Source organism: Dendrobates tinctorius, unplaced genomic scaffold, assembly GCF_039654945.1.
Source record: "Dendrobates tinctorius isolate UK_male_01 unplaced genomic scaffold, ASM3965494v1 ptg000004l, whole genome shotgun sequence".
Lineage (NCBI taxonomy): Eukaryota > Metazoa > Chordata > Amphibia > Anura > Dendrobatidae > Dendrobates > Dendrobates tinctorius.
In genome coordinates, this window is record NW_027361672.1 from 38,468,510 (window position 1) to 38,540,598 (window position 72,089).

General features: G+C 46.0%; 1 protein-coding gene across 1 annotated transcript; it reads left to right on the forward strand.

The window, feature by feature from the left end:
* The first annotated feature begins 23,631 nt into the window (after window positions 1-23,631).
* TXNDC5 (thioredoxin domain containing 5) lies at window positions 23,632-58,797 on the forward strand. The gene is made up of 10 exons (XM_073567035.1): window positions 23,632-23,880; window positions 26,952-27,101; window positions 27,728-27,836; window positions 31,984-32,080; window positions 40,233-40,348; window positions 41,948-42,034; window positions 42,738-42,863; window positions 44,252-44,334; window positions 49,737-49,866; window positions 58,009-58,797. The coding sequence occupies exons 1-10, from the start codon at window positions 23,711-23,713 to the stop codon at window positions 58,129-58,131; spliced, it is 1,191 nt and encodes a 396-aa protein (XP_073423136.1). The 5' UTR covers window positions 23,632-23,710; the 3' UTR covers window positions 58,132-58,797.
* Window positions 58,798-72,089: the final 13,292 nt, after the last annotated feature.

Here is a 72,089-nt window from a genome sequence, read left to right on the forward strand (position 1 = left end):
CGCACATCCGCCGGTCGCCTGTACACTCCGTTCGTATGCAGAAGCTGCAGCGATTGCTCCACCTTCCCAACCACCGCCTCATTATCGACATTGCAACAAGGTGGAACTCCACCCTGCACATGGTGGAGCGGCTGTGCGAGCAGAGGCAGGCCATAATGCATTTGTGGGAGGATACACGGCCAGGCACTTTGAGAGCAGACATGGAGTTGACAGGTGTGCAGTGGTCGAAGCTGAAAGACCTCTGTAAAGTCCTTCAGTGTTTTGAGGAATGCACACGGCTGGTAAGCGCAGACGCCATCCTAAGCATGAGCATCCCACTTATGCGTCTGCTCATGCAAACTTTGACGCACCTTAAGGAGCAGGCGTCTGCAGCCAATGTTGATGAGGAGGAAGAGGAGGAGGGAATCCTTGATGACATTCAGCCATTGTCTGCTCAGGGACCTCTCCTGGACGAGGTGGAGGAAGAAGAGGAGGAGGAGGAGGATGATGGGGATGATTACTTAGGGGAGGAGGATGCATCTCGTGGGGCAAGTGAAAATGTTGGCGTGGCAAGGTCTGGTACAGGGTTTGTGCGTGACTGGAGGGATGTGGATTTGCCAGAAAGTGCTCCTCCACCCAGCACTCGCAGTGCATCATTGACACCGGGAACATTGGCCCACATGTCAGATTATACCTTGCAGATCCTAAAAAGGGACCCCCGCATTGCCAAAATGATGAACGATGACGACTACTGGTTGGCCAGCATCCTGGATCCACGCTATAAAGGCAAATTACAAAACATCATGCCACAGGAGAACCTTGACCTAATATTGGCTAATAAACAAGCAACTCTGGTAAATCGGTTGCTTGAGGCATTCCCAGCACACAGCAGCGGTGATGGTTCTCACACGAGCCGTACGGGCCGGGGGCAGCTTGGCAGAGGTGTTCGTGGTGCACACAGCAGAAGTGGCGTTGGAGACAGGGGTTTCATGACAATGTTGTGGACTGATTTTTCAAGTACCGCTCACACAACTGGTAATACTGCATCGATGGAAAGTGACAGGAGACAGCAGTTGTCAACTATGGTTACAAACTACTTTTCCTCCCATATCGATGTTCTCCCACACAGGTCATTCCCCTTTGACTATTGGGCCGCTAAACTGGACATCTGGCCTGAATTGGCACAATATGCCTTACAGGAGCTCGCTTGCCCAGCTGCAAGTGTGCTATCGGAAAGAGTCTTCAGTGCAGCTGGATCAATCCTGACAGAAAAAAGGACCCGTCTGTCAACCCAAAATGTGGATGATCTAACCTTCATTAAAATGAACCACGCATGGGTTTCCAAGGATTTTGTCCCACCTTCCCCTGATGACACATAGGGTGACAGAAAAATGGCTTGCTTTGGTCCACCTCTTCCTGGGACTTGACCTATTTCACCTTTTGCATCAGCTGAATGTCCAACATCAACACACCGCTGTACTATGAGGGGCCCAGTGCCAGTACCGACGCCCACGAGTGGGCCCCCCTTGCTTGGGCAGGGCCCCAGCATTTGCAATCTTTACCTCTCCCTGCTCCTCCGCTGTGTAGTCTGGGCCGTCAAATCCATACTATGCCTGACACCGTCTGAGCCTGCCTCCTGAGACATATATTTTGAATGTGTACGCTATCCATACATGTTATCCGGGGAAACGGTACCCTTTCTAACCTTTGTGCAATCACGTGCAATCCATACTGGGCCTAACACCGTCTGAGCCTGCCTCCTGAGACATATATTTTGAATGTGTACGCTATCCATACATGTTATCCGGGGATACGGTACCCTTTCTAACCTTTGTGCAATCACGTGCAATCCATACTGGGCCTAACACCGTCTGAGCCTGCCTCCTGAGACATATATTTTGAATGTGTACGCTATCCATACATGTTATCCGGGGAAATGGTACCCTTTCTAACCTTTGTGCAATCACGTGCAATCCATACTGGGCCTAACACCGTCTGAGCCTGCCTCCTGAGACATATATTTTGAATGTGTACGCTATCCATACATGTTATCCGGGGATACGGTACCCTTTCTAACCTTTGTGCAATCACGTGCAATCCATACTGGGCCTAACACCGTCTGAGCCTGCCTCCTGAGACATATATTTTGAATGTGTACGCTATCCATACATGTTATCCGGGGATACGGTACCCTTTCTAACCTTTGTGCAATCACGTGCAATCCATACTGGGCCTAACACCGTCTGAGCCTGCCTCCTGAGACATATATTTTGAATGTGTACGCTATCCATACATGTTATCTGGGGATACGGTACCCTTTCTAACCTTTGTGCAATCACGTGCAATCCATACTGGGCCTAACACCGTCTGAGCCTGCCTCCTGAGACATATATTTTGAATGTGTACGCTATCCATACATGTTATCCGGGGATACGGTACCCTTTCTAACCTTTGTGCAATCACGTGCAATCCATACTGGGCCTAACACCGTCTGAGCCTGCCTCCTGAGACATATATTTTGAATGTGTACGCTATCCATACATGTTATCCGGGGAAACGGTACCCTTTCTAACCTTTGTGCAATCACGTGCAATCCATACTGGGCCTAACACCGTCTGAGCCTGCCTCCTGAGACATATATTTTGAATGTGTACGCTATCCATACATGTTATCCGGGGATACGGTACCCTTTCTAACCTTTGTGCAATCACGTGCAATCCATACTGGGCCTAACACCGTCTGAGCCTGCCTCCTGAGACATATATTTTGAATGTGTACGCTATCCATACATGTTATCCGGGGATACGGTACCCTTTCTAACCTTTGTGCAATCACGTGCAATCCATACTGGGCCTAACACCGTCTGAGCCTGCCTCCTGAGACATATATTTTGAATGTGTACGCTATCCATACATGTTATCTGGGGATACGGTACCCTTTCTAACCTTTGTGCAATCACGTGCAATCCATACTGGGCCTAACACCGTCTGAGCCTGCCTCCTGAGACATATATTTTGAATGTGTACGCTATCCATACATGTTATCCGGGGATACGGTACCCTTTCTAACCTTTGTGCAATCACGTGCAATCCATACTGGGCCTAACACCGTCTGAGCCTGCCTCCTGAGACATATATTTTGAATGTGTACGCTATCCATACATGTTATCTGGGGATACGGTACCCTTTCTAACCTTTGTGCAATCACGTGCAATCCATACTGGGCCTAACACCGTCTGAGCCTGCCTCCTGAGACATATATTTTGAATGTGTACGCTATCCATACATGTTATCCGGGGATACGGTACCCTTTCTAACCTTTGTGCAATCACGTGCAATCCATACTGGGCCTAACACCGTCTGAGCCTGCCTCCTGAGACATATATTTTGAATGTGTACGCTATCCATACATGTTATCCGGGGAAACGGTACCCTTTCTAACCTTTGTGCAATCACGTGCAATCCATACTGGGCCTAACACCGTCTGAGCCTGCCTCCTGATGTATAGACATATATTTTGAATGTGTACGCTATCCATACATGTTATCTGGGGATACGGTACCCTTTCTCACCTTTGTGCAATCACGTGTAATCCATACTAGGCGTGAGAACGGCTGGCGAGCTGTTAAGCAAGCTACAGCACCTGTGGTTTGCACACGTAAGTTTTTCATTTTTTCAGGAATGACGGTTAGGCCTAATTCCGGAACTGCGGTTGACCTGCACTTACTGGGAAATCATTGTTCGCGGGTAATAATTGTAATCAGTGATCCCCATCACTAACGTTGTTCAGCGGGTTATCTGCACCTGTAAGCGACAAACGCTGGCCTTTTCAGTGTAGCGCACATGCAGCCACGGACATGTAAGGGCATGACACACCAGTTATTGGCCAATCTCATGTGCCAGAGCCTCACGTGTCCCTCTAGTAAGCCGGATTCGGACCGCGGGGCATGATGGAGTCTCGTTTGTTAACGGAATTAAGCTTGCAATGTGTGCATCTGTTCTGTAGCTGGCATGGTTGAGGTTTCCCAGGTGGAGTCGAATTTAACCATAGGCTCCACTCCTGGTGGTGCCCTTCTGGACATTCCTTTAAGGTTCAGCTTTGCAACCATACTGCCCACGTAAAACAAACACTTTGCCTTCATGAACGCTGTTTGGAGGGTCATGACTCGTGGGAATAACGCCGCCCAATCAGTTAACCTGCTAGAGAGATCCTTTGTTGCTCCCAAGCATGACATCACACTCCCTAGGAAGAAGGTAATGCCACTGTGGCGACCGTACTCCTGGAGGCGACACAAGTGCACTGATGCCCAGCCACTGCTCGATGAATCTGCTGGTACATTGACCCAGACCACTACATTCCCCTCGCACGCTACCCGGCCTGAATCTGACCCTGATGAAACTCAGGTTACCCTTCCCATATACAGTTCCATCTTACACGGTGACAAAGAGGAAGCTGCAGATGAAAGTGCAGGTTCGGCCCACCCGCCATCAGACACACCACCGTACTATCAGGGGCCCTGTGCCAGTGCCGTCGCCAACGAGTGGGCCCCCCCTGCTTGCTCAGGATCACAGCACTTGCAAGGTTGAAATACTGTGCAGTGAGATGGAAGATGGGGACGACGAGGAGTCTAGACTAGTACAGGGATTCCCTAGCGAGGAGACTTATTTGATTGTTTTCAATGTTGGGACAGCAATTTTTGGGGAGCACTATACTCTGGAGAATGATAGATGGGGCCCACCATACACTGGAACATTCCAAAGGTGGACATCAGACACTGGAGCAGCATTTACAGGGCCCATTATACACTATAGCATTAGAAATGGGGCCCATTATGTTTGGAGCATTATTTGGGCCCATAAGACAGTGGAGCTTCATCCATGGGGACCAACATATACTGTAGCATTATGTGGAGCTCATCATATACTGTTTCAAACATTATATAGGACCAATGATTCTGTATGGAGAAATAGATGGGCCTCGTCATGAGATGTAAAAAGTGAGGTATTTTTCATTGTACTATACCGCTATTTCTCTGCCGTATCGGAGCATGATGAGTTGTGGTATGTGTTAAAGGGGCGCTCTTTCGCCCAGGGCACATGAAAACCTGCAGCCAGCCCTCCCCCCCCACAACTTTAGCCAAATAACCCCCATTTTTCAGTGCGTAACTTGTATTATGAAGTTAATTAAGGTTGACAAGCTTAAGTAAGAAGAATTGATGCTTTTGGCATTCAAATGGGCACTGTAGGTGTGTTTCCTGTCCTCCTCTCACTGCCGACTTTTATTCCCCATTGACTTACATTGGGTTTCGTGTTTCGGGACGACCCCGACTTTTCCCTATAATCGGACGATCTTGCTCGACCCGACTTTTGGAAAAGTCGGGTTTCACGAAACGAAACGCGACCCTAAAAAACCAAAAGTCGCTCAACTCTACTCACCACACATCTAGTAAGATACACTCTAGGAACAAAGAAGCGCAATAGGGTCTTATCTGATGATAATAGTAGAAAATATATGAAATTCACTCACCTGCTATAGGAGAGATCAGGCATATGGATATAGATAGCTGCCGCAGGTCCAATGGTCAGACAACTGACCACCAGTATATCACTTCTTGTGGAACTTGTTTTTTGAACTTTCCTGCGCTGCTTAACATAATACTCGATCCAGTTATATTGAAAGATCAATCATTTATTTTCATTGAATCCCAACGCGTTTCGAAGTGGAGAACACATCTTCATCAGGGGATGTCTCCCCTGAAGAAGTGTTCTCCACTTCGAAACGCATTGGGATTCAATGAAAATAAATGATTGATCTTTCAATATAACTGGATCGAGTATTATGTTAAGCAGCGCAGGAAAGTTCAAAAAACAAGTTCCACAAGAAGTGATCACCACACATCTAGATAAGTTGCTTAGGGGGTCTAATTTCCAAAATGGGGTCACTTGTGGGGGGTTTCCACTGTTTAGGCCCATCAGGGGCTCTGCAAACGCAACATGACGTCCGCAGACCATTCCATCAAAGTCTGCATTCCAAAATGGCATTCCTTCCCTTCCGAGCTCTCCCATGCACCCAAACAGTGGTTCCCCCCCACATAAGGGGTATCAGCGTACTCAGGACAAATCGCACAACAACTGTGGGGGTATTATTTCTCCTGTTACCCTTGTAAAAATAAAAATTTGGGGGCGAAAAGATCATTTTTGTGGAAAAAAATGGATTTCTTATTTTCACGGCTCTACGTTTTAAACTTCTGTGAAGCACTTGAAGGATCAAAGTGCTCACCACACATCTAGATAAGTTCCTTAATGGGTCTAGTTTCCAAAATGGGGTCACTTGTTGGAGGTTTCCACTGTTTAGGCACATTAAGAGCTCTCCGAACGCAACATGGCATCAGATCTCAATTCCAGCCAATTCTGGGTTGAAAAAGTCAAACGGCGCTCCATCGCTTTCGAGCTCTGCCATGTGCTGAAAAAGTGGTTTACCCCCACATATGGGGTATTGGCGTATTCAGGAGAAATTGTACAACAAATTTTGTGGTTGATTTTCTCTTTTAACACTTGTGAAAATAAAAAAAAATTGGTTCTGAAGTAAATTTTTTGCAAAAAAAAGTTGAATGTTAATTTTTTCCTTCCACATTGCTTTAGTTCCTGTGAAGCACTTAAAGGGTTAATAAACTTCTTGAATGTGGTTTTGAGCACCTTGAGGGGTCTAGTTTTTAGAATGGTGCCACTTTTGGGTATTTTCTGTCATGTACACCCCTCAAAATGACTTTAAATATGATGTGGTCCCTACAAAAAATGGTTTTGTAAATTTTGTTGTAAAAATGAGAAATCGCTGGTCAAAGTTTAACCCTTATAACTTCCTAACAAAAAAAAATTTTGCTTCCAAAATTGTGGTGATGTAAAGTAGACATGTGGGAAATGTTATTTATTAAGAAATTTTTGTGACACATCTCTCTGATTTAAGGGCATAAAAATTAAAGTTTTAAAATTGCAAAATTTTCGCCATGTTTCCGTTTTTCTCATAAATAAACACAAGACTTATCGAAGAAATTTTACCACTAACATGAAGTACAATGTGTCACGAAAAAACAATCTCAGAATCAGCGGGATCCATTAAAGCGTTCCAGAGTTATAACCTCATAAAGGGACAGTGGTCAGAATTGTAAAAATTGGCCTGTTCATTAAGCTGCAAACTGGCTCTGTCGCTAAGGGGTTAAGTCTATTTTATATGTGCTCGCCTGTTTTTTTGTTTTGTTTTCCTTTTTGTGGATGGAGCTTAGCGATTCCAGGTGTTTTGCTTGATTCATCAATTTCAGCGTTTTAAAAAGTCGCAAAATTCGATGCAACTCTCCTCAACCGTGAAAAATGCAACATTTGTAAACAAAAAGTCTCAATACTAGTTCAAAACAAAAAAAGACCATTTTTGACTTTGCGTCAACTTCATGAATTGTGTGCTCCATTTTGAAAAATATGGCACCAAAAATAACAACTAACACCACAAGACAAAAAAGGAAAGTAACTTATAAAGAACAAATGATGAATCGGTGGCATAGTATAAGGTTATGTTTCCACGTTCCATACCGGCAGCGCTTTGGACGCAGCTCCGCCCAAAGCGCTGCCAGTTTTTGTACGCGCGGTGATTCCGCATGTGTTCATTGAAATATGCAGAATCACCGCGTCCTATATATATAGACTGTGTAATTTATCTTGGGACGCTGAGCATCTCCGCAAGATAAATAGACATGCTGTGGTATATAGAGATGCGCCACATGTGCGTATACGCAGGTCTGCCACCTGTGTCTTTGAACACAGTGGAGATGGGATTTCTTAAAATCTCCTCCACTATGCTGTAACATCCGGTCGCTGCGGATTGTATGCTGCGACTGTACACAGATTCCAATCTGCAGCTTTTCCTGACCGCATCTCAGACACAAGCCTCTTAGGCTAGGTTCAGATTTGAAGATGGTAGAGCTGCGGACTTCCTCTGTGAAGCTCCGCCCACTGCCACACCTCCACCATTCAGCTCCGCCTACGTCTGCATGCGGCCTGCGTACCTATCTTTAACATTGGGTACGCAGACCGTGCGGAAGTATGCGGATGCCTTTGCATGTATCGTTTTGACGATGCAGTGACCACAACAAATTGCAACATGTTGCGTTTGACGCAGGTCGCCGCATCGTCAAAACGACGCATGCGGACGAATCCGCATACATACACACGGCCTGCGTACCCAATGTTAAAGATAGGTACGCAGGCCGCATGCAGACGTAGGCAGAGCTTCATGGAGGAGGTGTGGCAGTGGGCAGAGTTTCACGGAGGAACTACGCAGCCCTCCGCAGCTCTGCCATCCGCAAATGTGAAGCCGGCCTTAGCATGCCACTGATATCAGCTTCCAATCCTCAGTAGGTCACACACAGACTACAATAGAACTGTTGAAAGTGAACGTGATATTTATCTCCCAGTCTACAAGTGTAATGAGCGACCCTTGCTGCACTTGTGTCCCCATTCTACATTGGTCGTGGAATACCCTATCATGATGCTCAGGGTCAAGTTCTCTCATTACACAGTAGATTACCTGTACTAAACTGTACAACAGATTTCAAACAGCAAAAAACATCTATTCACGGCAAATACAAATTCACCAAAAGTTGTAAAAATCTATGCAGTAATTGCTTGTTGGCTTGTGATTGTGGGGGAAGAGTGGCATCAGCCCACATCTCCATCTCCACTCCATGATGTACAGTGTACAACCACCATCCTCTTCATTGTGATATATCTAAGGATGCCTCAGACAAAAGGCTTGATTCATGCAGCAGTGCTGCAGCACTGCCAAACTGCTTGTGCCTTACTACAATTCTGACGTCATGACGTTATTGGCCACGAGGGAGAAATTTACTTTACCTTAACAAAATTCCTGTGTGTGTAAAGTGCCAACTCAGAACAGTTTTATTATCAGAAAGAACAGTCTGCTAATAAGTATTTGGGATAGACAGGGGGGGGTCAGTTTTAGGGCTTATTCACATGTCAGTGTTTGTATGCCAAAACCAGGTTTGGCACTGACAGAGACATTGAGAGATTGACACCTGTTCCACTTGGTGATCCCATGAGATGCTCTCATCTGGAAATCCATCTTCGTGACTGCAGGACACACAACAGGGCACAACAGGTCCAACAGGGCACGACAGGTCCAGCAGGGCATGACAGGTCTAAAAGGGCACAACAGGTCCTACAGGGCACGACTGGTCCATCAGGGCACGACACGTCCCTCAGGGCATGACAGGTCAAACAGGGCATGACAAGTCCAGCAGTACACAACAGGTCCAGCAGGGCATGACAGGTCCAACAGGGCACGACAGGTCCAACAGGGCACGACAGGTCCATCAGGGCATGACAGGTCCAACAGGGCAAGACAGGTCCAACAGGGCACGACATGTCAAACAGGACACGACAGGTCCAACAGGGCACAACAGGTCCAGCAGGGCACGACAGATCCAACAGGGTACGACATGTGAAACAGGACATGACAGGTCCAACAGGACACGACAGGTCCAGCCAGGCTCGGACTGGCCCACAGGGGAATCCCCCGGTGGGCCCCTGTGGAGTCATGGGCCCTCAACCCCACTATATGGGTAGTACTTAGCATAATTTACACGATTTACTCTGTACAGAATAAAGCAGCATCTCATCATTCATTAACCAAACTACCCAGTATATTATATAGAGATATAGGTAAATTATATTGTATTATTATATAGAAATATAGGTAAATTTGTGAACAAGGGTAGTGTAATATTTGTATGCAGGTGAAAAGTGGGCCCACTAAGGTCATTGTTACTGGTGGGCCCTTGGCACCCCAGTCCGACATTGGGTCCAGCAGAGCACGAAAGGTCCAACAGGGTACAACAGGTTCAGCAGGGCATGACCGGTCCAACAGGACATAGCTGATATTCTTTTTTTTTTACATTTTCCATGGCCTCATTCATTGTACCCATAAATTCATAATTTTCCCATCAAAGTACTCGTTCTGCCCATTTTGTGCAGCTAGATATTTTTAAGTGCTGTTCCAGCTATCGCCAGTAGGTGTCATAAGTTGCCCTTCTCCTTTTATTCCTGTGTTTGGAATTTTCTGTTCCCCGAATGGTTAATTCAGAACCACCCTTCTTCTAGCCTTGGTCAACTACATGTAACCATTCTCCAGCTGTCCTCTGAGCAGCCGTGTTTAGCTCAGCTCTTTGCAAAACCATTGCTATAACAAGCGGATTCTGGTGGTAAGGATAATGCAATTATGAGTTATGCATCTGTGTTAGAAGCCATAATGCAGCCCCCCATGATGTTTGCAATGCATGCTCAGCTCCTGTGATGTTATTTCACTGCATGTTTGTTGTAAGCATTCTCTAGTTATGCCTCCTTCTGTTCAGTGAGTGTATTGCTGGCAGCTACTAGTTGTGTTAGATATTTCTTTCTCCTTTGCTGCTGTGTATGTTATATTGCCCAGCTCTTATATAATGCATGATAACAGCTTCCTGTATCATTGCTACTGTTGTGATAATACCCTGCATTGCTATTAACTGCCAGTATTTGTGTATTGTATACTGTCTACTAGTACTGACATGCTGTGTTATCTGTCTTTTGTAGTTTTTACCTGAATCATCCACATTTTGTATAACAATCTACTGAATTATCCATTAGTTATCATCTCCCATCGTTGTCCATATCATCCCAATAAATATAAACTTAAGCACCCATACAGTCTTGTTTCTGGGAGTGGATGAAAGGTTAAGCTGTATGCTGGAATCCACACAACGTCATACGTGGAAAAAGGCAGAACAGTAAAAACGGACCACTGGTCACAAGCGGTGGTTACCCAGGCTATACGGGACCGCTATCACCCAAACTGCTCCGCATATGGGTACTACAGCAGCCGCCAAAACAGCCGCAGGGGATGAGCCGAGTGCTCAGTAAAAACGGAACCACCGGTTGCAGGCAGTGGTTACCCAGGCTATACGGCACCGCTACCACCCAAACTGCTCCGCATACGGGTACTACAGCAGCCGCCACACAACCGCAGAGACAAGAGCACAGGGCTCAGTAAAAACGGACTGCTGGTCGCCCGCGGTGGTTACGCAGACTGTAAGGGACCGCTATCACTCAGACTGCACCGCATATGGGTACTACAGCAGCCGCCACACAGCCGCAGGGAATAAGAGCCCAGGGCTCAGTAAAGGACCGCCAGTCGCAGGCGGTGATTGCATAGACTGTACGGGACCGCTAACACCCATACTACTTCGCATACGGGTATCACAGCAGCCGCCATACAACCGCAGAATGCTTCTGCAGCCCGCCAAGAAGTGCTACATCTTTCCCACCACGTGGAAGCCCGCCATACATAGACTGTTTCCCGCCAATATACTCAGCAGTACACAGCTAAAAGCACAATGTCTCGAAAAAGCACATCCTCACTCAAAACAAGGTCACGAGCAAGCTCCAGCAGGTCATCATTAGCAGAGCTCGCTGATGTCCCTCGTGCTAAAGCAAGATCCTCCTTCGCTGCATGAGAAATGCATCTAAAGCTGAGACAAGCAGATAAAGGTGCCTAAGCCGTACGTCTGCAGACAGAGAGAGAGGCGGAAGCTGCACGTCTGCAAGCAGAACTACACTGTGTTCCAAATTATTATGCAAATTGGATTTAAGTGTCATAAAGATGTTATTTTTTGTTTTTCAAATAAACTCATAGATGGTATTGTGTATCAGGGCTCTTTGGATCACTGAAATCAATCTCAAATGCCTGTGATAATTAGTTTACCAGGTGAGCTCAATTAAAGGAAAACTACTTAAGAATGATGTTCCACATTATTAAGCAGGGCACAGGTTTCAAGGAATTTAGGAAATAAAAAGGATCTCTCTGCTGCTGAAAAGCATCAAATAGTGCAATGCCTTGGTCAAGAGATGAAAACATTAGATATTTCCCAAAAATTTAAAAGTGATCATTGTACTGTTAAGAGATTTGTGGTTGATTCTGAGCACAGACATGTTTGTGCTGATAAAGGCAGAATGAGGAAGGTTTCTGCCAGGCAAGTTCATTGGATTAAGAGAGTGGCTGCTAAAAAGCCATTACAAACCAGCAAACAGATATTTAAAGCTGCTGGTGCCTCTGGAGTCCCTCGAACCTCAAGGTGTAGGATCCTTCAAAGGCTTGCTGTGCGCATAAATCTACTATTCGGCCACCCCTAAACAGTGTTCACAAGCAGAAATGGTTGCAGTGAGCCCAGACATACATGAAGACTAATTTTCAAACAGTCTTGTTTACTGATGAGTGTCGAGCAACCCTGGATGGTCCAGATGGATGGAGTAGTGGATGGCCACTATGTCCCAACAAGGCTGCGACGTCAGCAAGGAGGTGGAAGAGTCATGTTTTGGGCCGGAATCATGGGGAAACAGCTGGTAGGGCTCTTTAAGGTTCCTGAAGGTGTGAAAATGACCTCTGCAAAGTATATAGAGTTTCTGACTGACAGCTGTCTTCCATGGTATAAAAAGCAGAAACGTGCCTTCAGGAGCAAAATCATCTTCATGCATGACAATGCACCATCTCATGCTGTAAAGAATACCTCTGAGTCATTGACTGCTATAGGCATAAAAGGAGATAAACTCATGGTGTGGCCACCATCTTCCCCTGACCTCAACCCTATAGAGAACCTTTGGAGTATCATCAAGCAAAAGATCTATGAGGGAGGGAGGCAGTTCACATCAAAACAGCAGCTCTGGGAGGCTATTCTGACTTCATGCAAAGAAATACAAGCAGAAACTCTCCAAAAACTCACAATTTCAATGGATGCAAGAATTGTGAAGGTGATATCAAAGAAGGGTTCCTATGTTACCATGTAACTTGGCCTGTTAAGCTATTTAACTCCAAAATATCCTTTTTGTTTAGTGAATGTGACCTCCTAATGCTGCAAATTCCACAAATGAGCATTTTCAGTTCTTTAAAACATATCAAATGTTTAGAAATTCTACTGTGCCTAATAATTTGGAACAGTGCAATTTGAGTTTTTATTCATTTTGGAGATTATACTGTTATTATTGGGAGGTTTCTTCAATAAAAATTGATGTATACTCTAACCGGTGATGACTTTTATTAGACTGACTGTCATTTGTACCGACTATTTAGGAAAATCAGAGAAAAATATCATTTGCATAATAATTTGGAACACAGTGTAGAAAGACTTGCTGCAGACAAAGAGACAGCGGCTACAATGGCTAAAGCAGAGTATTTTGAAGCTATGAAAGATCCCGATTATGAGAGACGCAGCAACATTCTCGGACCAGATCTAGAGAAGCAAGATCCAGCTACATTCCGGTGTAGATGACAGCCCTGAAGCATCATATCGATCAGCCCATGCCGATTACCAGCGATCCAACCCCGAGCTTCACTACCATAGGCGAGGAGACGTCCAGCAAAGAGATGTTGACCACAGCTACCGTTCCACTGAAAAGAAGGTACAGCTCCCATCCCGCCTTAAAGAGACACCTTCTTCACCGACAAGGTACTGCACAGACTATCTGGAGTCAGAAGCATCTTACAGGTATGGTGATACACCACACACTAGACATGACTATAACACATCGGCTCATGCCAACACTGACCGAGCCACCATGGACCTTGCAAAGTTCCTTGCCCGCCGAGAACTGGTTACAAAGGGATTTGTAAAGTTCAGTGATAAATCCGAGAACTATCGGTAATGGCGAACCTCCTTCCGGAACGCCATTCATGGTCTGGACCTTGCTTGTAGGGAGGAGTTAGATCTCCTGGAAAAGTGGCTCGAAAGTGAGTCAGTCGAGCATGCCAAAAGACTGAGGGACATTAATGTAAAGCACCCTCGCACAGCCCTACATAAAGTGTGGGAAAGATTTGATGAATGCTATGGGACAGTAGAAGTCATAGAGAATGCTTTATAGAAAAGAATTGATGATTTTCCTAAGAAAGAACCTAAAGGTTATCTAAAGCTTAGAGAACTGAGAGATTTATTAAATGAGTTGCAGGGTGCCCAGCAGGAAGGAGACTTGCCCGGATTGGCATTCTTAGACAAGGGTGTCAATCTGATAGTACAGACACTTTCTTACTACCTACAAGAAAAGTGGATTACATGTGGTTCACAGTATAAACAAAATCATAATGTATCATTCCATCCTTTCACTGTATTTGTTGATTTTGTCACCAAACAATCTAGGATTAGAAATGACCCTAGTTTTGACTTTACTCTGTCATGTTCCACTGCCTCTGCTGCCAAACCCGGTAAGACACCCGTGGCAGTCCACAAAGCTAACATTGATTCCACAGGCCCTCCTCACAAGGTGAATAAACCCCCTCCAGACGAGAGCAAGCCTCAGGATGTCAGCAAATATTGTCCTCTACACAAGAAACCACATCCTCTACTATAAAATGCAGAGCCTTCAGGGAAAAGTCTTTAGAGTATCGCAAAGGTTTCCTCAAGGAGAAAAACATCTGCTTCAGATGTTGTGCCACAACCTCTCACTTCGCCAGGAACTGTGAAGCTAGCGTGAAATGTGCAGAATGCAGCAGGATCACAATGCAGCCATGCACCCTGGATCATGAGTGTTGTCGCAAGCAGAGGAACACGATGAGAAGCAGAAGGACATTGCCGAAGACACCCCTGTGGTCAGCTCTAAATGTACGGAGATCTGTAGGGGACTCACAGGAGGAAGGTCCTGTTCAAAAATCTGCCTTGTCCGAGTCTATGTTGCAGGTCGCAAAGACAAAGCCTTCAAGATTTTTATGCAATCCTGGATGACCAAAGTAACAGGTCTCTAGCCAGGTTCATCTTCTTTGACAACTTCAGCATTGTAGGTCCTGGTTCTCCCTACACCCTGAGGATGTGTTCAGGTACCGTTGAGACGGCAGGGAGAAAAGCAACCGGATACAAAGTGGAGTCCATAGATAGCCAAACCTGCCTATCGTTACCGACCATCCTAGAGTGCAACCAGATTCCTGACAACAGGTCAGAGATACCTTCACGGGAGATGGCGACACATCACCCCCATCTAAAGCGTATAGCCCACCTGATACCTGAGATGGCTCCAGGAACCCCAATAGCTCTACTCCTGGGAAGAGATATACTACGAGTCCACAAGACTAGAGAATGTATTAACGGCTCTGGGAACGCTCCGTACGCAGAGGCTGGACCTTGGATGGGTCATCATAGGAGACGTCTGTCTAGGAGGAGCACACAAGCCAGCCTCAGTCAACAGTATGCTTACTGTCAGGATCCTGTCAGCGTTGGCGTGCAGCCTCCGCTGAGCAGGGACTCACCCGCACTGGAGGGGGGCCCGGTGTCAGGTACAGCCGGAAAGTACAGATACACAGGACCTGTGGACGCTGAAGTTTAGCAAGCAGTCACAGGACCTACGGTCCTGTGACTGCAAGGGGGAGGGGCTTAGCGTCCTGCTTTCAGAGATGGCAGGACACTATACAGAAAAACTCAGAGTCAGGCAAAACGGAGGTCATACACAGAGATATCAGTAAAGTACCAGAGATGAGACAGAATGGATAGTCAGGGCCAAGCAGTAGTCAAAACCAAACAGACATAGAAGGTACCAAGCAGAATCCAAAGCAATATCCAGAGAACAGACCGAGTCATACACAGAGAATCAAGCAACCAGAACACAGCACAAACACACTCAGGGGTCACCACACAATGCCAAGGGCGAAAGTGTAACTGACGGGGGATGGGAGCTTCCTGAGGCTATAAGAAGCTTTCCCAGAACCAATGAGAGGTCACCATAATAGGTCCCAGGTGTGCAGGTAAGAGTCTGCACTGAGATCAAAACATTAACCCCAGAAGTGCTGTGTGACATCGGCGGCTATGCCCGCCGATACCCCCCCCGCAGTAGCGCACGCCGCAGCGTCTCCTTACCTACGCACCCCCGTCCAGGCGCGCGCCCGTCCTGCGTTCCTCCTCACTGCAGCTCCTAGTACCCGCTCCCTGTCGCGCGCGCGCCCCCTCCCGCTCTCTCCCTCCAGTGGTGGGCGGCGCTGAGGGGCAGGACAGGGGGACGCACTTCCAGGTGCTAGGATACTTCAGGCGTCCTCGCTGTGAGGAGGGCGCCTCATGATCGTGTAGTCTCCTGCACCCTCTGGCCGCTACAGTCCTCTGTAGTTCCTCTTGTCCATGCTCTGCCTCCCTGCCGTGCCCTGTGTTACATACCTCAGTAGTCCCTCTTGCCCATGCTCTGCCTCCCTGCCGTGCCCTGTCTTACATGCCTCAGTAGTCCCTCTTGCCCATGCTCTGCCTCCCTGCCGTGCCCTGTGTTACATACCTCAGTAGTCCCTCTTGCCCATGCTCTGCCTCCCTGCCTTGCCCTGTGTTTCATTCCTCTGTCCGTCAGTCCCGGGCCCGTATCTAAGCCAACCTCCTCCCTAGTCCTTATTTGTCCGTGGAGCCGTCCCTCTTGGTTCCGGCTGTCGCGCTTCCGTCCCCTGTGGTCCTGCCCCAAACGATCTCTGTATAGGGGTCGGTCTTCACCTGGAGTGCTCGGCCCAGGGGCTCCGGATCCGCGATCCAGAGGGTCCACTCTCCGACCTAGCTCTTTCCTAAAACGTCACAGTATCATCAGGCCATGGACCCCGCCGGTGCCGCGGCTGCCACTCAAAAGGAACTGCTGTTCTTAAGGGAGAATCAGACCCGGATTATGTCCTTCATGAAATCCATGGACACCCGGCTTTCCGCCCTGCAAACCGCTGACCCTGGGCACGCCCCTCTCTTAGCCAGTCTCCAGCAGGAGCTTGCGCAGCAGCGCGACACTCAATCTCACATTCTGGGGTACATGGCGTCCGTGGATGATCGACTGCTTGCTCTACAGTCCTCCGCGGCCGCTTCTACCCAACCCCGGGACGCTGTCCCATCTCCTCCTCCCCGCCTTGGAAAGCCGCCCATGTATAGTGGGGACCCGAAGTTGTGTAGGGGATTTTTAAACCAGTGCAGACTGCACTTTGAGCTTCTGCCCCAACAATATCCCACGGCCTGCGCTAAGGTGGCCTTTATAGTGTCCCATCTAGAGGGAGAGGCGCTGGCTTGGGTGAATCCCTTATGGGAGAGAGATGACCCGGTGGTCACCAGTATTCAGAGTTTTTTGGAAACATTTCGCAAGGTATTTGATGAACCCGGGCGCCTTGCTTCCACTACGGAGGCCCTCTTTAACTTTCGCCAGGGTTCCCTGACGGTAGGGCAATACGCCATCCGTTTCCGGACCCTGTCCTCGGAGCTGGGGTGGAATAATGAATCTCTTGTAGGTGCCTTTTGGAGAGGTCTTTCTAGTAAAATCAAGGATGAGCTGGCCGGGCGTGACTCTCCAACCACTCTGGACGATCTCATCTCTCTGGCTACTCGTATTGATCTGCGTTTTCAGGAACGCACCAGAGAGTCAGCCAGGGAGAGAAGGCCCTTTAGGTTATACCAAGTCCCCATTCCGCGCTCTGTTGCACCCTCTAGTAACTCTGCTCCTGAGCCTATACAGGTGGATCGCATCATGCTGTTCGAAAAACGGCGCAGGGAGAGGATGACTAATGGACTCTGTTTATATTGTGGAGGGGCCAACCACTTCGTACGCACTTGTCCTGAGAGACCGGGAAACGCATCCACCTAGGCCAGGTAGGAGAGGGCCTCCTAGGTGATCAGACCTCCTCTCTTCCACTTACTCTCTCAGCTCTGCTTATTACAGGTCGGGGGCGTGGCTCCATGGAGGCGTATGTGGACTCGGGCGCAGCGGGCAACTTCATCCGCCAGGAAGAGGTGGACAAACTCCAGATTCCCGTGGTCGTCCTAAGAAACCCGCGAGCAATCACCTCCGTTGATGGCAAACCTCTGCCCGGACTCATCACCACGGTTACCACCGAAGTTGAGCTACAAATTGGTGCACTTCACTTCGAGAAGATTGCCTTTTATGTCCTACCTCAACTATCCCACACCATTCTCTTAGGGTTACCCTGGCTCAGGCGGCATGAGCCAGTTGTCGACTGGCGCTCCGGGGAGATCTTGCGCTGGGGGCACGTCTGCAATGCACGCTGTTTGCAGACCCTTGTTCATCCCCATTCTCTGCCTAGGCCAACCGATCTTCCGGGCCTTCCTGTTCCATACCACGCGTACGCTGATGTTTTCTGCAAGAAGGAAGCGGATTCCCTGCCACCACATCGGTCCTATGACTGCCCTATCGACCTGACTCCCGGAGCTGTCCCTCCCAGAGGAAGAACGTACCCTCTTTCCCCAGCCGAGACCTCTGACATGTCGGAATACATTCAGGAAAACCTGACCAAGGGGTTTATCCGGAAGTCCCCTTCCCCTGCGGGCGCGGGTTTTTTCTTCGTCCGGAAGAAGGATGGGTCACTGCGACCTTGCATAGATTACCGGGGCCTAAACAATATCACCGTTAAAAACCGATATCCCCTTCCGTTGATTCCTGAGCTCTTTGACCGGCTGAGAGGAGCTCGGATCTTCACGAAGTTAGATCTGCGGGGAACTTACAATTTGATCCGGATCCGCGCGGGGGATGAGTGGAAAACGGCCTTCAATACCCGTGACGGGCATTATGAATACTTAGTCATGCCATTTGGTCTTTGCAACGCACCAGCTGTCTTTCAAGAATTTATTAACGAGGTGTTCCGGGATCTGCTCTATTCCTGTGTGGTGGTGTATTTAGACGACATTCTCGTTTTCTCGCCCGATCTGTCTTCCCATCGCAAGAGCGTACGCTTGGTCTTGCATCGCCTTCGAGAGAATCGACTCTACGCCAAGATTGAGAAATGCCTTTTTGAGCAGACGTCGTTGCCCTTCTTGGGATATATCGTCACCGATTCCGGTCTGAAGATGGATCCCGAAAAACTCAGTGCGGTACTCAAGTGGCCCCGTCCAGTGGGGATAAAGGCCATCCAGCGGTTCCTTGGGTTCGCAAACTATTACCGTCAATTCGTGCCTCATTTTTCTACGGTTACCAAACCCATCACGGCCTTGACCCGTAAGGGAACGAAACCCAACAGCTGGTCCCCCGAAGCTGAAGACGCTTTCCTGGCTCTGAAACGTTCTTTTGCATCTGCACCCATCTTGCATCGGCCAGTGACCAGTAGGCCCTTTGTCCTAGAGGTGGACGCCTCCTCCACCGGAGCTGGGGCGGTCCTGTCCCAGCAGGCCTCATCCGGGCGCCTGGTCCCTTGCGTTTTTTTCTCTAAAACCTTTTCGCCTGCAGAGTGCAACTATCCATTGGAGACCGGGAATTACTTGCCATTAAGATGGCCTTGGCTGAATAGCGATATTTACTCGAGGGGGCTGTACATCCCTTCACCATCCTTACGGACCACAAGAATCTGGCTTACCTGCAGTCTGCCCAAAGACTCAATGCCCGGCAAGCCAGGTGGGCCCTGTATTTCTCCCGCTTTGACTTTCAACTTCACTTTCGACCTGGTAATAGGAACATCAAGGTCGATGCCCTTTCCAGGTCGTTACAGTCACCAGAGAGGGATGAGGACCCATCCTATATTATCGAGCCTGCTAAGATGATCACAGTGGCTCCTGTGAATTTTTCCACTCCTCCACCAGGTAAAACTTTCGTCCCTCAAGGCAGACGTTCGGAGGTACTGCGCTGGGGGCATTCCTCCAAAGTTGCTGGGCACATTGGGACCAAGAAGACTCTCTTGCTGCTTTCCTGGTATTACTGGTGGCCCACGCTTCGCCAGGATGTGATGGACTATGTAGCCTCGTGCACAACCTGTGCCCAGAACAAGGTGGCTAGGGCTTTGCCCTCCGGTTTTCTTCATCCATTACCAGTTCCAGAGGCTCCCTGGCAACAAATCGCTATGGATTTTGTGACTGATTTACCCCGCTCAGCTGGATGTACCACCATCTTAGTCGTAGCAGATCGTTTTTACAAGATGGCCCATTCTGTTCCCTTACCGGGACTGCCGTCCGCCCTGAAGTTGGCCGAGATCTTCATCCACCAGATCTTCAGGCTGCATGGTCTTCCTCAGCGGATTGTGTCGGATCGGGGGGTCCAGTTTACCTCTCGCTTCTGGAGGGCTCTCTGCCGGCTTATGGGTACATCTCTCGACTTCTCCCAATGCATTGGTCTGCATTGGTCCTCTGTTTTGGTCCCAAGGAAAGGTCCTGGGAGCCCCGAGAGAATATCAATGCCCCCCGGATTCTGAAAAGGTTTTTGGCCAATCTCAGTAGGGGAGGACGTAAGGAGGGGGGTACTGTGACATCGGCGGCTATGCCCGCCGATACCCCAGCAGTAGCGCACGCCGCAGCGTCTCCTTACCTACGCACCCCCGTCCAGGCGCGCGCCCGTCCTGCGTTCCTCCTCACTGCAGCTCCTAGTACCTGCTCCCTTGCCCTGTGTCTCATTCCTCTGTCCGTCAGTCCCGGGCCCGTATCTAAGCCAACCTCCTCCCTAGTCCTTATTTGTCCGTGGAGCCGTCCCTCTTGGTTCCGGCTGTCACGCTTCCGTCACCTGTGGTCCTGCCCCAAGCGTTCCCTGTATAGGGGTCGGTCTTCACCTGGAGTGCTCGGCCCAGGGGCTCCGGATCCACGATCCAGAGGGTCCACTCTCCGACGTAGCTCTTTCCTAAAACGTCACATGCTGGTCACCCAGCACTGGTATCATGACACCAGCACACTAGAAAGTGGACGACCATCTCTCTTCCGGACATGTCACAATAGTCTACTGGTGAAGGAATTGCCAGACAGCACTCCACTACCTTGCCCTTCCTCAGCACCTACCAATGAAGATCATCTGAAGGTGAACAAGACCACACGGGAGGTACAGTCTTCCACAGGACAAAGGAGGACGATAAGGTAGCGATGTCCATAGAAGATAGGATGTTCCTGGACATCATAGATACGCAAATAGTCAAAGACAACCTTAACAAGGGACAACCTATTCCTGGAGACAGCGTGCTAAATAAGCTTGATCAAATTGTTGACCAAGATGGGCTGCTGAGAGTAGGTGGCCGGCTTCAAGAAGCCGAGGTAGAAGTTTCAGAGAAACACCCGGTAATAATCCCTGGACGTCATCACGTCACAACCCTGCTCATTCAGCATCATCATGACTTGGTGAGACACCAAGGCCGTTTGTTCACCGAAGGGAATCTGCGGGCGGCTGGTCTATGGATAGTCGGCGCAAAGAGACGCTTGAGCAAACTCATCTTCAACTGTGTTACGTGTTGCAAACTCCGAAGATGGCCAATCTTCCATCCGACAGACTCAGTACCGAACCCCCCTTCACCAATGTTGGACTAGACGTATTCGGTCCTTGGCTACTTGACGCTCTAGGAAAGCCAATACTGAAGCAAAGTGTTGGACAGTTCTATTCATTTGTCTGTCCATCAGAGCTGTTCATATCGAAGTAATCGAGTCTATGGACACTTCAAGTTTCATAAATGCGTTTCGACAATTCACCGCAATCAGAGGCCCTGTGAAGCACATTTGCTCCGACAGAGGTACAAATTTCATTGGAGCGGCAAGAGAACTCCAAATCCCTTCCAATTTGGACATCGCTAATGTTGAAAGATACCTAGGTGAGCAAGGATGCACCTGGACTTTCAATCCACCACACTCTTCGCACATGGGAGGTGCCCGGGAGAGAATGCTAGGCATAGCATGCAAGATACTAGACTCTATCTTCTTGCAAATGAACACCAGACTCACACTTTAGAGTTTAACTACGTTCTTGGCTGAGGTATCGGCTATCATAAACGCCAGGCCACTGTCAGCACTTTCCAGCGATTCCGGAGACCCGACAGTCCTTACTCCGGCAATGCTTCTCACGCAGAAAACCTGTGTCCCGAGAGCTCCACTCGGAGAATTCAACGATAAGGACGCCAATGGAGGCAAGTACAAAGTGTGTCCAATGTCGTCTGGGACAGATGGAAGAAACAATATCTCTCCACTCTACAAACCAGGAAAAAGTGGCACAAAGACCGCCCAAACATCCAACCAGGCGATGTGGTACTTGTCAAAGACACTCAGTCACATCGTGATGAATGGCCACTCGGCCTAGTCACCAAGCCTCTTCCCAGCAAGGATGGGAAAGTGCGCAAGTTTGAGGTTAAAGTGGGCAAACTTGGGGAGAACAAACTGTTCCTCAGGCCAGTTACTGAACTTGTACTGTTATTATCCCCAAAAGAGCCAGTGGCATCGTTGACGCCAAGCGGGGAGTGTTCTGCCCATTTTGTGCAGCTAGATATTTTTAAGTGCTGTTCCAGTAGGTGTCATAAGTTGCCCTTCTGTTTGGAATTTTCTGTTCCCCGAATGGTTAATTGTTCAGAACCGGCCCTTCTTATAGCCTTGGTCAACAACGTGTAACCATTCTCCAGCCATCTTCTGAGCAGCCCACATGCGTTTAGCTCAGCTCTTTGCAAAAGCATAGCTATAACAAGCGGATTCCAGTAAGGATAATGCAATTATGAGTTATACATCTGTGTTAGAAGCCATAATGCAGTCCCCCATGATGTTTGCAATGGTATGCTCAGCTCCTGTGATGTTATTTCACTGCATGTTTGTTATAAGCATTCTCTAGTTATGCATCCTCTGTTCAGTGAGTGTAAAGCTGGCAGCCACTAGTTGTGTTAGATATTTCTTTCTCCTTTGCTGCTGTGTATGTTATATTGCCCAGCTCTTATATAATACATGATTACAGCATCCTGTATCATTGCTACTGTTGTGATAATACCCTGCATTGCTATTACCTGCCAGTATTCGTGTATTGTAAACTGTCTACTAGTACTGACATGCTGTATTATCTGTCTTTTGTAGTTTTTACCTGAATCATCCACATTTTGTACAACAATCTGCTGAATTATCCATCTGTTATCATCTCCCATCCTTGTACATATCATCCCAATAAATATAGACTTAGGCACCCATACAGTCTTGTTTGTGGGAGTGGATGAAAGGTTAAGCTGTATGCTGGAATCCACACAGCGTCATACGTGGAAAAAGGCAGAACAACTCGTGTTTGCCCTGTATTCGAAATGTAAAAAACTATTATGCTTTTTGTGTTCAGGAAGCCACTGGCGTCTTGTGCCTAAGGCCACGTTCAGTATTTGGTCAGTATTTTCCATCAGTATCTGTAAGCCAAAACCAGTAGTGGGTGATAAATCCAGAAGTGGTGACGGGTTTCTATTATACTTTTTCCTCTGATTGTTCCTCTCCTGGTTTTGGCTTACAAATACTGAGGTAAAATACTGACCAAATACTCAAAGTGTGAATGTGGCCATAAGCCAGTGTCTTCGCTCTTCGAAGTGTGGTCTTTGTGTACTTGCCTACATTAAATGGGTGACGTATCAAATTAAATTGGTCAGAATATATGATGGCTGTATTGTAAACCGAATTTACCACACAGACACCATGTCTACCAGTAGAAACCAACATATACATGGAGGACAGTTGGAGGAGCTTTAGAAATGTGACAGGCCAGTGGATGGAGCAAGAGAACTTTCCGTGTGAGATAACACCGCATTGCCTCACACTTCATGAGGTGAAGACTGAGGAAATCTGCTGTCACACAAGAGAGAATGGAGAAGTGAGGCCGGGCTGTGGTAATACCTGGCCGCCACCCGCCAGTCATCTTCCTCCTCCTCCCCCTGGTAAGAAGCCCTCCTTCTCGGCCTCCTCTCCTCCTCCCCTCGCACAGGACCAGGCCGCACGCTGCTGCTGTCTCTTCCCGGAAAGATGATAGGGATCCGGTTCGTGGTGCTGCTCTGGGCGCTGCTGGTCAGCGTGTCCGGGGAGATGGGGGAGGTGGAGGACGAGGACCCGCACAGCAAGCACCTCTACTCCGCCGAGATGTTCAGCCATGCAGTCAGCGAGGCGCCGCACTTCCTGATGTTCTTCGCTCCCTGGTAATGCCATGCATGCAGTAATGGTGAAGAGGGGCGAGTGCAGACTGCCAGCCTGGCCTGCAGGGAGCCCCCCTTTAGTCAGGACCCCTGTATGGCACTGTGCACACTGTCACTCCTGCCTGTGTAGTTTCTGCTAATCTCCTGTTGGCGTTTCTTATCTGTCAGTACACAGTGATTGTGGCTCCTGTCCCAGCGCCAGCCATGGCCGCACGTTTAACCCTTTCTATCTAGTGTGTGACAAGTACAGTCTGTGGCCACCGGCTGGCACATTGGACCTGCAGTTCGGCTGCGGCCTTCATGTAGGGGACTGTGAGCTGCAGGGTCACCAGTGGGTGTGTGGAGCTGCTGACGTGGCTGTGGAGTCCTGGCATTAGGGGGTTGTACTTGTCCCTGGGATGGGGTTTGTGTAGGAAGCTGAGGACCTCCTTCTAGGTGTAGTCACCGCTCTGTGTACGGGGTTAGGAGCGTTTATTACCATTATTTTATTCTGTATCACAAGGAAAGTTTCATTCCAAGCTGCTGTTTCCTTCCATGTAAACCTCCTTACAGACAGGCTCCGTGTCACTCGTGTTCTTATTTCCGGCAGCCCTGTCCTATTTCATAGGTCAGAGTAATACGCTGCAGTATCCTGTTCGCTCTATAAAGGTCCTGACATAAATTCGAGTGATCCTAATGATTGTCACTGCACGTTGATTGTCAATTTCCTGATCTAAACCGTGGGCACATGCCAGCCGCTATAGTGCTGTAAGGTGGCGCATGGCACCTATAGGCTTCCATGTTTTTGCAGGATGTCTCTGTGCCATAGCACGGTCCGCTCCCCTCTACATATAGCTGAAAACATTTACACCGATGTTTGCCTTTGCCAGCTAGACAGGGGCTTCTCTGTCAAGTTAGATGGCTAATGAATACTTAGGTAGCTGTCCTACTGCAAGAAAACACTGTGTCAACTTAGCCTTAGTCAATGCGGTGAGAAAATAAGGGCGCAGGCAGACGGCCATATTTCTCGTGCAAGGATCTCCTCACAATCCTCGGACTGGCTGTCTTCTCTCCTGACCCGAGCATGACAGCTGTATTGAAATACATCACGCTCCGGTCAGGAGAGCAGACGGCCAGTCCGTGCAGTGCGGTCCTCTCACGAGTTATCCAGCAGTCTGTCTGCACCCTAACAGATAATGGTGGCTCCGTCATTTCTGTCTCTGTTCTATGCCCCAGTGTGAAAACCGTACTTCCCCATATCCCAACTACGTGAGCTGTGTCTCATGATAAGGCCGCTGTCATACGTTCAGTATTTGGTCAGTATTTTACATCCGTATTTATAATCCAGAACCAGGAGTGGGTGATAAATCCAGAAGTGGTGACGTGTGTCTATTATACTTTTCCTCTCATTGTTCCTCACCTGATTTTTGGCTTACTGATGTGAAGTACTGACCAAAATACTCAGTGTGAGCATACCCTTAGATTTACACTGGTTGACCACGTAATCCTAGCATTATCTTTCTTGAGACCACTCTTTTTAAAGGGGCTGTATCATATATATTTTTAACTTATCCAAGGGATGCATGAATAATTGCTTGAAGTCTGGCTGTTGAGACCACCTCTGATCCCGAGAACGGGGACCCGAAGCCTCTTGTGTAACTGAATCGTTGGTACGCAAGCACGACTGCTCCAATAGCGGACTAAAACTCCTCTAAAGTTTAGACAGTGTGAATGGAGCAGTGGTCGCACATGCCCACCAATGCTTTGTGGTCACACCTGTGATTTCGGGACCCTGATTCTCAATATAGTTGGTGAGACCACCATCTGTCCTATGGGAACATGATGTGTTTATGGGGCAATCCATTGTAAGGAAATGATTAAATACTAGATGGTGGGCCGATTCTAACGTATCGGGTATTCTAGAATATGTATGTAGCTTATTTAAAGGGAATCTGTCACCCCATTTTTACCCCATAAGCTGGGGCCACCGCCATCAGGGGCTTATCTACAGCATTCTGTAATGCTGTAGATAAGCCCCCGATGAAACCTGAAAAATAAGAAAAACACGTTAGATTATACTCACCGGGGGGCGGTTGCGGTGGGTGTTGCAGTCCGGTCTGGCACCTCCCATCTTCATACGATGATGTCCTCCTCCTTGCATCTCCCTTGGCTCCTGCGCAGGCGTACTTTATCGGCCCTGTTGAAGGCAGAGTAAAGTACTGCAGTGCGCAGGCGCCGGGAAAGGTCAGAGAGGTCCGGTGCCTGCGCACTGCAGTACTCTGCTCTGCCCTCAACAGGGCCGATAAAGTACGCGTGCGCAGGAGCCGAGGGAGAATCAAGGAGGAGGACGTCATTGTATGAAGATGGGAGGTGCCGGACGGGATGGCGACACCCATCGGACCGGACCAAACACTAGGGTGAGTATAATCCAACTCTTTTTTTCTTATATTTCAGGTTTCATCGGGGGCTTTTCTACAGCATTACAGAATGATGTAGATAAGCCCCTGATGGCGGTGGCTGCAGCTGATAGGCCAAAAATGGGGTGACAGATCCCCTTTAAATTCCGCGCCAATATCGCTGAGAGCGGCAAATCCGTGCGGCAGGAGATGATCAGCGGCTAGCGCCGCAGATCTCCTGACGGTAGCAGTGGCGTGCGTCGTTCGAATTCCGCGCCAGTTCGCGGCCGGACTGCGCCTGTCGTTGATTGGGCGTGACCAATCAGCGACGCAGAATTTCCGTTACAAACAGACAGAATTATACGATTATATAGTAGATATTGACTGGAGATTTGCACTGATGCCCTGGTGCTCCCTGAAGTTAACTAGAGACAGTCATCCCCTCTATTGCAGATTTCTACATATTGGGCCCTTTATAAATTAACACTTACTGTACTTACTGTAGACCCTTTGCCGGGATTGTAAACATATATATCATTTTAAAGAGGCCTTTCCAACATTTTAATAGCTGCAAATGTTGTGAAAGAAAGAGCTTAGTATTTTCAGCAGTCGTATGAAACATTGCACAACCCCTATCCAGAAATCTGAAGCCTACGAATATACCTGCGTCTGTTCATAAGATGTCGTGTGTGATTTCAGGTGTGGCCACTGCCAGCGTCTCCAGTCAACCTGGAATGAGCTGGGAGATAAGTACAACAATTTGGAAAAGACTCCGGTTTATGTTGCCAAGGTGGATTGTACTGTGGATAACAAAATCTGCTCTGATAACGGTGTCCGTGGCTATCCAACGTAAGTTTCTTTTTTATACAAATTTTTAGAAAAGCCAATTAACACATTTTAAAGATCTGGATTATTTGCATCTCCTATAATTTTTACAGTTAAAACTGCACCCAAAACTTTAATGTAAGATCTGGTGATGTTACTCCATTCACTGTGTGGGGTTTATATCCATGCTCCTAAACCTTACAGGGGTTTTCTCACACTCCAAAGACATAATGATAGGGAATGGAAATTGTGAGCTCCAATAGGGACAGTGATGATCACCGTATGTCTGTAAAGTGCTGTGGAACATGTTGGCACCATCCAACACTGCTGGAGGTAATATTTACTAAGGCTGACCAATCTAATGCATAGATGACTACTGAAGAACGAAACAATAATGAATTAATCTGATTTATACCTTTCCATCTAAACTTTTCTTTCCAAAGAGAAGAGCTGCCTCCTTGGTCCTAAACTGTTGTAAGGGTTTTGTGAAACAATAACTACAGAACTTGCCCCATTGTGCCCGTCCCAGAAGCCATGATTATTGCACTTTACTAGCTATTCTAGTTTCATACAATCTCCTTCCCTATGTTTACTATGTAGTCAATTACCTTGCAGTGACTAGTAATGCTTTCTCTAATTGTTCTCCCCAGTCTAAAACTATTTAAACCGGGCCAAGAAGCTGTGAAGTACCAGGGTGCAAGAGATTTCCAGACCCTGGAGAGCTGGATGCTCCAGACTTTAAGTGAGGAGCAAGAAGAAGTGAGTACATCCTTCCTGATGAGTTTAAAGTTATCACATATCTTATGTGGTATCTATTAGGAGGCAGGGCTGGCTTTAGACAATTTGAGGCCCTAGGCAAAAGTTGAAAGTGGGGCTCCAAATGCTCACGTATTGCACCATCACACAGAAACATTTACGTTGCATTTACATGGGCTGAGTTCAGGCCGTTAAAGGGAATCTGTCACCCTCTACGACATGTATGCCCTATTAATATGGGCATACAGGTAATAGAAATGTTAAACTAGTCCTACCTGCATGCCTCATATTAACGGTCCTGTTGCTGAGAAATCTTATTTTTATTTCAGTATGCTAATGATTTCTTCCAGGCTCCTGGCATTTGGTGCCAAGAAGAAATCCCTGCCCCCTGTCTTCATTGTAATACCCAAGTGCACGTCGGTTATGCGCCCTGCACTTCCTCATCTCTACTGCTCGGCACAGCGTAGAGCGATTATGACGTCATCTCGCCCTCTGGGTGAGACATCAGACGCCGAGAGAGAATGATGGGGGAGGGAGAAGGCTGCTTTCAACTGTGTCGGCATCCCGGATGCTGATACAATTGAAGGTGTTATAATGGGCGGGGTGCTCGTAGATGGAACTGGCAACAGGCTCCGCCGAATCACGGGCCCCATAGCGGCCGCATGGTCTGATGCTAACAGCGGCACCCCACTGCCTTGTACTTCTGGGGGAGTGGATGCCTTGGGCAATTGCCCAGTTTTATCTCCATAATGTCAGCCTTGTTAGGAGGTCCCTTACTATATTTTTTTGGTACACAGAGCATCAACCACCTTATTTACAGCAAAACGAGCGTTGATACAAGACTGGTTAGGCAGGATTGAAGGAAGTTGACAGGTCTTAACAAGAAAATCTTGGGCTTCTTACTTGTGAGAACTTTTAATGATTTTCTTTTTGAAAAAAGCATTCTCTGTGAAACTGGAAAGGCCAGTTAGCATGAGACAGTGGCTAATAAATACTATAGGTAATGGCATGGGAGATTTAAAATGGCAGGTATGGGCTCTGGCATGTACTATTACTGATGTAGGGAGATGGAATTAGCTACAAAAAATGCAGTCTAAATTGAGCAAAGGTTAGGCCCAATTTCAGCATGTGTGTGTATATATTTAGGGCATAAAGTCTGTATACTTTGCATTGCATTTTACATTGGACTTGTGGACATGCTGCCGGCTTTAACCACTTTATGACAAATGGTGGACATTGCACGTCATGAGCGAATGTCAGTTCACTCATCATGACGTGCTATGTCCTTCATACATTTAGACTGTCACTGCGTGTTTACGCAGTTGTTGACACAGCGCCAACAGGTGTCACTGACAGGTAAACGGCATGGGTAGAGGAGCGGGGATTCCTGTCATCGGTTCCCGCACTTTGACTGAACGATCATGGCGCCCTATCTGACTGACCAACCACATCATGATTGCGCAAGAGGTGCTGAAAAATCAGCACCTCTTACCTAATCACAGCAGTAGCTCGGCGCTGCTAGTAGCAGAGCTTCTGCAGGAATAGCCAGGGATGGTGCCAGTACCGCCCTTGTCTAACCCTCTAAGGCCGGAGTCACACTAGCGATTAAATCGGACGAATGCAATGCTATAAAAAATCGCATTGCATTCGTCCCAATGTTATTCTATGGGGCAGCTCCCATCATGCGTTTGTCTTGGTCCGAGGAACGGATCCGATAAAAAATCGCAGCATGCTGCGATTGTCACCAATTTTCGGATCGGATTCGACAATGCAAGTCTATGGATGCGATTAAAAATCGCATTGAAAACGCACCACACGTGTGACTTGCGATTAAATCGCAAGACTTCTCCAGGTCAACAGGAAAGAGCATCAGGCATTGGCATTGGATGTCAATTTGATGCTTAGATGCGAATAAAATCGGTTCCTCGCCGGAAAATGGGATGACAGACGGATCCCTGGACAAGAATACTTTGTGCGATTTCGTACCGTTAAAATCAGACTTTTTTTTTTTTCCCGTTGTGTGTGACTCCAGCCTAAAAGCTCTGAGAGCGATTTGCAGCATTTAGAATTGAGAGGGAGGGGCCCTGGTGCAATGGTGACCAACCCCCCCACCCTCCCTGAGTCACCAAGCTACAGAAAGCCTCTTAAACCATGCTCAGAGCATGGCCTGATAAGCTTCTGTCAGTGAAGAACTCACAGGTAAAGCTTTATACCAGTGAACAACATAGAGGAATGAAATTAAAAAGTAAAAACAAAAATTGTTAAATTTAAAAAAAAATAAATACATTGAAAAATAATAAAAAATACACATTTTTTATGTATAAAAAAACCCTAACAAAGTACAGTACACATGGTATATATGGTACGATACGGTTGGTATCGCCACGTCCAGAACGACCCGATCTTTAACACTGTCACACTGATTTGCACATTTGAAACTGCATTAAAAAAACAAAACAAAAAAAACCTATTTCTAAATTGCTGGGTTTTGTTCATCCTGCCTCCCAAAAATTGGAATAGAAAGTGATTTAAAAAAAAAAAGGGTTAGCCAAAAAACATGTCCTTACTTGACTGTTTGCAGAAATATGGAAACATTATTGCTCCCAAAATACCAAAATATATAGCAATGCAAAGCCTAGTTTGGTGTTACGTTTTTTTTTGTTTTTAATTGACTTTTAGTGTGTTATAGCAGCCGAACATATAAAAATATAAAAATCTGGTATGTTTCACACAGACCCAAAGGATAAAGTCATCTAATTACTTGTGCCGCACGATGAACAGCGTAAAAAACCCCAAAAAAACAATTCTTCACATGCTGTTGATTTGTTCATTCTGCCTCCCAAAGATCTCCATAAGGCTTAGCTCACATTTTTTCTGCGCTCTACTCTGAGCGCTTACATCGGTGTTTCCGTGTAAATCTCTGAAATACGTGATTCAGACAGAACCTCTGGTGGAAGATTGCCTAATGGAGGCACTGTGGACGCCGTCTGACCTGTGATCCGGCTGTGTCCGTCTTTTATGGCGTGCATAAAAGCGCAGTCCGCCACAGTTTTATGCACTTCTGAAAAGGACACCACTGAACAGAGGCTAGACAGAGTAAGGTTCGTTTCACACTAGCGCTTTGAGGCGTAGTACACGCTCGCCGTGAAGCTCCGCCCCTGCCGCGTCTCCTCCGGTCAGCTCCGCCTATGGGTCATGACGCTGCATGCGTCCTGCGTACCCTATCTTTAGCATTGGGTACGCAGGCCGTGCGCAGGTATGCTTTTGCCAGGGCGCATGCGTCCTTTTGACGGTGCGCCGGCCGCACCAAAATGCAGCACGATGCGTTTGGCGCTGAGGGCTGATATTCTCAGGCTGGTAAGGGGCCATTGATCTTGGCCCCCCAGCCTAAAAACAGCAGCCCCCAGCTGCTCAGAAAAGGCGCATCTATTAGATGCGCCTAATCTGGAGCTTAGCCCGGTTCTTCCCATTTGCCCTGTAATGGTGGCAAGTGGGGTAATACAGTAAGGAGTTAATGGCACCTTTCGATTATAAGGTGACATTAAGCCTGGATTAGTAATGGAGAGGTGTCAATAAGACACCGATCCATTACTAATCCAACAGTAAATAAAGGGTTAAATACACTCTCACAATAAGAATAAATTATTTTAATGAAAGAATACAATACACACATTTTTATAATCTTTATTACACTGGTAATTCCTTTGCGAAGCCCACGATCTTCTGAAAAAAAGGTGAACATAATAAACCAACAATATACATTACCTGTCCGGTGCTCAGTCACGTCCCACGGCCTAAATCCATCTTGTGGGTTAATACATTTACAGTCGGAGCGCTGCTAACACAGCCACTCCCGACTGTAAATGACTGGGGAATGTGTGAACAATTCTCCGTGTGCAGTCTGTGTTGCGGGCCCTTGTGTGCGTGTTAAAACGGACATGTCTCTGCACACGGACACATGGTCCGTGAAAACACACTGACATCTGCATAGACTTTTCATTTGAATGGGTTTCCTTGTGTCAGTGTCTCCGGTACGTGAGAGAACTGTCACTACACGTACCAAGGTGACCTCATGTCTAGGAGGTTAAATTCTAATTTATCTGTAATATATAATATATATAATTTAATTTTTTCTTTTTGTTTTTTTAAGGAACCAGAAGCTGAGCAGGATGCCCCCAAAGCTCCAGAAGCTAAACAGGGTCTGTACGAGCTTGCCTCATCAAATTTCAAGGATCACATATCTCAAGGTACCTTATTGTTTCTGTGTATCAATTTAGTATGGAGAAACTGTAAAAACAAAATGTTTTGTCTTATCCATGTATTTTTATCTCTAAACTGATGTCTGACTACAGACAACAGTGTTGTGTGACTGACAGCTGTTGGCCACAACCCACCTGATACACAACACTAAACTTTTTTAAGGTTTGGTAAACACGTTGTAGAAATCGAACATTTTGGTGAAAGTGATACTTAGTGGGACTTAGTTCATGCTCGCGTTTCAGTTGTTTTAAATATTCACCTGTTGTAGATCATCTGGTGGCGTGACTGTCTGGCAGTATTGATTGAGTAACCATATATCTGCTTAAGATTGCACTGACATGTTGTTTTATCACAAATTGGCAGAGTTTTCAAACTGATCAAAACGTAAACCCGCAATTAATAAAAATTCCGATATCTAAATCCTAACTATAAAATGTGTTATAAGTGAACAAAAAGAAAATATCAAATATTAACCCCTTAACGACCACCAATACGCCTCTTAACGGCAGTTAATGGGCCTTATTCCTCAGCGACGGGAAAAACTCCAGGGTCCCGGCTCCCGGGGGTAGCTGAGACCCCCGGAGAACATGTTTTGGGTCGGTTTTTACCGTCCCCAGTCTCGTGATTGCCGTTATTGAAAAAAAAAAAAAATAAAGTCAGATTTCCCATTCATCTCTCTCTCCTCTGACATGATCTAGCATACCAGAGGAGAAAGAAATGGGGTCCCCTGAGACCCCCCCCCCCGGTATCTCTGCCATCTCTGGATCCTTCTGCTCCGTCCCCTGGCTTTCCGCGTCTCTTCCTGGAAGAAAATGGCGGGCACATGCGCAGTGCGCCCGCCGGCACCTAGCAACAATAGGAGATTTTTTTCCTATTGGTTCATTTTGATCACTCTGATAGTCTATCACAGTGATCAGAATAAAAAAATATTAAATGAAACCCCTCCTTTGTCACTCCCTTAGTGACTCCCTTAAATAATAAAAATAAATGCATTTTTTCCATTCTTTGCTGTTAAAGTTAGGGTTGGGGCTAGGGTTACGGTTGGAGTTTGGGCTGTGTTAGGGATGGAGTTGGACTTGGGGGGGTTTCCACTGACTAGGTACTTTAGGGGGTCTTCAAACTCAACATGACGCCTGTCATTGATTCCAGCCAATTATGCATTCAAAAAGTCAAACGATGGTCCCTCCCTTCTGAGCCATGCCATGTGCGCTCAAACAGTGGCTAGCCCCCACATATGGGGTATCGGTTTGGTGGTCCATTTTCTCCTGATACCCTTGTGAAAATTCAAAAGTTTGGGTCTAATGTAAGTTTTTTTGTGAAAAAGTTGTTGATTGGGACCCTACGCCATTTTGTTCCTGGAAATAATCATTTATTTGGTAAATACATGCCCATAATTTAGAACAACACTATACTAACTGTATTTGACACTAATATGTATACACAGGGGTTGGACAAAATAATGGAAACACTTGGAAACATCAACAAAAGTTAGTTTAATATGGTGTAGGTCCACCTTTTGCGGCGATTACAGCCTCAATTCTCCGAGGTATGGATTCATACAAGGTCTGAATTTTTCCCAAAGGAATTGTAGCCCATTCTTCAGTTAAAACACCCGGAGCCGGAGATGAATTGCCAGCTTTTTTCAAAGGACACCGGTGCGTATAATTCGGACAGCACTCGCATGGTGCGAGTGCTGTCAGATATTTTATCGCACCCATTGAATTGCATTGGCGATATTCACCTGAAAATCGCAGCATGCTGCGATATTTCTCTCAGTCCGATTTCAGCTGAGAAAAAAATCGCAAATGAGATGTCACACATTGCCTAACATTGGTCAGAGTGCAATCCGATTTTCGCACCAGTATGAGCCCTAACCCTTATAACATCCTATAAAAAAAAATTTGTTTCCAAAATTGTGCTGATGTAAAGTAGACATGTGGGAAATGTTATTTATTAATTATTTTGTCTGACACCACTCTCTGATTTAAGGGCACAAAAAAATGAAAAGTTTGAGAAATTGCAAAATTTTCCAAATTTTTGCCAAATTTCCATTTTTTCCATAAGTAAACGCAAATCATATCAAAGAAATTTCTCCTACACCTCATTGGGGGACACAGAGACTGTAGGTTTAATGCTGCTGGCCACTAGGAGGACACTAAGTAAACCAGAAAAAAAGTTAGCTCCTCCCCTACAGTATACACCCTCTCGCTGGCTGAGATTCTCCAGTTCTTACTTAGTGTCTATAGGAGGCACTTGAGTCTGGTTTCAGACCCCACCGTTTTTATTTTATTTTTGAATTTTCTGTAAATTTTTATTTTTTAATTAACGGAGTGAAGGGGGCGACGGTTCCTTTCCGCGGCCCGCTCTCCCCCGAACCAACAACAGGCAAGCACGTGGAGTAACCGTTCACGTACACTTTCCTTAGACGCATGGGGCTGATTCCTCTGACGATGGTTCTCTTATGGTCGGTACTCCACGGATACGAGGGCAAGCGCAACAGGACGTAGCACAGAAGTGCATGGAGCAGACCTGAACAGCGCTTTATCAGATGCCCTGAATCAGCCCCAGAGCTCTCCGTCCCCCTGTCCAGAGGGAGGATCGATTTGAGCAATACCCCCCTGTAAAACCTCCTCCAGCTCTGCTACATCGCCTGGAGGGAAGACCCTGGACAGCGATGACCTGACTGAGCACAGGAGTGGAGGTATGGGGTCGGGTCCTTGTCCCCGGGAGAAGCGCTGACTTAGCGTCAGCGACGGTACAGTGGCGCACGGTCGCGCCCCGCCCGGCGCTTACCGCGGGGAGGCCAGAAATTTAGCCCCCGGCTTTTTCGGCCTGCTAGGCCGCAATTTAAATAGCTCCGCCTCTGGCGCCTACCGCTGGTAGGCCAAAAATTTAGTCCCCGACTTTTCCGGCCTACTAGGCTGCAATTTGAATAGCGCCGCCCACGCTATCTTCGCCGCCCCCTCCTCTTGGCGCCTCTCATTCCTAACGAGACGCGCACTTCTAATCTCGGGGCGATCTCTGTTACCTCTGCTGCGGTTAACCCTTTCAGGAGCAGCCGAATTCCGGGTGACGCCACAGGGCCACCATTTTCCTCCCGGGGGGCCTTAACACAGGACCGTGGGTAAGCTGCATCTGCCCTCAGATTAAAGCTTAACCCCTTCCTGGCGCATTCCCTGCAGCTGCAGTCAGACTCTGCCGTTAACCCTTTCTGGAGCGCTATGCCTCACAGGGCCGCTAAGAAGCACACTGCGCTTTTCTACCGTGTGTACCACCACAGCGAGCATGACTCTCCGGTGCTCAAGCAAATCCGTTATGCACGGACCGCGACCCGGCCTGCGCGTGAACCGTGCCCCGACCTGCGCTCCAATGCCCCTCGCAGCAGCCGCTGCTGACGGGCCTCCTGCGTCTCGTGCCCCCGAGTGGGCTGCGCCCCTGTCACGGTTGGTGGAGCCTCTGACCAAGGTTATATTTTCCCTCCGGGAGGACTGTCTCTACCAAAGCGGGCTCATGGCGCGTCCCCTAGTCGCGTTCGCGCATCAGCGACTCCTGTCTCTCGCCCTCTCCTGAGGTTCACAGCGAGCATAACTCTGATTTTGTATCTGTCGCGTCAGCCCCTCAAAATCCCCCAACTATTCAAGAGTAGTTTGATTCTGTAGTTGAATGAGGAAAAATATTCCCGCTCCTGCACTCCTTATCTCATTTAAGGAATAAGCATGGGCGCTGGTTATTTACCAGCCGTCCAGTATCATAGAGAACATAAGTGGTTCACTGGGCAAAAGTTTACTCTGGCTAAATACCCTTTTGATCCAGACCTAATGAAGGATCGATTACAGTTCCCTCCGGTGGACCCTCCTGTACCGCGTCTTGCTTCCACAACGCTTCTATCTGTTTCTGAGGGTTCCTCGGTCAGAAACATCGTCAAATTGACTACCTTGCCCGTTCAATTTTTTGGAAGCTTCAGGAACGGCATTTTGTTCCATCCTTCGCCGCAGTTTAGGTCACTAAGGCATGGCCGCTTGGGCAGAAGTCCTGATTACTGCCTTCCAGGGCACCAGTCTTCCTCCGGAGACAACCTCTGTCGCCAGTCAGATGATTCACGCAGAGAACTTTGTAGTAGACGCTTATTTTCAGGCTGCCAATTGCGCGGCTCATACTGCTGCTAATGCAATCTCCATTAGAAGAGCCCTAGGGCTCCGTGGCTGGTGGGCGGATGCCACATCTAAATGATTGTTTACTTCTCCCCCCCTTTTTTCAAGCGGGTCGTCTTTTTGGAGAGAGAATGGACCAGCTCTTTTCTGATACTACCGGGGGGGAAACAAGTAAATTCCTTCGTCAACAAACGGCTGTTCGGCCGTTTATCGCAACCAACAGCCGACGTGTTTTCGATTTTCTCGCAACAATTCCAGTTGGTCCTCCTCTCTCTACCTTCTCTTTCGGATCAGGTCGGTCCCTGCGCGGAGACAGAGGCTCCCAGATCTCATACAGATCTAACCGTTCTTGGAAACCCAGGCCTAGGGCTCCTGGATCTAGGGGAGCCAGATCTAGGGGAGCCAGTTAGGTAGATCTATGGATCTACCTAACGATGACAAATGGGTCAGGAAGCTGGTATTCTTCGGATATAATATAAAATTTCTTCCCCCCCCCTTCAACTTGAGTTTTCCTTTCCTCTTCCTCCAAGAGAAAGACAAGAGCCTTCCTTCGGGCTGTTCAGGCTCTGCTAAGGGACGGAGTCATCATTCCGGGGTTCAGGAGATTTTATTCAGTTCTTTTTTTATGTGGTTCTAAAAGAGGACGGGTCGATGCGACCCATTTCTGGATCTCAATTGTTAAATCACCTTGTCACGGTACGGTGATTCCAAATGGAAACACTCCGACCAGTTGTCGCTTCCATGAAAAAGGGACCGTTCCTAGCATCCATCGACGTCAAGAACGCTTACCTTCACGTTCCGATCTGCCCGTCCCTCCAGTAGCTCCTGCGTTTTGCAACTCACGAGGAACACTTCCAGTTTGTGGCCTTGCCCTTCAGACTCGCCACCGCTCCCAGGGTCTTTACCAAGGTGATGGCGGCTGTCATGCCCATTCTTCACCCTCGGGGAGTGGTACTGTTATCGTATCTGGACATCTTGCTTATCAAGGGTCCGTCCCTTCCAGTCTGCAAGGAATCTGTGGATAACAGTAAATTCTCTTTCTCACCTAGGGTGGAAGACTGCAAAAAGTCTCTTCCAGGACTGGCTCACACTTCCTGTAGATTCACCACTCTCCCTCCAGGAGAGACCCAAGCCTTACAACAAACAGAGCGGCCTCTTTCTCGACCAGTTTCTCTCTCCATTCCTTTCAGCATGAGAGTTCTCAGAAGGATGGTGGCAGCGATAGAAGTAGTTCCATTGGCACAGTTCCACCTCCGTCCCTTACAGCAAGCGTTGCTGTTAGCTTGGGATCAGAACCCGTTCTCCCTGGTCCATCGAATTCCACCGTCCCTGCGGGACAGGCAAGCCCTCAGGGAGTAGACACTGAAGTCCTCCCTGAATCAAGGGAGGTCTTTACCCACAGTAAGATGGTTGGTAGTAACCTCCGACGCAAGTCTCCCCAGTTGGGGTGCGGTCCCTCGTCACCTCATGGCTCAGGGTCATTGGTCAACCTGAGAGTCATGTCTCCCCATTAACATTGGGAGATAAGAACAATCAGATTAGCTCTAAGGAGTTTCCACCATCTCTTCGCAGGTCTCCCCATCAGGTCTCAATCCCACAACGTCACGGCTGTAGCGTATATCAACCGTCAGGGAGGTTTTCGGGGCAGGATGGCCATGCACGAAGTGAGTTTCATCTTCCATGGGGCCGAGACCAACCATTCGCCCATCTCAGCAAGCCACAACCCGGGCTTGGAAAATTGGAAGATAGATTTTCTCGGTCACCGAGGCATTTCCTCGGGGAGGTGGTCTCTTCATCCGGAAATCTTTCAGCAGATTTGTCATCGTTGGAGGACTCTGGATGTGGATCTCATGGCCTCAAGACTAAACAACAAGGTCCCTCGGTTCATTTTCCGATCGCGCAATCCTTGTACCATCGAAGCGGACACTCTAGTTCCGCCATAGCTCCAGTTGCGGCTCTGGTAATCCCCCCCCCCCCTTCCCTTGTTTCCAAGGGTCATTAAGAGGATCAGAGCGGAGGTAGTGCCAGTGATCCTAGTCGCGCCAGACTGGCCGCGCCGAGCATGGTATGCAGAACTAATAGATCTAGTCGCCGACGTCTCCTGGTGACTTTCATATCATATGGATCTACTCTCGCAGGGCCCGATTTACCACCAGAACTCCGGGGTCCTGTCTTTGATGGCGTGGCCGTTGAATCCTGGTTTTTAGCTCAGGCTGGGTTCCCTCACGACGTGGTTTCCACCATGATTAGTACTAGGAAGCCTGTGTCCATGCACATCTATCACCTCACCTAGATAACCTTCCTTTTTTTTGTTGCAAGGTTCATGGTCAATCACCTCCAGTATTTTCCATTCTGGCCAGATTGGAATTCCTTCAATCCGGATTAATATGAGGCCTCACGCTTAGCTCGTTCAACAGCCAAATTTCGGCCTTGTTTGTGCTTTTCCAACACAAATTGCCACCAAGCTTCTGTTCAAGACGTTCATTCATGCAGTTTCCCATGTGGCGTCTCCTTTTAGAAGACCATTTGACTCATGGGGCCTTAACCCGATTCTCAGGGCCTTTCAGGAGGTTCCTTTTCGAACTGCTGCAGGACGTGTCACTGACCATCCTTTCTTGGAAGGTGGTCTTTCTAGTGGCAACCACGTCAATCAGACGAGTTTTGGAATTGGCAGCCTTTCCTGCCGTTCTCTGTTTCTGAATTTTCAGCAGGAAAAGGTAGTTCTCAGGACGTTCCCGTCCTTCCTGGACAAGATCCTCTACTCTTGTCATCTCAACGGAGAAATTGTTTTGCCTACCCTTTGTTCTGGCGCCAGTCCATCGCATTGAGAGGGCCCTCCACACTCTGGATGCAGTTAGGGCGCTGAGACGGTACATCTTGCGGATGGCTCCTTTCCACAAGTCAGATGCCCTCTTCATACTTCCAGAAGGGCATAGGAAGGGTCTAGCCGCGTCAAAAGCATCGCTAGCCAGGTTGATTCGCTTGGCGATTCAAGTATCCTACCGTGTCAGGAACGCGCCTGTCCCAGCGGGGATTAAGGCGCGCTCTACCCAGTCAGTGAGTGCCTCTTCGATCTTTCGGCACCAGGCCTTGGCAGTACAGGTCTGCAAGGCTGCGACTTTGTCCAGTCTGCATACTTTTACAAAAAGTTACCAAATTCATTCTCAGGCCTCTCCGCAAGGCTGCGACTTGGTCCAGCTTGCGTACCTTTACAAACATTGCCTAATTCATTCTCAGGCTTCTGCGGATGCAGCTCTCGGCAGACACAGCCTGCAATCGGCAGTACCACGGTGTTCACTCAGTGGTACATGGGGTATTAACATATGTATGCTCCCCACCCAGGGACTGCTTTAGGATGTCCCACGGTCTCTGTGTCCCCCAATGAGGCGTAGGAGAAATAGGGATTTTTGTGTACTCACCGTAAAATCCTTTTCTCTGAGCCAATCATTGGGGGACACAGCACCCACCCTTTTTAGCCTATTGGCTCACTGTAGCATTCTTAGGCGTTGATATTGTTATGGTTATTGTTAACTGTTTATGCTCCTACTGCTTTTTCACCGAACTGGAGAATCTCAGCCAGCGAGAGGGTGTATACTGCAGGGGAGGAGCTAACCTTTTTTTCTTGTGTACTTAGTGTCCTCCTAGTGGCCAGCGGCATAACACCCACGGTCTCTTTGTCCCCCAGTAATTGACTTGGAGAATAGGATTTTACGGTGAGTACACAAAAATCCCTATTTTACCACTATCATGAAGTACAATAGGTCAAGAAAAAACAATCTCAGAATCGGTGGGATACGTTGAAGCGTTCCAGAGCTATAACCACATAAAGTGACAGTGGTCAGAAGTGTAAAAATTGGCTCTGTCACTAAGCAGTTAATATGTCCGCATAAAAAAAAAAGCAACACCGGGTTTCCCCACAAAACTGTACATTATGTTTTGCTAATGTGTGGCCTTTGCTAAGATGACAGTTCAACTGATTCCTTTGTAGGAAACCATTTCATCAAATTCTTTGCTCCTTGGTGTGGACACTGCAAATCCTTGGCCCCTGTGTGGGAACAGATGGCGGCATCTTATCAGAATTCAAATACAGTCAAGATTGCTAAGGTACGGGCATGATGGCAAAGATGCACTCATTTTATTCCTGGGATTTAGAACAGTGATAATGGGCTAACGATGTTCTGGTTATATATGCACTCTGTGGTATTTACTTCAATCTCCGCCTCAGCGCTCGCTGTCTTGATTTTAGATCACAACCTTGCCATACTGAAAGGGTTTAGCCACTTTGATTTTCTTCCCAAATGTGCTGGATACTGAATTAAAAGGTGTTCTAATTAGCTGTTTAAATGGAATCTATCTCTAGGTTTTTGCCATCTAACCGGAGAGCGGCATAAAGTAGAGACAGAGACCCTGATTCCATCAATGTGCCACTTACTAGTCATTACTCGTGGACTAGTAAACCTGCTGCCATGTGGTCCTTCACATTCCTGAGCTCTGTATAACCCTGCTCCCACCACTGATTGGCAGCTTTTTGCCTATGCATACTGCACACAGAAAGCTGCCAGTCATCTGTCTCTACAGAGACCCTGTTTCCAGCAATGTGCCACTTACTCAGCTGCTTGCTGTAGTTTTGATAAAATCATTACTCGTGGACTAGTAAACCTGCTGCCATGTGGTCCTTCACATTCCTGAGCTCTGTATAACCCTGCTCCCACCACTGATTGGCAGCTTTTTGCCTATGCACAGGGCACACAGAAAGCTGCCAGTCATTGCTTTAGGCGGGGTTATACAGAGATCAGCAGTCAAACAACTGCTAAAATCCTTGCATCTCTATTGAAACTGCAGCAAATTTCCTTCTCGTTCAGCAAGGTACTTAATTTTGTTCTGCTCTATGGACGTGTACTTTTAACTCACTATGACACTGTTCCCTTATAAAAAAAACATGAAAAAAGTGATGCCCACAGGTCTGGCTGGAATGAAACGGCCAGAAAGAAGGTCAGGACCGTGCCTATGCTATTATTACTCGTCTTTGGTCCTCAGCTGCTCTTCTGACATTTCTCACTATTGATTCTACTAATCAGAAGTGTGGGGAGGGAGATCCCAGCAAGCTGGTCACCAGTTTCTTATGACCATGTGCTCTATATGGCGACGTTCACACTGGGCGTTTTTTCTGGGGTTTTTTTTTTTTTCTGGGGGTTTTTTTTTTTCTGGGGGTTTTTTTTTTCTGGAGCAAAACCTGAGTGCTTGGCAGGAAAGAAATTGCAGCAAAAACGCAGGTTTTGTTGCTTTTTTTTTTTTTTCCATTCAATGTTGGTCGGTCACAGGCGTGCTGCTGTTGCTGCTGTAAGCCAGCTAACCCATTTACACACAGTGATGCAGGAAGGTGTTAATGGATTTTTTTTTTTTTTTTTACACGAACTGCATTTCTAGTGTCACATATTTTCCATTATGACCACTTGTGTTCACAGTTCACCACCATCCCCGCCAGATGTTCTCTGAAATCTAATCGGATGTGACCATGCATTTGCATGTTTTCCTGTGGCTTGTAGCTGAAACCTTTCAAAGGGCACTTTTTTTTGTTGGTTTAAACAATTTGGTCCTGATTTTGTTGAATTAAGAAGCAGCTTATACAAATTTGTAATTCGTCTGTCAATATAGTTTATTCTATGCATTTTGCGGTACATTTTTCCCTTTCTTGCTCTTTAGGTCGATTGTACTCAGCATAGTGACCTCTGCTCTGACAATCAAGTCCGTGGTTATCCAACCTTGCTGTGGTTTAGAAATGGTGAAAAAGTGGGTAACAATTTTTAAGTTATTTGTCTTAAAGTGCAATTTGTTTCATGTGGCTATACATATGAAAACTGGCATTGTCTAATTATATTGTATTTCTAAGCAGATCATTAAACAAAAAAGTCTATCACCCAATATAATGTTTGTGTGCGATCATTGAGAAAAGCTGTTGGCACATGTATGTAAGAATTGGACATGTGAGTGGCTTCTAAGGGTGAGTTTCCACTAAGCGCATTCCTTGCGCTTTGGATGGATCGGAAAGGTCGCGCCGCCCCCTTCTGTACGCGCGGTAATTCTGGATGTGCTCATTGAACACATCCGGAATCGCTGCATCGTATGCATAGACTAGGCTATTTACCTTGCGGAGAAAGAGCGTCACCGCAAGGTAAACAGACATGCTGCATTCTAAAGACGAGCCGCATGTCCGGTTTTGTGGGTGTGTCACCCGCGTTTTAGGACGCATAGTGGAGACACAATTTCACAAAATCCCCTCCACTATGCTGTAGCATCTGGACGCTGCGGCTGTACGCAGCGTTCAATCCACAGCAAATCCGGATGTAATAAGCCACATGGAAACATACCCTCAGTCTGTTCAATTGCTTAACAAGCAAGGCCTGACGTGATTAAAGGCGGAAATGTTGCTACCAATTTACTTTGTGACGTGATTTTAGGAGGTCTCTTGTTTACCATGTCTTTGCTATTACAGGTGGACCAATACAAGGGAAAGAGAGACTTGGATTCCCTAAAAGAGTATGCTGAAAGTCAACTGAAAACTCCAGATGACAAGGAAGCTGATGTTCCAGCGCAAGCTGATGAGCCGCCAGCAGTAGAGGTTTGTGGCAAAGTTGTTGTAAAAGATTGAGATATCCCCAGAAATTCCAGAAGTCAAAAAATAGACAAGTCATCCTGTGATATTGCAGATATGTAGTGGTAGCTTTGCTAAATGCAATGTAAATTTAGTTAACAAAGCAATACCAAGCAATAACTGTTAGGCTACATTCACATGTAGCGGAAATCCCACGGAAGTTACCGCGAGAATTCCGGAATTCCATTCCGTGGGAAAATCGCATTTTAAATTCCCTCGATTTTCCCACGGAAAAACTAGCGATTTGCAAGCGTAATTAGCTTGCAGAATGCTAGCGTTTTCCAAGCCATCTGGAGCATCGTTTGGAGAACTGATTGACAGGTTGGTCACACTCGTCAAACAGTGTTTGACAAGTGTGACTAACTTTTTACTACTGATGCTGCATATGCAGCATCAGTAGTAAAAGATAGGATGTAAAGAAAATAAAAAATATTGTTATTCTCACCTTCCGGCGTCCCGCGCAGCCTTCCTGCCTCTATCCACACTCCCGGCATCTTCCGGTCCCAGTAATCCTTTGCGCGAATGACCGTGAGATGTCGCACTCCCATGACGTCATCGCCAATGACCGCGAGAAGTCGCGCTCCCGCGAGACCGCGACATCATCGCGGTCATTCTCGCAAAGGATTACTGGGACCGGAAGATGCCGGGAGCGTGGAGAAAGGCGGGAAGGCTGTGCGGGACGCCGGAAGGTGAGAATAACAATATTTTTTTTATTTTAATTCTATTTTTTACAGGGATATGGTGCCCAGAGCCCGGAGGACATTCTCCTCTTCTCCGGACCGTGGGTACCATCCGCAAATGTTCTGCTTACTTTTCGCATGGTGGGCACAGCCACATGTGAAAAGTATGCAGAACAATGCATTCCTATGTGGGCGGAATCGTCGCGATTCAGCTAAATTAATGAGCATGCTGCATTTTTTTACCGCGTAGCGATTCCGCCGCTGAAAAAAACGCAGCATTAGCACAGCTTTGCGGAATCCCATAGGATTGCATGGGATGCTTATTTTCCGCGTTTTCGCAGCAAAATCGCGCATTTAAAACTGCCACGAAAAAAACGCGACATGTGAACGCAGCCTTAAGATTCTGTCAATTAAAATACTAAAATGGCCAAAATTTGAGAAGTTAGTGCACTTTAAATTTTTGGCAAACGTTTACTAATCTGAGCTGTGTAGATATAGTGTTTCATAGATTCACAGATGTCATGATTTAGGATTGAAAACGTAAAGTAGTGAAACTACAGTTTTGGTTTGCTTAGTAAATATGCACCACTAAATTACAGAACGCCTTTTAGTCTGTGTAATGGAGGTAATATTTAATGCAGGTGAAAAAAACACTTTGTTTTTTGTTTCTTCCAGTCCAAAGTTCTGACTCTTACCGAAAGTAATTTTGACCAGACTGTGGCCACTGGTGTTAGTTTCATTAAGTTCTATGCACCATGGTGAGTATTTTTAGATATATATTTTGAGACTTTAATTCCTTAAAGGAGTTGTCCGGTTTTAAGCTACAAGTCTGCATTAACTCTGCGACTACAGATTTGAGAGTCCTCACATCGCACGCACTGCATGCTTGTAAGTATTCTCTGATGCCGGAAGCAGGCAGTCCTGTGACTGCAAGTATGCGACTTGCATACTTCCTGACACATTTCAACTAGACTCTGTCCGGCCTCACTTAGGCTATGTGCACACGCTGCGGATTGGTCTGCGGAACTGCAGGTAAAATGACCTGCGGTTTTGCCCTGCGGTTTATCATCTCTACAATGGAGGAGATGGTAAACCGCAGCAGAATCCGCAGAAAAGAAGTCACATGTCATTTCTTTCTGCGGATTCAAAACCGCAGCTTTTCCGCAGTTAAAAATCCGCAGCATGTGCACAGCAGATTGTAAATCCCATAGACTTACATTGTACTGTACACTGCAGAACTGCTGCAGATCCGCTGCGGCCAAAACCACAGCGGATCCACAGCAAAAATCGCAGCGTGTGCACATAGCCTTCATACACTTTGCATTGAGTGAGGCTGCACCTCACGTCGGCATGTTTGCAAATTGCATGCTTGCGGTCATGCACCTGACACTCCCAAAGTCAGCACTGGAGGTTCACTACAGCATGCAGTGTGCGCACCTTGAGGATTCACAAGTCTGCATTCAGAGTGACTGCAGACTTGTGATCGCCGACGCTGATGACAGCTGACACTCTACATTCACTGCTAGGAGTTGTGCCCACACCGTTCCCAGCAATTTAAACCGCTAAGAGCTGCAATCGATATCGATTGCAGCATTTGGAAGGCAGACACGATGTCACCGCGAGGGGCTGATTGTTGCCATGGTGACCCTATGTCGTCCTGACTACATCCGAATCACCAGAGCTAGCAAACTTGTTACACCATGCTCAGAGCATGCTGTATCAAGCTTGTGTGTCAGTGCAGCACTGACCGTTTCTAAAGCATAGCAATGCTTGTGCATTGCCATGCTTTTATAAGCGATAAGAGGCAGAGTTAAAATATAAAAAAGACCCATAGAGACTAAGTAAAAAAGTAAAGGAAAGATTTGTAAAAATATGTTTTAAAAAAAATCACAAAATATTAAAAAAAATGTACATATAAATGAATATTTTTATGAACAAAAACAAAAGTACACATACTTGATACCGCCGCATCCGGAACGACCCGACCTATAAAAATATTCCACTATCCTAACCCCTTCAGTGAATACAAAGAAAAAAAAAACTAGGCAGAAAACGATTCTTTATCATACCGCCGAACAAAAAGTGGATTAAAATGCAATCAAAAAGATAAATGTAAATAAATAAAATAAGTATGGGGATACAAAAACTTGTTTTTTGCAATAAAGAGTTTTTTAGAGTATGATAGCAGCCAAACATAAACTATATAAAACTGGTATTGTTGTAATTGCAACGACCCGAAGAATAATCACTTATACCGCACAAGGAACAGTGTAAACAAAAAAAATAAATAAACCCAATTCATCACCTACTACTGATTTTTTAATTTTTTTTCTCCATTCTGTCTCAACAAAGATCGCAATAAGGCTTGACTCCCATTTATCCTGTGCTCTACGCTGAGCGCTTACATCGGGGTTTCTGTGTAAATCTCTGAAATACATGATTCAGATGGAACCTTCAGTGGAAGATTCCATATAATGAGGCAGATTGGAGATACTGTGGACTCCATTTGACCTTTCATCTGGCGGGGTCCATCTTTTTAGGCGTGCATAAAAGCGTGGTTAGCCACAGTTTTGTGCACTTCTGAAAAGTACAATGCTGAACAGCGGCTAGACGGAGTTCAGAGTAACTGCTGCTTCATGATAGTGACTGGCTCCATTGGTGGTTTCATCTGAGTCATGTCACTTGGAGATTTAGATGCAAAGTAAGTGCTCAGTGTAGAGCGCAGGATAAATGTGATCCCAAACGTTATGTAAAATGTTCCCAATAAAAGCTTCAACTAAATCAACAAAAAAAAGCAAGCCCTCAGGTTCATCATCCGTTAATGCAGGTTCGTCACCTGTTAATGGAAATATAGGGGGCTTCCATGTTACTGGTAACACAAAGGCTCTGGAAAAGTGCTATGGCTCCCCCCCCCCCAAAGAAATCCAGCAAATTCCGTGCTCCCAAATCTAAATGCCCCTCTCCCTTCTAAGCCTCACAGTATGCTTAAACCATATTTAGCGTTCACATGTTTGGCATTTCTGTAGCGGTGACAGCCTGCCTAATTTACAGGTGCGTGTCTCCAGAAGCATGAGCTGGGTTCTACGACGGTTTCATCTGAATCGCGTCATTCGGAGATTTAGATAAAAACCTCGATATAAGTACTCAGCGTTGAGCACCAGATAAATGTGATCCCAAACGTTATGTAAAATGTTCGCAATAAAAGTTTCAACTCCATCTACGAAAAAAAAAGAAAGTCCCAACTTAGGTCCATCATTTGTTAAGAGAAATATAGGGCTTCCTAGTAGCTGGTAGTACAAAGCCTCTGGAAAAGCACTATGGTCTCCCCCCCAGAGATATCCCACGAATTCTGCACTCGCAAATCCCAACACCCCCTGCCTTCTGAGCCCCACAGTGTCTAATCCACATTTAGCATCCACGTGTTTGGCATTTTTGAAGCGATGAAAACCCGCTTAATTTACGGTTGCATGTCTCCAGAATCGCGAGTTGGGCATGATGTACTTAGGTCACTACAATGTACAGTGAAATACAATGTACGTTCACGGCAATAGCATATTTGAGACTTTCACTTAGCAACATCCATTGCTGCTTGTTTCTGGAAAGCACCCATGGAATCAAAATCATCAATACACCTGTAGGTTAAGTTCCAAAGGGGTATAATTTCCAAAATGGGGTCACTTGAGGTTGGATTCTGCTCTTCTAGCATTTAGGAGCTCTGTATATGGAGTCTGCAAAGTATTCTAGGAAAATCTGCTCTCCAGGAGAGGCGCATAGCCTTCTGTCCTTCCCGATTCTTGCTGTATGGCTAAGCAGTACTGTACAGCCATATATGGGGTATTTCTCCCTTCAGCAGAAATTGTGGGAGACATTTTTGTGTCAATTCTATCCATTTCCCAGTGTGAAAATGTGAAATCCTATAACCAAATTTTAGTGGTAAAAATGTAGTTATTTTTTCTTCACTACCCAATAGTAAAAAATTCTGTGATACAACCGTGGTGTCAATATAATCACTAGATTATATTACCCCTAATACCCCTAGAGAAGTTCATTGAGAGGTATAGTTTATAAATTTGGCTCATTTATGGGGGGGGTTTCGGCTGTTCTGGCACCTCTGGGGCGCTGCCAATGTGAGATCTTCAAACCATTCCAGCAAAAACTGAACTTCAATATGGCGTTAACTTCCTAACAAAAAAAATGATCAAAAATTGTGCTGATATAAAGTAGACTAACTATTTTGTGTTGCATAACTTTCTGATGTAAAGGCATAAAACTTTTAAAGCTTGAAAATTTTCATCAAATTTCCATGTTTTTTTATTTTCTGCAAATAAATGCCATATCGCAGAAAATTTACCACTATCATGAAGTGCAATAATCTAACGAAAAAAGTATCATCAGCGTTCCAGAGTTGTTACCACATAAAGTGACAGCGGTCAGAATTGTAAAATGTGGCCTGGACGTGAAGGTGAAAACAGGCTCGGGGGTGAAGTGGTTAATGAGCAACATATATATTTTTTTTTCTTAAGTGGTTGAATGAGATCATTTTTTAATGTGGAAGAAATCACTTTTTTTTCAGTGCTGTCTTGGTGTACATTTAAAAAGGGAAAGATGACATACAATTTTTTTATGAAACATGAACAATAAAAAATAGATTAAAAAAAATTTTTTTTAGCATAGATACTTGTATATGTAAGTGCATTTTAGTTGGGGGAAAACAAATCAAAGGGGAGCTTTGTGGAACTTGTTTTTTATTTTATATATACTTTGTTGGCTAATAGATGATAAAGTGGTAAAACGCACAATAAATTTTAACTGGGGCATCCATGGGAGCCCCATTTTATAGGGGAAATCAGCCTGACAGGAGTTGCTGATCTGTGTCTACTATGACCCAGCAGCTGTGGTTTACCAGTCAGCTACCCGGAGATCATGTGATTGCTGTGTCCAGTAGAAGCATTGGCAGTACGTACCGTGTTTCCCCGAAAGTAAGACCCTGTCTTACATTAATTTTACCCCAAAAAGTCCCACCCTGTCTTACTTTCGGGGGAGGTCTTACATTAGCCGAAAAAAAATGACAATTTCTTTTTAACCAATAAATTAACATTTATTAACATGCTGTTATACCCCATAACAGTGCCGTATCCCACTGCACACAGCCCCAAACCCCATAACAGTGCCGTATCCCACTGCACACAGCCCCACACCCCATAACAGTGCCGTATCCCACTGCACACAGCCCCATACCCTATACAGTACATGTTTCCCTACTTGGTTTTTAAATGCTGGACGTTTTCCTCTGCGGTGCGGCTGTGGGTGTGGAAGGCCTGTGCTGCAGGGAACGCTGTGCCAATCAGCAGGGAAACAGCGGTGACGTGGGGCTGGGGCGGCCAATTACAGCCCGAGCTGCTGGACCAATCAGTGCTCGAGCCGGGGGCCGGCGGTGACGTGGGGAATGGGCGGCCAATGAGCTGTTGAGCTGGGCAGATTGCGGGGTTAACACGGCGAGTTAACCCCATGAGCGCTGGACCCGCCCAGCTGCACCTGAGGACACCTCTGGAGCCTGGGGACCCAATGGGGGACAGCGGCGGCCCAAAGGTAAGGGCCTTACATTTCACAGCGGCCCCCAACCCTGCCTTACATTCGGGGGAGGCCTTACATTGAAGGACCCCCCCGTAACCCCCACCCTGTCTTACTTTCGGGGGGGTCCTACTTTCGGGGAAACACGGTAGTAGTCTGTGGGTTTTAAAGGCTGGGGTCACACTACCGTGTGTGATGCGAGAAGCTCGCACGAGTCTCCAGCATCAACACTCGGCGCTGCCGCCGGCACTCTGGACCAGAGCAGCGGCTGCATTTCTTTCTATGCAGCCGCAGCTCCGGTCTGAGTGCCGGAGGTAGCGCCGGGTGTTGATGCTGGAGACTCGTGCGAGCTTCTCGCATCACACACGGTAGTGTGATCCCAGCCTAAGGCGATATGGCAGGTTTAAAACCAAAAACCTGGAACACTCAGCGGCTTCAGCAGGAATAAAATAAGAGCAAAAAAGCAAAAGCTGGCCACTTTTGACCTGGTGACAGGTTCTTCCTTATTTATACTGATTTGAAATACATTTTATCACCATTAAGCAGCCCAATAACTTACCTTTTTTCCCCCTTTTCATGTCACTTTAAGGTGCGGGCACTGTAAACATCTTGCCCCAACATGGGAGGATCTTTCTAAAAAGGACTTTCCTGGTTTGAGTGAGGTGAAAATTGCCAAAGTTGACTGCACCGCGGAGAGATCCCTGTGTAACAGATTCTCAGTAAGTTCAAACCAATGTTAACATAGAATGTGTTTAATGGGGGAGGGCCATTGTGCTTATGATTACATATTTTACTGTGTGCATGTGCCGCATTAAAACATCCTCACAAATAATTTACAGTTGTGGCCAAAAGTATTGACACCCCTGCAATTCTGTCAGATAATACTCAGTTTCTTGATGAAAATGATTGCAAACACAAATTCTTTGGTATTATTATCTTCATTTAATTTGTCTTAAATGAAAAAACACAAAAGAATTGTCCTAAAGCCAAATTGGATATAATTCCACACCAAACATAAAAAAGAGGGTGGACAAAAGTATTGTCACTGTTGGAAAAATCATGTGATGCTTCTCTAATTTGTGTAATTAACAGCACCTGTAACTTACCTGTGGCACCTAACAGGTGTTGGCAATAACTAAATCACACTTGCAGCCAGTTGACATGGATTAAAGTTGACTCAACCTCTGTCCTGTGTCCTTGTGTGTACCACATTGAGCATGGAGGAAAGAAGACCAAAGAACTGTCTGAGGACTTGAGAAACCAAATTGTGAGGAAGCATGAGCAATCTCAAGGCTACAAGTCCATCTCCAAAGATCAGAATGTTCCTTTGTCTACCGTGCGCAGTGTCATCAAGAAGTTTAAAGCCCATGGCACTGTGGCTAACCTCCCTAGATGTGGACGGAAAAGAAAAATTGACAAGAGATTTCAACGCAAGATTGTGCAGATGTTGGATAAAGAACCTCGACTAACATCCAAACAAGTTCAAGCTGCCCTGCAGTCCGAGGGTACAACAGTGTCAACCCGTACTATCCGTCGGCGTCTGAATGAAAAGGGACTGTATGGTAGGAGACCCAGGAAGACCCCACTTCTTACCCCGAGACATAAAAAAGCCAGGCTGGAGTTTGCCAAAACTTACCTGAAAAAGCCTAAAACGTTTTGGAAGAATGTTCTCTGGTCAGATGAGACAAAAGTAGAGCTTTTTGGGCAAAGGCATCAACATAGAGTTTACAGGAGAAAAAAGAGGCATTCAAAGAAAAAAACACGGTCCCTACCGTCAAACATGGTGGAGGTTCCCTGATGTTTTGGGGTTGCTTTGCTGCCTCTGGCACTGGACTGCTTAACCGTGTGCATGGCATTATGAAGTCTGAAGATTACCAACAAATTTTGCAGCATAATGTAGGGCCCAGTGTGAAAAAGCTGGGTCTCCCTCAGAGGTCATGGGTCTTCCAGCAGGACAATGACCCAAAACACACTTCAAAAAGCACTAGAAAATGGTTTGAGAGAAAGCACTGGAGACTTCTAAGGTGGCCAGCAATGAGTCCAGACCTGAATACCATAGAACACCTGTGGAGAGATCTAAAAATGGCAGTTTGGAGAAGGCACCCTTCTAATATCAGGGACCTGGAGCAGTTTGCCAAAGAAGAATGGTCTAAAATTCCAGCAGAGCATTGTAAGAAACTCATTGATAATTACCGAAAGCGGTTGGTCGCAGTTATTTTGGCTAAAGGTTGTGCAACCAAGTATTAGGCTGAGGGTGCCAATACTTTTTTCTGGCCCATTTTTGGAGTTTTGTGTGAAATGATCAATGTTTTGCTTTTTGCTTCATTCTCTTTTGTGTTTTTTCATTTAAGACAAATTAAATGAAGATTATAATACCAAAGAATTTGTGTTTTCAATCATTTTCAGGAAGAAACTGAGTATTATCTGACAGAATTGCAGGGGTGTCAATACTTTTGGCCACAACTGTAAGTTTAGTTTGGGCTTTGTTTTTCTGGTTGTCTTTTTAATGACTTTTCAGTGTAGAAGGCAGTAGTACATCCCACATTCGATCCCCATGTATTCAGCAGACTCAGGCGCTGAACCTGTACCATGCCGGTAAGCAGCAGCGACTGGAGCTTGCTCCAGTTTCTGCTTTCTCTATTTAAAGAGGTCCTTTTAACAAATCTTAGCATTATGCACCATATATTCCTACACATAGTAGCAGTTTTGTTTTTGTTTTATTTCTCCACTGTAGAGAAATAGGCAATTTCTGCCACCCATTTTCATATACTATTGGGCGTTTCATTTTTGACAGCTCTGCGGCTTTTAGGCCGGGGTCACACTAACCGACGCAAAGTACGTTCAGTATTTTACTTGCGTAATACGGATGACAGACCCCTAAATAGTGCTCCGTATGTCATCCGTAATCAAGGTGTGGTCGCGTATTTTGCCCATGTCAGCATCCGTATGCAATCCGTATGGCATCCGTATGGCGAGATTTTCTCGCAGGCTTGCAAAATGGACATATAATGGAGCCCTATGACAGGGTTTCTAAAAGACACCGGGTGCGTATTTCTCGCAAGTCACATGTGTGGTCCGTGTGTAATCCGTATTTTTTGCGCACCTATAGACTTGCATTGGCGTACTACGGCTGTAGTACGCTGACAATCGCAGCATGCTGCGACTGGCACGGACCGTAGAATACGGATGAGAAATATACGGCTGGTGCGAGGGACCCCATAGAGAATCATTGGTCCGTGTCTAATGCGTGCTTTTAGCGCCTCTCACTCGGCCGTATTCCTCGCAAGTGTGACCCCGGCCTTAAGCTCACTATGACAGTCCAATTGTAAAAAGGTTGTTTTTAAAATAAAATTTTAATTTTTACAATCACTAACCCCGACCCTACCTTGTTCAGTTTAGAAAAAAAAATACAAATTTACATATTTTTTATTTTTGATGCCACATTTATTAAAGTGCGATCTATCAAAGTATATGATTAACCCTTTATTAAAGCCTATAGAGAGGGAGGGGGGAAAAATTGGTTTCAGTCCCTCCTTTAAGTATGCAACAAGGGCTCCAAACATACGTATCACAAAAAACGTGCCATACAAAAAAAATGCAGTCACAGTTATGGGTTTCAGAAAATTGGGAAACAGACAAAATTATTGTTTTGTTTTGTTTTTTTCATTTTAATGCAAATTTCAAGGTTGTTTTTGCCACCCTTTGTAAAAACAATGTTTTTTTTTTGTGTGTTTTCATTGCAATAGTTTTTTTTTTTTTTCAACAAATTATATTGTAAAATGAATGGTGTCAATTATATTGTAAAATGAATGGTGTCATTCAAAATTGGCTCTGGTGCAGCCATGTTGTCAAAAGTATACAAAATAGTTATATTGGGAAGAAAAATGAAACAACAAAAATTTTAAATGGCTACAGCGGGAAGGTTAATTATGTAATGGTAAATTTTTCTTTTCTATTTAATTATCTAAAATGAGTTGTAACTTTTTACTGTTACACTGACTGCTAAGATTTCAGGTTGCTTTTGGTTCAGGACTACCTAGGCTGAACACAGATATGTACACTTCTTAGATGGTTAATAAATTCAAGCTGCTTTGTTTCCATGCAAACGGATAGAATTTTGATAATGGCGAAGAACTGAGGAAAATAAAACATAGAAACCTTTAGGCTAAGTGCCCACGTTGCAGAAATGCTGCGGAAATATCCGATGCATTTCTACAACTCCCTGCTGCGGGTAAAACGCATGCGGAATTCACATGCGTTTTCCCACAAAACACAAGTGTTTTGCAAGCGTTTTTAGCTTGCAGAATGCTTGCGCTTTAAAAGTGATTTGAAGCATCACTTTGAAAATCGATTGAAAGGTTGGTCACATTTGTCAAGCATAGTGCTTGACAAGAGTGACCAACTTTTTACTATTGATTCTGCCTATGCAACATCAATAGTAAAAGATAAAATAATAAAAAAAATATGGTTATTCTCACCTTCTGACGGCCCCTGATCTCCTCAGTGGCGCTCCCAGTACGTTCCGCTTCCAGGGATGCTTTGTGCGAAGGACCTTTGTGACATCACGCTCGCCAGACCATGACGTCATCTCAGGTGAGATTCGTGCAATGCATACCTGGGACCGGAAGATGCCGGCAGCGTGGTGAGAGGCGGCAGGGCTCCGGGGGCCATCAGAAGGTAAGTATATCCCGATTTTTTTTTTTTTTTTTTTTTTTTTTTTTTTAATTTTTTGTTTGTTTTTTATTTTAATTCTATTTTTAACAGGATTATGGTACCCAGGGCATGGAGGAGAGAGGTGGGCATAGCCACATGCGTAAAGTGAGCGTTTCAATGCAATCCTATAGAGGTGGAATCGCCGCGATTTCGCAGAAATAATGAACATGCTGCGGATATTACTGCTATGCGATTCCGCAGTGGTAAAATCCGCAGCGCGGACACAGCAACTGCGGAATCCCATAGGAATGCACAGGGATGCGTTTCTTAAGCGTTTCTGCTGCGGGAAAAACGTGGTGGAAACACGTAAAAAGCGCAATGTGGGCACACAGCCTTATTTGCTTTAATAATACAGTATTGCTTTTTTTTTAAAGCAACTTCTGATTTAATATCAAAATTTTCCAGTGGCTGATGACTGATAAAATACTGAGTACATACCTGGTGCCCCCCATCTTGTATCATTCTGCAGCTCTTGGATTGGCCAGTGCTGGACATTTGACAGCTTTGAGCAATCCTGGAGCGGCATGAAAGAAGCCAGACTACCGAATGCAAGCTATGCATCAGTAGTGTAAGGCTATGTGCACACGCAGCGGATTCTGCTGCGGTTCCGCAGTGTTTTTGGCCCTGTGGAACTGCAGCAGTTCCGCAGACATGGTACAGTACCATGTAACCCTATGGGTTTTAAAAACCGCTGTGCTCACGCTGCGTTTTTTTCCGCGAGGTTTTGCTGCGATTTATGCAGCATGTCAATTGTTTCTGCGGATTCCGCTGCTATTCCTCTACTATGTTAACGGTGTGAAACCGCTAGCCAAACTGCAGGAAAACTGCAGGTCACTTTACCTGCGGTTCCGCATGGAAAAACCCGTAGGTAAATCCGCAGCGTGTGCACATAGCCTTAGAAGCACTGCACTGTCACCTTCAATGACAAAACTGAGGAATGGGATCTGACGAGTAGAAAATATCAATATGAGCTATATATGTACTCCATTTATTGTCACAGAACTTATATAAAACCATGGGGTGTTTTAAGAGTAACTGTTTAGAAAACTTTAGATATATCATATAGACATGGGAGATGCTGAAACAAAGATGCAGAAGACCTTTGGCTTGGCAGTATATCTTAACTTAAGGGGAACCTGGCAGCTGATGCATGCTGCCCGATCCACAGGCAGCATATATCGTGCACTGGCTGCGTGATTTCAGCCATCAGTGTTTGACTCTGAAATACTGCAGCGTTTCAGATTAATACATATTTTAGCAGCCGGCAGGGACCAAGCTGCAGGGGTGACTAGTCAGAAAGGCAGGTTCTCAGCAGCTAGCCCCACCGGCTTCCCTTGAGTGACAGGTCTCTACCTGGATACATGTATAGGGAGAGACCTGGCAGCGGGTGGGGAGAAGCTGGCAGGGACCTGTCTGTCCAACTAGTCTCCCGTGTGTATCTGTCTGTGGATGGCTAAAAAGGTATGTATTTATCTGAAATGTCACGTTTAAGAGTCAAGCATACCTTGCTGAAATACGTGTCTGATAAAGATCCATAGGCAGCATATATCAGCTGTCAGGCTTCCTTTTAAGAGATGGAAATACTCGATTCGAAAGAATGGCGGTTTGCATTGGAGCACTGTGCTTAGTATTTTCTTCCTGAGGACGAGGTGGGAGTTGATCGGGGAGACTTCAAGTTTTGAAACTTCTGGGTGTGTTGACACTGGGCTGTCATTTGTTTTAAAGGGAACCTGTCACCTCTTTTGGCCACTATAAGATGCGGCCACTGCCTTTCAGGGCTCATCTACAGAATTCTAGAATGCTGTAGATAAGCCCCCGGTCCAACCTGCAACATACGAAAAATGAGTTTTATTATACTCACCCGGGGGTGGGTGCCGTCTGGTCCAATGGGTGTTGCAGGTCCGGGTACAGCACCTCCCATCTTCTTGCGACACCGTCCTTCTGCTTGCATCGTCGCTCCCAGCCATTGCGCTCCTGCGCAGGCGCACTTCTCTGCCCTGTTGAGGGCAAAGCAAGGTACTGCAGTGGGCAGGCTGCAGGAAAGGTCAGAAAGGCCCAGCACCTGCGCATTGCAGTACTTTGCTCTGCCCTCAACATGGCAGAGAAGTACACCTGCGCAGAAGCCTGATGCTGGAGAGAGATGAAGCAAGCAGGAGGGTGGCGTCACAAGAAGATGGGAGGCACTGGACCCGGACCTGCGACACCTATCGGACCACCGCCTGGGTGAGTATAATAAAACTTATTCTTCTTATGATTCAGGTCGGATTGGGGGATGAAAGGCGGTGGTCGCATCTTATAGCGACCAAAACAGGTAACAGGTGACAGGTTCCTTTTCAGCTCTCCAATTCTTAAATTTGTTGTTTTTTAAATACTCTGTGGCTTTTGAAGAGTTTCTGCTCCAAAAAGGAAATGCGAATTTCTACTGTACAATGAAAAAAAAATAAAGGATATCTTTAACCACTTAACGACCGCCAATACGCCTTATAACTGCGACAGTTAAGGGTACTTAAGCCACAGCGCCGCTTTTTAACAGAGCTGAGGAATAAGTGCATAGCGCCCCCCAGAGTTGGAATATCTCTGGGGTCTTTGCTACCGGGGGGTAGCTGAGACCCCAGAGAACATGATTCGGGTCTGTTTTTACCAACCCCAGTGTTGCAATCACCTTTATTAATGGTGACCGCAAAAAAGTCTCATTTTTTCATTTAATTTCTCTCTCCTCTGATGTGATCGCACATCAGAGGAGAGAGAAATAGGGTCCCCTGGTACCTCCATTGTCCCTGCAACCCCCCATGGTGTCCCCGGGGCCGCCAGCATCTTCTGGGAGAAAATGGTGGGCGCATGCTCAGTGCGCCCGCCGAGATCTTCCGGTTGGCACCTGGCAACAATAGGAAATTTTTCTTATTGATTCATTTTGATCACTGTGACAGACCCTATCACAGTGATCAAAATAAAAAAAAAATAGTAAATCAAACCCCCCTTTATCACCCCATTAGTTAAGTAAGTAAAAATAATAAAGTAAAAAATGTATTTCCATTTTTCCATTAGCGTTAGGGGTTGGGCTAGGTTTAGGGGTGTGTTGGGGTTGGAGTTAAAATTGGGGGGTTTCCACTGTTTAGGCACATCAGGGGGTCTCCAAACGCGACATGGCGCCACCATTGATTCCAGCCAATTTTGCGTTCAAAATGTCAGACGGTGCTCCCTCCCTTCTGAGCCCTGCCATGCACCCAAACAATGGCTTTCCCCCACATATGGGGTATCTCTGTACTTAGGAGAAATTGCACAAGAAATTTTGTGGTCATTTTCCCCAGATACCCTTGTGAAAATAAAAAAAAAATTAGTTCCTAAAGTAAATTTTTTGTGAAAAAAGTAAAATGTTCGTTTTTTCCTTCCACATTGCTTTTGCTCTCATGAAGCACATGAAGGGTTAGTAAACTTCTTGAATGTGGTTTTCCGCACCTTGAGGGGTGCAGTTTTTAGAATGGTGTCACTTTAGGGTATTTTCTGTAAAATTTACAACCCCAAACTCACTTCAAATGTGAGGTGGTCCTTAAAACAAAACAAAAAAAAAAAAAAAAAAAAAGGTGTTGTAAATTTTGTTGGAAAAATAAGAAATTGCTGGTCAACTTTTAACCCTTATAACGTCCTAACAAAAAAAAATTTGTTTACAAAATTGTGCTGATGTAAAGCTGGCGTGGAAAATGTTATGGTATTTATTAGCTATTTTGTGGGACACCACTCTCTGATTTAAGTGTACAAAACGTAAAAGTTTGAAAATTGCTAAATTTTCAGAATTTATTGACAAATTTCTGTTTTTTTTTCATAAATAAAAGCAAGTTATATCGAAGAAATTTTACCGCTAGCATGAAGTACAATATGTCACGAAAAAAAAGTCTCAGAATCGGTGGGATGCATTGAAGTGTTCTAGGGCTATAACTTCATAAAGTGACAATGATCAGAAGTGTAAAAATTGGCCTGGTCATTAAGTACCAAATTGGCTCTGTCACTAAGGGGTTAAAATATGGTTTGCTTTTCAGCCAGTTTCCAACTGCATACTTCGTTACACAGATGCATATTGTAATATGAACCATCACTACTAGATGCTGTTTTTGTTCCCTTTGCTAAATCGCACTTGAATTTTTCTTCAATAGGTACGAGGCTATCCATCTTTATTACTCTTCCGTGCCGGGGACAAAATTGGTGAACATGAAGGAGCCAGAGATCTGGACACATTGCAGAACTTTGTCCTGCGCCACTCCAGAGATGAACTATAAATCTGTCCTTAAACCCTATGGGTTTGTGCTAACTGTATGGGCCAAACAGTTACTGAATTCTTTTAATGCAGTACTATATGACTAGGGCTTCATGGTGGCATAGAATGGCCTGCAACTAAACGTGTGTGGATATTTTTCTTTTTTGACAATTGACACCATGCAGCCCTATCCTATTATCGATGGTTTGTCATCCGAGTGTTCTGTGCAACAGGCTTTATCCTGAAAGTATGCCCAATGACCATTTTATTTCAGAAGTTCCTAAGAAAACTCTACAAAGACACCTCAGGATGTATGTTATACCACTATAAGTATAGTTGTTGGTTTATAAAACTTTTAGTGCACCAATTTTTAGAACTATGAATATTTCTTCCTATTGTTAAATCAGATGTGAAGTGCCTTACTTCTTAGTGGGTGAGGGATGAAGGCTTGCATCTTTATTTTTTACTTTGCCCTGCTACTTATTTGTGGCAAACTGAAATGCAGTATGGTCTCTATTATAGACAAATGTTTGTTACAAATTGTTGCCACGTATGTATTTTTTTTTTCTGTTCCCCTTTGTCTTTCTATGCGGGGTGGGGGTGGATTAAACACAGGGTCATCCTATGTACTGGCCTAACAGTTTTGTTGACTAGGCCCAGCTGCACCAATAAACGTGGCTAAAACAAACTAGGTTCATTGTGTTTTGCATGTAATACCGTAGATTTCATCTAGTGTGACATCGCGTTGTAGTCTAGTCCCGTTCTCATATATAAAAAACATAATTTTTCTGACATTTTTATTCTGTGAAAAAAAAATTATCTCAGACATTCAAAGAGTAACCACATGTTTGAGACAATTTTATTAAATCACTTTTAATTGTCTGAAGATCAATGTGGTCCAGGTCCATATGGTCCGGGTCCTCAGATCCTTGCCAATCTCTCAAGACTCACAATAAGGCTTCGTTCACACTATACTTATTTGATCCATATTTTACATCAGTATTTATAGTCGAAAACCAGGAGGGGAACAATAAGAGAAGTGAAAAAGAAACACATCACTACTTCTGCATTTTTCACCCACTTCTCATTTTGGCTTACAAATAACTGATGTGAAATCACGATCATGTGTGCATGGCTTAAGTGCACAACTCCTGAGCTCCCACACCTGAAGGATAGATCAATAGAAAGCATAGGCCTTGTGTTTGCTACTGTTTTTGGAGTAGTACACTTCTCCAGGAGCATTAGGTACTGGCTTTCCACCATCACACCACGTTCTACAAACAATATAAGTGACACAAATATAAAATTCAAAATTTTTTATCTCAAATGTTTAGTTACTCTTAGTGATTATTATCAGACATAATGCATAAAAATGGAGGGCCAGCCGCTACAACTATTTAGATTTTCCAGGACGTCCCTCCTGACAGCACCAGGGAGGACGTCCTTTGCCTCCTTGCAGGGACAGGAAGAGCACACAAGAGGTTAAAAACATTCCCCACCCACATTCCCTCATTGTTTCTTCCTGTCCCTGCACGGAGGGACACACAAGAGGACTCCTCTTACCGGAGGGGCCCAGGGGGATAGGGCGCCCTGGCCAAACCTTCCTACTGTCAAGCAGCCCCGGTGCTGAAACCCTCCTGGGTTGGGGGTCCCTCAGCCGCAGAGACCAGGGAGGGACGAGCCCCCTGGGTAGAGCTGCTTCCTTCTGCAGCGGAGGATCTCAGCTCCGATGCCGGCCGCAGCGCGTGGACCGTAAGTTGAGTGAAGGGGGATCGCGGCACACATCCGGTGACGTCAGAGCGCCGGAAATACAAGCCAGCGGGCGCTCTGAACAAACGAGCGCGGTAACCGAGGCAGGCAGCAGCGCCCTTCCTGACCGTGCAGAAGCTCACAGTTCAAGGACCAATGGAGGACGAGGGCAGAGTCGAACCGGACGGGTTAAGTGCGCAGTGTGCAACCGACCGACCGGAGCCCTGACTACCTCAGACCAAAGCCCTGACTGTCCCTCTCGTGCACTATGCAGGAAATGGCACAACCAACAGCGCCCATTCCCACGACCAATCAGACGGGAAAAGCTTCATGGAAATCTAATAGGTGTCCTGTATGCAACGTTAAGCTCACTAGCAAGCACAAAAAGATACTGTGCAACACCTGTACGGCCAAAGTAATGAAGGACGAACAGCCGTCTCTCCTATCAGAGATGAGATCACTGATTCGAGAGGAAGTTCAGGCTTCCATGGCCACCTTTTCCCAGTGGCAACCAGCCAGTCCAGGTCCCAGTGCAAAGCGGACCAGATGGGAGATGGTGCTTAGCTCAGAGGAGGATTCCTACTCCCCGGGGTCGGATCAGGAAGAAGGCGAGGTGTGCGCTAATGAACCAGAGTATGGGAGAAGATACCTCTTTTCCTGTGATGATACGCATAATCTGATACAGGCTGTCAGAGAGACAATGCAGATAGAGGAGGTCTAGAAGCCTCAGTCCAGACAGGACATGATGTTTGGGGGCCTTAGGGCACAAAAACAACTGGTATTCCCGGTGAACGACCATGTGCGAGCTATGGTCCTGGAGGAGTGTGAAGAGGTGGAGTAGCGCCTCGTGATGTCCTGAGACTTTAAGAGACATCTCCCCTTTGACCCTGAGGACATTAAGGTGTGGGATGAAGTTCTCAAAATTGATGTCCCGGTAGCTATAGTTGCCAGGAAAACATCTATCCCCTTCAAGGACACCTCTAGTCTGAAGGACCCCATGGATAGGAAGGCGGATAACCTACTAAGGCGGGCCTGGGAGACATCAGCAGCCTTAATTGAAACAAATGTAGCAGCTACTTCGGTAGCAAGATATATGTTTTTGTGGCTGGGGCAGTTAGAAGAACACTTGACTAATAGAACCCCAAGGGAAGAAATTATAGCTCCCTTTCCGATTATGAAGTCAGCCACGGCCTTCCTAGCTGACACATCGGCGGAATCCATGAGATTCTCTGCCCGAAATGGCTTTTTTTCAAATTCGGCTCACAGAGCTATTTGGTTAAAGACCTGGTCAGGTGACGGCTCCTCTAAAACCAAGCTCTGTGCCCTTCCTTTCTCTGGGTTAAAGGTCTTTGGCCCAGCATTAGACGATATACTGGTACAAGCATCCGATATAAAAAAGGGGTTCCCAGAGGAAAAAAAAGCCTAGAGATCAGCCATTTCGTAGACCTGATGGATTTAGAAGACAGCAGTACTATAGATACCAGGGGAGTTCCCAGGTGGGGTCCCTACAATAGCACCCACTCTAGAGCCGGAAAATCAAGAGCTCACACTTCTGGATCACGCATGAGATCCAGAAGGACATTACTATACCAACATAGGGGGGCGGCTCAGGAAATTCGGTACCCAGTGGTCTCGGATCACAAAAAGTCAGTGGGTATTGAGAACAATATCAGAGGGTTACCAAATAGAATTTTTGTCCCCTCCCCTTGAAAGATCCATTTCTCCCCTCAGGGTAAAAAACAACTCCCAGATGTGGGTTGACGTAACAGACCTGGCAAACTCCGGCGTGATAATTCCGGTTCCCCGGGCAGAAATGGGTTCGGGTCACTATTCGTCTCTGTTCGCCATCACAAAACCATCCGGAGAATCCCGCACCATTATAAACTTAAAGCTCTTAAACGCCTGGGTCGCATACAAAAGGTTTCGGATGGAGTCAATCAGATCCACAGTCCATCTGATAGACAAGAATGCCCTGATGTGTACTCTAGACCTGAAAAGTGCCTACTATCAGGTACCAGTTCACCCAACATCACAGAGATTCCTGAGGTTTGCAGTAAAACTTCAGAATCGGACCTGCCACTTTCAGTTCCAGTGTCTTCCGTTTGGCCTGGCCTCGGCGCCTCGAGTCTTTACGAAGCTAATCGCGGAGGTGGTAGCATTCCTATGAAATCAGGGAATAATCATCATCCCATATCTGGACGACTTTCTCCTGGTGGCAAGATCAATAGAAGAATTGCAGCGTCACAAGGAGAAGACAATAGAGGTTTTAGAGTTCCTAGGCTGGATTATAAACAAAGAAAAATCGGACTTGGTGCCAGGAAAAAGAGATTTTTTGGGGAGTAGTACTGGACTCCAGAAGCAGGACTTCCTTCTTGCCACCAGAAACAGGAAAATACGAGACATTATGAAGGGGCTTCAGAAAGGTCGCGTTTCCATCAGAGCCGCAATGCACGGTCTGGGGCTCATGACATCCTGCATCCCTTGTGTCCGATGGGCTCACTTCCACTCAAGAACTCTACAGAAAGAAGTCCTTGCCGCCTGGGATTGTCGCCAGTCCTCCCTAGACAAGAAAATATCCTTGTCCCCGGCTGGAAAAAGTGGTGGATGCAGCAGGAGAACCTAAGGAAAGGTGTCCCCTGGATCACCTTCCCATGCGTCGTAATCACCACTGACTCCAGCAAATGGGGTTGGGGTGCACATCTAGAAGGCAGAATTCTTCAGGGGGAATAGCTGGCAAACATGCGGTCCAGCTCCTCCAACTACAAGGTACTTTACGCCATATGGGAGGCCCTAAGAAGAAACCGAGCCCGACTGAAAGACCAACATGTCAAGATTTTATCGGACAATGTGACGGCGGTATCCTTTCTGCGGCATCAAGGGGGAACCAGACATTGGAGACTCCCGGACCTTTCAAAGAAGATTTTTTTTCCTGGGCAGAAAAAACAGTTCTATCGATAACAGCCGTCCATCTCGAAGGATCCCAATATACTATGGCAGACTATTTGAGCAGGTGAAAGATCTGTCCCACGGAGTGGGAGCTGAACACAGAAATTTTCCAGAGCCTATGCCAGCACTGGGGAAGACCGCACATAGATCTCTTCGCAACCAGTAAAAATACGAAGACGGACAGGTTCTTTTCTCTGAATCCATTGGACCATCCAGAGGGTGTGGACGCTCTAAGTTAGAAGTGGGGTCGATCTCTCTCCTATGCCTTTCCACCAATACCTCTCATTCCAGCCATCCTCAGAAAGATACAGGAGGATCAGGCAAGAGTTCTACTGATAGCACCTTATTGGCCGAAAAGGAGCTGATTTCCACTCCTGGGGATTATGGCAGAGGATCAACCAGTTCTGCTTCCACAGAGGGAAGACATCATTCACCAAAGGCCAGTCTATCATCAAGACCCAGGAAGGCTTCACCTATCAGCCTGGATCCTGAACGGTACATGTTGAAGGCTCGAGGTTTGTCAGATCAGGTCATGTGCACTATTCAGGCCAGCAGAATGCCCATAACTTCCGCCATGTACCACAAGATCTGGAAAAGATTCTGTCTGGATTGTGGCAGGTCCTACTCAGCAGAAGGAAAACCAGACATCCCAAAAATACTAGATTTCCTTCAAGCAGGCTTTAATAAAGGACTTAGGCCTGGCACGCTGAAAGTCCAGATTTCGGCATTAAGCTCCTTTTCTCGATTACCCCCTGGCTTCCCACCGGATAATAAGATTTATCAGGGCAACTCAGCGGTTACGTCCCACAATCAGGAGGTTAGTCCCCCCCCATAAGATCTTAGCCTTGTCATCCGGTCTCTTTGCTCAGATCCCTTTGCCCAGAGCCAGGAAATGCTCATTTCATATCGAACCATGAAGGTAGCATTCCTAGTGGTTATCACTAGAGCTAAATGAATAAGTGAAATACAGGCTCTATCCATCAGAGATCCATATCTACGAATCTGGGAGGATCGACTAATCATGAGACTAGATACCACCTTTTTGCCCAAAATTGCATCGGTACAGAACCTAAACCAGGACATAGTCTTGCCCTCATTTTGCGAGAACCCCTCAAATGATAAAGAACGGGCCCTGCATGAATTAGACGTATGCCAGGCAGTTATTGATTACATCAAGGCCACACAGAATTGGAGGCAGGACCATAACCTATTTATCCTATTTGGTGGCAAAAAATAGAGGGAAAAACGCCTCAAACTCCTCCATCACGAGATGGAGAACGTCACTAATTAATTTGGCCTATGTCTCTCAGGGTGTTAACCCCCCAGAAGGGTTAAAAGCCCACTCAACACGAGCATTATCAACTACCTGGGCAGAAAGAGCAGGGGCTTCGGTAAACCAAATCTGTAAGGTCGCAATCTGGTCCAGGTTGGACACATTCGGTAAAAATTACAAATTGGATGTGTTGTCTAACCAGCAGACTGCTTTTGGGAGAATGGTTCTCCAGGCAGTCATCCCACCCTAAGGGGATATTTTGGTATTCTCCCTGGTGCTGTCAGGAGGGACGTCCTGGAAGATAGGCATTAGACCTACCGGTAATTATGTTTCCAGGAGTCCATCCTGACAGCACAGATAGTTCCCTTCCCAATTTAATTATGTCATATGTCGTAATATGATACTGTAAATAAAAGTGTTAAGTTGCATCATCCACGGAGTGGTACTTGGAAAAACACTGAGGGAATGTGGGTGGAGAATGTTTTTAACCTGTGCTTTTCCTGTCCCTGCAAGGAGGCGAAGGACGTCCTCCCTAGTGCTGTCAGGACGGACTCCTGGAAACATAATTACCGGTAGGTCTAATGCTTATTTTCTTTGTCTTCTTTCGTAATGCCTTTATGATGGAGAAAACAGCTAATCGGTTACTATAGACGACTGCTATTTTTCTTGCATTGCTGTATGGTGTCTGCTGTCATTGCTCTTTACGGTGGATTTAAGTGTTATGTAAAATACATGTTCACCATATTATCTGCTTTAAGACCTGTGCTCATTCCCACAATTTGCTGACTTTGTCAGTTTACTCTTATCCTGGAAATTTCATTGATTTTTGGTTGGTTTGTTTGAAAACTGGCCTTGTACCAGTCATCTAGAGGTATGTTGAGCCAAGAGGAAAGGTAAGGAGAGACATTGAAACACACACGTACTCTTGTACAGAAGTCACTTTTAATTTTGTCTGGTAAATTAATAATGGCTACTTAATCCAGTCATGACAGCTCAAATGGAGGATGCCCTCTTGACTTCTTTAGGGACTGTAAGACCTAGAAGTTGAAAGGCCCCAGTTAGAATGTTCCTCTCCAAACTGAGGATATCAATGGCATTTTTTTCTTTACTTTTGCTGTGTAATACTGGTGTACAGTTCAAAGGGAAGTTTTATTTATTATATATACTGTGTGTGCGTGTGTGTGTGTGTGTGTATGTATGTATGTATGTGTATATATATATATATAATATAGCTCAAAGTGGGTGTGTATGTATGTATGTACGTCCGGGATTGGCATCTGCACCGTCGTAGTTACAGCCACAAAATTTTGCACAGTCACACGTCTGGACCCTGAGAGCGTCATAGGCTATGTTGTGAGGCAAATTGTTAACCCCGCACTTTCCAATTCACCAAACAATTTTGCCCCTATCTACATAATGGGGAAAAAGTGTATGTATGTACTGGCATCTGCACCGTCGTAGCTACAGCCACAAAATTTTGCAGTCACACGCCTGGACCCGAGAGCGTCATAGGCTATGTTGTGAGGCGAAATTTTAACCCCGCACGTTCCAATTCACCAAACAATTTTGCCCCTATCTACATAATGGGGAAAAAGTGAAAGGAAAAGTGTTGGAGGCAAATTGACAGCTGCCAGATGTGAACAAGGGGGACTTAAAGAATGAGAGCAGTGGCGCCAAACAGTATGTACCGTACAGTTGCTAAGGTGGGGCCCTGACATGGGATACTCACCACACACGGGGATATGAACATACACACAAAATGCGCCACACACTACCACGTGCTTCAACACATATACCACCCTCAGCACACATTTCACCACACATACACCAACCTCACCACATAAAAGTCGAAACCCAAAAGTCGCCACTCAAAACTCGCCACGCTGTCCCAGAGCTGTTTAAAAGATGAAAAATGAGCTGTGATTGGTTGCTATCAGCAACCATTTTCTTTGTAGACAGTTGTGGTAACTGAAGCCTATTATTCTTATCATTTCTATGGTGTTATCGTCCTTCTGTAAAGCTGGAAATAACACAATTTATTACCATGCCAACACAGATCACCCTCTGACACAGACTGCAGGGGGAGCCCAGTATCACACAGGATAGGATTAGATACACGGCTCAGCAGTCAGTATCACACAGGATAGGATTAGATACACAGCTCAGCAGTTAGTATCACACAATATTATTAGATACACGGCTCAGCAGGTACAAAGTCATTAAATAATTTATTTAAGAGGACTTATCAGGTTGAAAGTAGCCAAATTATACTTTTATTAACACTGTTCCCCAGTATTGTTTTTTTTTTTCTATTTAGTGTTAATTTTTATGGCCTATACTATGGGAAGTGATTCACAGGATTCCTCTGGCGTCTTTACACTGTTCTGCAAAGTTACCCTATTAGCAATGACCCTTTAGTAAAGACCATAAAAAAATAAGCAAAACTAAAAAGGTCCACATCTCTTGGTCTGTATGATGAATTTGTAAAAATAACAAGTGGAATACTTGGGAGTAGCTGAAAAAAAAACACAGGAGTTAGACCTACCCTTAATGATGTTTCCAGGAGTCCATCATGACAGTACCATGGAGATCGTCCTTCTTATTCTTATAGGGACAGGAAACACACTAGAGGGTAAAAGACACCTCCCTCAGTGCTTTTTAGATGGAGTCTCTCCAGATCATGGTGAAGAACTAAACCTCTGATAAATCAGATCTCTCAGGGGAATAAGACCAATTCCTCTAAGGCTATGATTTTCAAAAGAGGGAACCAACTTCTTTTTGGCCAAAAGGGAACTATCGGGATCACCTTTGCCTGATCATTCCAGATCTTTCTGAGTTCCCTTGGGGTTAAAGCCACTGGAAAAATGGCATATGAAAGAGTCCTTCTCCAAACCTGGTTTAAGGCATCGATCCCTTCGGGATTGTCCATGGGATTCCGGGAGTAAAACCTTCCAACCTTTGACTTGTTCGCAGCCAGGAAGAATTCAATCTGAGGAAGTCTCCAATGCTAACAAAACTGCTGTATAACCTCCCCATTTAACTCCCTCTCGGCAAGCCAGATATTCTGCCTGCTTAGGTAATCCCGACACCATGTTCCAGGAACCTTCCAGATGAATTGCTGAAACTGATAGAACAGTTCTTTATGCTCAAGCAAAAATCCTTGAGGGCAAATCCTGAAGAGTCCGATGTCTTGGTGGCATAAAAAAAGATAGTCGTTATGTTGTCTGTCATAATCTTTACGGATTTCCAGCAATGAACGGCTCTGTTTTAGAGCTTCCCATACTGCGCAAAGTTTCCTGTAATTTGAAGACTGGGACTGTATCTCTAGAGGCCAAATGCCCTGGAATATGTTTCCCTCCAGATGGGCTTCCCATCCCCTTTCTGCTTGCATTGGTGGTGACTGTCACAGAGGGAGAGGAAATCCATGGAATATCCAACTGGAGGTTTTTGGGGGATGGTCCATCAGACCAGAGATTTCCTTACCGCTAGAGATAAGTACATTTCCCTGGCAAAGGTTATTTGCCACCTGTCCCAGGAGGATAGAATAGCCCTCTGAAGATCCCTTGAATTAAATTGGCTCCATTAGACACACACAGAATGCAAGATGTTAAAATGCCTAGGATCTTAATTGCTGTCCTGACCGAACAGCAGTTTCTTAAAACCAGCCAAATTTTGTTGCTTACTGTTTTGTTTCTCTGCCAGTAAAAAAAACAAAAAAACTTTCAACCGGGAGTGCAGCTGGGCTCCCAAGAGTTTCTTCCTGGTTCCTGGCACCAAGTCTTGACTTCCCTAAATTCAGGATCTATCCTAGCTTCTTAAGTGTTGAAATCGCTATATCCGTGTGATCCCATAGTTCTTATACCGAGTTGGCCACCAAGAAGCAAGGACTATCACTATGCCAATCTTTCTTAGATGGGCAATGATCTCTGCGATTAGTTTCGTGAAGACCCAAGGGTCTGAGGCCAGACCAAATGGAGGACACTGAAATTGGAAGTGGCAGTTCTGGTTTTGAATGTTTACTGAAAACCCTAGGCATTTCTGACAGCAATGGTGTATTGATACGTGGTAATATGCGCTTTTTAGGTCTAATGTGCACATAACCACATTCTTGTTTATTAGCCGCAACCAACTCAGGCAGGGAGAATGGGTGTTAAACCGAACTGTCTTCAACCAAATTGTGCAGATGTGGGGATGTCTGGACATAGACCTCTTTGCCACCAGAGGGAACAGAAGGGTGCATCGGTTCTGTTCTCTAAACCCCAGAGAAGGTCCACAGGGAGTAGATGCTCTGCTGATTCCATAGAACTTCAGTCTGGCATATGCCTTTCCCCCAATGGCCCTGATTCCATTGGTGTTGAAAAAGATTCTGGAGGACTGAGCTCGAGTGATCTTAATTTAACCCTTTTAGCCCAAAAGGCCGTGTTTTTCCTGGCTGAGGACGATGTCTGTCACCAATCCATGGGTTCAACTCCCAGATCTCCTCTCCCAAGGACCAATCTTCCATCCACAAGTGTCCAGTCTGCATCTGACTGTGTGGAATTTGTGAGGGTGCTGTTGATAGGGAAAGGGTTTTCTCACAATCTAGTGGCCTCTCTACTTCAGAGTAGGAAGGTATCCATAAAGATATATGCCAGAATCTGGAATAAGTTTCTATTGGCCTCAGGGCGAGTTCTGGAATTCTACAAAAGGGCCTAGAGATGGGACTATTCACAAACACCCTCAAAGTCCAGGTTTCGGCTCTGGGGACCCTATATAACCCTATATAGTTCTGATCTGGCTGGGAATTATTGGGTAGCTAGCTTTATTAGATCATCAGCTAGGTCTAGGTCCATCCTTAAAGAGAGAATAACGCTTTGGGATCTAAACCTAGTTCTAACAGCGTTGACAGAATCTCCCTTCGAGCCCAATGATTCAGCCCCAATAAAAGTTCTTTCCCTTAAAACGGCCCTTGTTGCATTATTGTCGACCTTTTGGGTTAGTGACATTCAGGCCCTTTCCAGACTGCCACTATATACCCATTTCCTGGAGGATAGGGTTATCTTGAAGCCGAATCTATCTTGCCTACTGAAAGTAGCCTCTAAATTTCACAGACTGCAGGAGATGGTTCTTCCTTCTGTGCCAACCCTGGAAATCGGAAGGAAGAGGGGCTCCATTCACTAGATGTCAGGAGATGCCTACTCAGATACGTTTCTGTGACTGACCCTTGGAAAAGGGATAATTATTTGTGTCTTTTCAGGGGGCTTAAGGTTTCAAAATGCACTTTAGCTTAAGCTTGATGAATCAGGGAAGCGATTTCTTTAGCCTATACAGCAAGTGGTAAGGCAGTTCCAGGTCTGAAGGCTCACTCCACACGAGCCGTTGCGACTTCCTGGGCAGAAAGATCGGAGGTGTCGATTGAGCAGAAAGGAATGGCTGCTACATGGTCTTCTCCTTCCACGATTTATAAGCATTATAGGCTTCATATGGGTGCCTCCTCCAATCTCACATTTGGGAGAAGGGTGCTTCAGGCTGTGGTCCCTCCCTAATTTCTTACCTCTCTGTAATTATCTTATTGTGCTGTCATGGAAGACAAAATAAAGTCTTAGTTACTTACCGGTAATGGAATATTTTTTTTTTTGGAGCCCATGACAGCACCCTTATATTCCCTCCCTTCACATGTGGTTGAGCATTTCCCTTATTTCTGCATAATCACGTGTGAAAAATTATTTGGTGTACGAAATAATGTCTAAAATGCAACTAACCTTGGAGGTCCTCTCATACTCTGAAATCCAACTGATGCGGGGGAGAGCTGCCGCCCTTTTATGTCTGTAGGTTTCCTGTCCTCGAAGGTCAGATCCCCTCTATTGTGGTGATGTCATGGGCTCAGAAAAGCTAAGATGTTCTCCCTAGGATTCTTGTTGCTTAAGTGTTCCTTGAGTTGCCCAATCCACAGATACATGGATCTGGCAATTGAGGTAGCGGCTCTGTTTGTCTTCATTATCACCACTGATGCTTCCCGGGCTCCTTTTAGAAGGCCGTCAGCCTTCCTGTACATGGGCTCCCTGATGCTTGAGGAGTCTTCAAACGGAATTGATGTGGTTTTTTTAGCCACTTTAGCAACAGGAAAATCAATTTTTGGGATTTCTTCCCAAATTTTAATGTCCTCAAGCCCACACACATTATATCATGATCTATTTCTCATGAACTTGATCCTACCCGTCTTATAATTCTTAGCACAGTGGTGACTCCCAGACCTTTTCTACGTGTCATTCATATAAATTTCACCAATTATGGAATACTAAGGTTTCTTTTCGAATATAATGATTTTATTGCATATATGTTTATACCAATGGTTAACCTCTTCGCGACCGCCCACAGTAGATAAACGTTGGCGCTTGCTGGGCTTTGTGCAGCGCCGACGTTTATCTACTGTCGGCGGTTTTGTGCCCCCCGGGACCCCCTCATACCTTATAATGCATGCTGGGACCCCCGACGTCATCGAGACCTGATTGGTTCAGGTCCTGATGACGTCGCGTCACAGCAGCCAATGAGAGAGCTCGCTGGGAAAGCTGCTTGTTTCCCGGCGATCTCCCTCATTATAACGCGACTTCTCCTCTAAGCTCATGCTGACAGATGAGCAGAGGTGAAGCAGCGTTACAGTGTGACTAGATCGCTGCCTGGCACAGCTGATCGCTGCCTGGCACAGCTGTGTCAGGCAGCGATCTTGTCACACAGTAACGCTGCTTCTCCTCTGATCATCTGTCAGTGTGAGATCAGAGGAGAAGTGGCGTTACTATGTGCCGGGCAGCGATCTTGTCACATAGTAACGCTGCTTCTCCTCTGATCATCTGCCAGTGTGAGATCAGAGGAGAAGTGGCGTTACTATGAGTCAAAAATACAAAAAATAAAAAACACAAAAATAAAAAAAAAAGTAAAGAAAAAAAAAAAAGTAGGCAGGCTAGGGTTAGGGCTAGGGTTAGGGTTAGGGGTGTGTTGGGGTTAGGGTTGGAATTCGAATTGGGGGTTTCCACTGTTTAGGTACATCAGGGGCTCTGTAAATGCAATATGACGCCCGCAGACCATTCCATCAAAGTCTGCATTCCAGAACGTCACTACTTCCCTTCCGAGCCCCACCGTGTGCCCAAACAGTGGTCCCCCCCACATGTGGGGTACCAGCGTACTCAGGACAAATTGGACAACAACTCTTAGGGTCCAATTTCTCCTGTTACCCTTGTGAAAATAAAAATTGGGTGCTAAAAGATCATTTTTGTGGAAAAAAAATGATTTTTTTATTTTCACGGCTCTACATTATAAACTTTAGTGAAACACTTGGGGGTTCAAAGTGCTCACCACACATCTAGATAAGTTCCTTGGGGGGGTCTAGTTTCCAAAAAGGGGTCACTTGTGGAGGATTTCCACTGTTTAGGCACATCAGGGGCTCTGCAAACGCGACATGACACCCGCAGACCATTCCATCAAAGTCTGCATTCCAAAACGTCACTACTTCCCTTCCGATCCCCACCGTGTGCCCAAACAGTAGTTTTCTTCCACATATGGGGTACCAGTGTACTCAGGGCAAATTGGACAACAACTTTTGGGGTCCAATTTCTCCTGTTACCCTTGTGGAAATAAAAAATTGGGGGCTAAAAGATCATGTTTGTGGAACAAAAATGATTTTTTATTTTCATGGCTCTACGTTATAAACTTCTGTGAAGCACTTGGGGGTTCAAAGTGCTCACGACACATCTAGATAAGTTCTTTAAGGGGTCTAGTTTCCAAAATGGGGTGACTTGTGGGGGTTTCCACTGTTTAGGCACATTAGGGGCTCTCCAAATGCGACATGGCGTCCTATCTCAATTCCAGCCAATTCTGCATTGAAAAAGTCAAACGGCACTCCTTCCTTTCTGAGCTCTGCCGTGTGCTCAAACAGTGGTTTAGCCCCACATACGGGGTATCGGCGTATTTGGGAGAAATTGCACAAAAAATTTTGTGGTTCATTTTCTGTTTTTACACTTGTGAAAATAAAAAAAATG

Bases quoted from the DNA above. Each gene is read 5' to 3' on its own strand.
- TXNDC5 (XM_073567035.1), top strand. From the start codon at position 23,711: ATGATAGGGATCCGGTTCGTGGTGCTGCTCTGGGCGCTGCTGGTCAGC. The intron at 42,035-42,737 runs GTGGGTAACAAT...TTGCTATTACAG, and splicing joins GGTTTAGAAATGGTGAAAAA to GTGGACCAATACAAGGGAAA. The intron at 49,867-58,008 runs GTAAGTTCAAAC...TTTCTTCAATAG, and splicing joins CCCTGTGTAACAGATTCTCA to GTACGAGGCTATCCATCTTT.